This window comes from Vigna umbellata, chromosome 4 (assembly GCF_029865625.1).
Source record: "Vigna umbellata cultivar VRB3 chromosome 4, Vumbellata_1.0, whole genome shotgun sequence".
Taxonomy (NCBI): Eukaryota; Viridiplantae; Streptophyta; class Magnoliopsida; order Fabales; family Fabaceae; genus Vigna; species Vigna umbellata.
In genome coordinates, this window is record NC_142168.1 from 74064795 (window position 1) to 74134939 (window position 70145).

A 70145-nucleotide genomic window follows, 5' to 3' on the forward strand; every position below is an offset into this window, starting at 1 on the left:
TGTGCATATTTTGAACACCATATTTCTTCTACTCACATGACCGAGTACTCTTTTGTGGCAGTATAAACGGGGAGAATATACATTATGGCACGCCTAGAAATCCTTGTTCAGCAGACCGAGTTCCTGGAGGATCTTCTAGTGGCTCTGCTGTTGCAGTTGGTGCAAAGCTTGTTGATTTCTCATTGGGTGATTTATTCTTCCCTTCCATCGGTCATTTTTTGTCAAAATTTTGTCAATAATTTCAAGTGCTGATACGTTTTCCTCAAGAGTGAGCTATTCTTGTTTTCCGTTGAGTATCATTTTGGCATCATTTGATTAATACTTGGAATGGTCTTATTAATCATAGGAACTGACACCGGAGGGAGTGTAAGAGTGCCCGCATCATACTGCGGGATTTTTGGTTTTCGTCCTTCTCATGGTGCTATCCCAGTATCAGGAGTTATCCCTATGGCACAAAGTTTTGACACTGTGGGTAATAATCCATTAACTTGATGACTGTGTTAAATCTCTACATTTCATGATTTTTATTTTAAAGCCTAAACGTATCATAATGAAAATGTGATTAGATAGTCTCGAGGGGAGTTAGTTATCAGTTTCTCTTAAACTTTACAATGAATAAGTTTCTTTATTCAATCCCGTGCTCTGAAATTTACATAAGAATTTATGTAAAATATTTACCTCACGGTTCTAGTACTTGTTTTTCTCTACTTATCTGGTTAAAAGGTATTCATGATATATAGCAATACGAAGTTAGCTATGAATTTTTTCCTCCAAATTTTTAGTTTGAATTTTCCCTTTTCTACATTTCATCTCCTAGTGATATGGTGTACAAGTAGTGGTGTTGAAATTATAGCTCCACCAGCTGTTGAGCGCTTCTTCTCGGTACTCATTTTCTTGTTCCTCATCTTCATCTTTACATCTAGGATGGTTTGCCAGGGATCCAATGATTTTGAGCAAAGTAGGTGGTGTAATTCTACAATTGCCAGAAGTAGCACCAGTCAGACCTTCTTGCTTCATCATTGCAAAGGACTGCTTCCAGCTTTCATTCATTCCATATGATGTAGTTACACAAACTGTCGTGAAAGCAGTAGAGAAGTTATATGGAGGTGAATGATCAGATAGATCCGTTGCTGTCAATTCAATGTTATTAATTGTTAATTATAAAGCAAAAGATTCCAAGATATAAATTCTAAATTAATAGGAATTCTTGTTCTACCCCTTTTAGTTTAGTTATAAATCTATTTGTGGTTTCATCCCACTAACGATGTATGATATGCATTTTGGAAAAAGTTTATTTTACCAAGTGAGAAGGTTTTTTGTTGTATCCACTATTGCAGGGGATGTATTAAAGCAGGAAATCCTTGGAGACTATGTGAAGACCAATGTTCCAAGTTTGAAACATTTCATGAGTAAAGAGAATACAGACCAAATATTTAACATTCCATCACTGTCTGCACTTTCAAGTGCCATGCGGTTACTTCAAAGGTATAGCTCACCATTAATCCCTAGTCTTCAGTAAAGATAATTATAATTTTCTAGCGGATTGTGGATTGCCTTAGATTGAAACTTGATTCTAGCTTTATTTTTCACTTGTAATGTAGGTATGAATTTAAGAATAACCATGGTGAATGGATCACAGCAGTCCAACCAGATTTAGGTCCTGGAATCTCAGAACGTGTATCAGATGCCTTAAGGACAACAGGGGAGAACATTGATACCTGTTATTCGGTAAAAAGAGAACTGCACGATGCCCTTGCTGCTCTTCTTGGGGTATTCTTCCTCTTAATTTACTGATAATCAGCATATTTCAACATACGAACATGAATTATATTTTAATCAAACCATATAGATATATGTGTGTGCATATTATATGCATAAGCCATTCTGTCTGGCATAGATTCTCTCTTTAAGTCTTCACTAAAGGAAGCCTTTATTTTTTGCCCATTGAGAAATAATTTCAAACATGCTTGTTATTAATCGTGGAGCAATTTTTTTGAAATACTATTTGAAACCCTTCTGATTTTCAGCAAACCTTTTCATTTGTCAGAAGTAAAAATTATCTGTACTTTTCTTTTATATCCTCTAGCTGGACTGTGTTTGTTTTCGAAACAACTCATTCCACAATGAAGATTATAGATTCTCCCTCTTAATCTCTTTTGTAAAAATAAAGGAGTGTAGTCATTAAGCAACACTTATTTTTGTAAGCTTTCCTTTTGTATAAGTTACTATAATACTGTGTTAGAAAATTTCAGGATTTTGGTGTTCTCATGATCCCCACAGTTCCAGGGCCTCCCCCAAAACTTCAAACAAATACGTCTGAATTAGAAATCTTTCGTGCAAGGGCTTTTAGCCTGCTGTCCATTGCTGGAGTATCTGGATTTTGCCAGGTTGTCCCTTTCTCTAGTGTTTATGAAGCACTTGGACTCATATTTTCCTTAATCAATTAAGCTTCATGTCAGAATGTTATAACAATGTGGTATTTCCTGACATTGTGTAGGTAAGCATACCACTAGGGATGTATAATAATCTTCCCCTATCAATTTCTCTGGTTGCCAGACATGGTGCAGATAAATTTTTGCTTCACCTTGTTGAGAGTCTTTATGCTAGCATCAAAGAATAGAAAGCAGCATAGCAGAGAGCATCAGTTACTGATATAGATGTAAGTTCTACGTTTTTACCATAACTGAGAAAAAGAAATTTATGGAAGCTTTGAGATCTCTGTGCCGTCACATTTTAGTCCCTCTTTTTTATGTACTTGTTGGAACAATGAAAGTCAGCGATAAACTAGATATTTTCTGTTTTTTTCTGTGTCTACACGTATATTCTTAGGCTTATGCGCAATAATATGTTTCCCATCTTTTGCAGATGCTTTCAGTATGGATACCAATGTCAAAGCTGGGAGAGAAGCAGAACCTGAACAATGGACATAAATCAAAGAAGGGAAATTGTGTAAGGAAATTCATGCTTATCTGAGTCCTGTTTCATTCGGATGTTATAAAGTTCAATCATTCCTTAAGTCATTGGCTATGAAAGCAAATAAAGTCGCATTGAAATTGATTGTAATTCAATAGTACTATATCATGTTAACAAATAATCAGTTGTTGTTGATGCATTTGATATTCAGCTGTGTCAGCCTTAGAGAAATTAGTTTAATGGGAACCTCACCTCACAGGCACACGTGAAGAGCAACATCCATTTATCACACACCAACACTTCTCCCTTCTCTTCTTGAATTTGGCTGGCGTGTCATCAAATATGAAGTTAACATTATAGTTATATTACAGCTCAATCCACTGCCAAACCCCTTTTAGGTATTTTAATAACTTTTACTTTCAAAACTAAAAAAAAACCTCTCAAACACCTGGAAAAAAATCAGACGATGATTCAATATATGCGGAATTACAGTAGAGATGACAGAAAAGGTAAGAGATGAAAGAAAAGGTTAGAGTAAGAGATGAAAGAGAAAAGATTGAGAAGGATGAGAGAGGTGAATAAGGATTTGGAGTTTTTTTTAGTTTTGAGAATGAAACTTAGAATCCAAGGATATTTTTGTCTCTACTAAAATCTGATACACATTGTTAAGGTATTATTGTTAAGGTATTTTTGTCTAATAAGGTATTTTTGTCTAATAATGTATAAGAGTATTTGTCTAAGAGTATTTTTATCTACTAAAATCTGATAGACATTGTTAAATTAAAATATACTAACTGAAATAAATAAATAAATATAATATATATATATATATATATATATATATATATATATATATATATATAACCAATCCATTTGTTTAAGAAAAATTCAATTTAGGAGTGGAATTGGAAGGCGCAGAAATTTGTTGTGATTAATCATATCGTGGTCCTGATCTTCAAGTTGTTGGTATAATTAACTAAACTCTTCCAAAAACTAGAAAGACTTGAATTTACTGAGAGTGTCCATTTTATGACTCTTTTTTTTGTAATCTTAGCATAGGATGTCTCTGTCGTCTTGTGATGAAGAGGAATCAAGAAAGTTCTATTATCATTCATTTCTGTAACTTTGAGCCTCTGATATGTCTTCTTAGTTATTTGTTAAACTCAATTAAGTAGAATGTCACACGCACTTATAACCAGACACATATACACCTTAACACATACCGAACTTTATTGCATGATTTTACTCTTCGTATTTCTCTACAAAGACTTATTTTATTCAGCTAACACCCCCACCTCGAACAGTGAAGAGAGAAGCTGATTCACACAAAAACGTAACACCGTACTATTAGAGTATCACTGATGCAGTTTAACCATTGACAATAGTTCCACCTGAAAATGCACATGCAATGTTAATTAGTAAGTCAACCAGAGTGTAGTAGTATATAAAGTACTATATAACCATAAGCAGTGTTACCATTGGGGTGAAGGACTTGTCCAGTTATGTAAGAGGAGCACGAGTTGGAAGCAAGAAAAACAAAAGATGGTGCAACCTCAATAGGCTGACCAGCTCTCTTCATTGGAACTTCACCTCCAAATTCTGCAGTTTCTTCCTCCTTGAAAGATGCCGGTATCAGTGGAGTCCAAATGGGTCCTGGAGCCACCCCATTTACCCGAATTCCCTTGCTAACCAGCTGAAGGGACAGTCCCCTCGTAAAGGCCACAATTGCTCCCTTGGTTGAAGTGTAATCCAGTAGTTTCGAATTCCCCTTGTATGCATTCACTGATGTCGTGTTGATTATGCTGCTTCCTTCCTTCATGTGCTTCAAAGCATGCCTAAATAAAACAAAAACACATCATTTCATGTTTTCTATCACATCATTTATCATTCATGATTCACGATTTTACCTGGCCATGAAGAAATAGGCAAAGATATTGGTTCGAAAGACCCTCTCAAGCCTAGGCTCATCTATATCCTCCACAGTTCCACACTCGTATTGCTCAGCTGCATTGTTGACCAGAATGTCAATACGACCAAAAGCACTCACCACCTCGTCAACCACCCTCTTGCAATTCTCATCATAACCCAAATCAGTCGGTATGGCAATTGGATCCTTGGCATCCGCAGTCTTGGCCCTCTTTATCATCTCCAGGGTCTCCTTTGCATCCTTGTCCTCACTCCCCTTCACATACGTGAAGGCCACAGTAGCACCTTCTAACGAAAACAAGTTACTCACAGCTCGTCCTATCCCAGAATCACCACCAGTAATTAATGCAATCTTCCCCTGAAAAAGGAAATCCAATTTTCTACACAGAATGAATAGCAGTGACACCAAACAAACAAAACGCAACGTGCATGCATGCGTGCACCATCTTTTCTAAACTAAAAAATTAACAGGAAACAATAAGGTTTTGCTGTGTGTCTACTTGGAGTTTATTGGAAGGCTTGTAGTCAGGGCTGGTGAATTGGGGTGGTGGAGTCATAAGATGTTCCTTGCCGGGCTGTGTTTTTTGCTGCTGAGGGGGGAATTTCTGTTGACCGGAAGCCATTGTTGGAAAGAAGTTTTGGAAGAAAGTTGATGATAATGAAAGATGGATGAATATATATAAAGGATTGGATTTGAAGGTGGGAAGAGGTGAGGATGATGTGTTGATCAAAAGGGGTTTGAACATGCAACGTGGTGAAGAGTGGCACAAGGAGGTGTTCACGTGTCCTTTTATTCGCATGCACTGGACCCGTCTGAGGAAACGGACATTCTCGACCAACACACTACGTCTTCTTTTATGTTTTTAATCCACTTTTTTTTTCTTTCATATTATTTGATATATGTTTTTACATATTTAAAGCAACTTTTCATTTCTTTTTCTAATAATTTTACTAACAAAATTGCTTTAAAAGGAACTATACTAAATGTATGATGGGTTTAATTAAATTATAATTTAATAGATTTCATGATATTAATATATATTTCACTATCACTTACCAATTTAGGATTTATTTGCGTTTCGTTCGAGAGCTTTCGACATAGAATTTATTGAGACAAATTTATTTAGTTGGAAAGGAAAATTCTAATTTCTAGACAAATTAATCTCATACCCTATTCTAACAATATAATAATATATATATTAGTTTATATAAAAATATGAAAAAAATTAGAATTGGAATATTAATATATTGAATTGTTAAGTGATTGTATTTTTTTGAAAAATAATTGATGGACATTCAAAATATAAATTTGATATATACCTTAAAAAAAGATAAATTATAGATGTACGGGTGTGATAAAGAGAAAGATAAAAATAAAATAAATAAATATTTAATATATGTATAAAATAGAAGTGTATGTATAGATATATAATTTTTTTAAAATACTAAATATATAAAATATATTAAACCTATCAAGAATATATTTTAAAATATATACTAATCTATGATTACAAAATTTGGAAGTCCAAAGCCTTATATTACCACTAAGATCAGCCTCTTAGTATGTGCATGACTGTGAGTATTTTTTTTAAAAGAGGTATTGGGCAAAAGCACTAAAATAGTGATTTTTTTTCTTTCAAACTTGCCTAAATGGATAGTTTTGAAAAATAGTTATAAAAATGAGCAAGTCGTCTTAACATAATATAATTTTATTGAATAAGTTATTTTAGAGTAACACATTTTAGTATTTAACGTAGAATATTTTTAAATTTAAGTCTTAGTAAGGTAACACAATAAATTGTATTTTAAATTGAAGTCACTTTAATGTAATATGATTTTAATTTAATTTTGATAGAAGATATATCATATTAGAACTACTTCAAATTTGAAAATGTTTTGTTCTAAAGTTGTATCAGTTTCACACGACTTTTCACAAAAATCTATTATCTTGATATGATTTGTTCAATTTCACAATTTTTTAAAATTATTTATTTTGATAATTATTGAAAAAATTATACCAAAATGGTGCTTTTGCAGAGATATTAACACATCATTTTTTTTCATAAAAAAGGTAATATCATATTTTCATAAGAAAAGGAAATATGATCTTTTGACAATTTCTTAAATTTTTTTCATTTGTTTGATAAAAACTCAAAATTATTATAATTGTACGGCTCGTCAACAAGTTGTCCGAGAGATTAATTAGTTTATGATATTTAGCTTTGGAGGTCTTGTATACAGTATATATGGTTAATCATTAGTTAACCAAATGTGGTATTTTTATCTTATTAATCTAGTAAGGGAGAAGACATTTTTATTAGAAAAATCGAATGGTCAGAATGGAATGACTTAAAAGAAAAGATCGTTCTAATTAAATTCTTTAACCAGATTAGTGAAATTTGAGTTTGTAATTAGGTCAACAATGATAAAAAAAAGCCTATTATAAAAACTGTAAATATAGATTCAAGATAAAATAATAAACTGTGCATTAATTATACATTTATAATTTTTCCATTCAAACAAAGTGACTCTATAGTATCGAAAAATCTTTTATAAATATCTCTCAATCGATTAACAGAAAATAAGTTGGAATAAAGAGAAAAGGACAATCAACCCTTAAAAAAGATTTCACGGACCCAATTTTTTGAAACAATAATGATATCTTGTAAACTATTTGTATTATAAATTCAATTAAGATAAAGATAAAATTATATGATTAGTTATTTATTATTTTTAATATTTTTGAACAGTGAAACTTTTGGATATATCATAATAAATTTTAAAGATCAGACTTTTGTATTTGTTACGATTTTGTTTTGATAGATTTTTTTAAGAAGAATCATTGAAAAAAAAAATTAAAAATAGATCTGAGTCAAATTTACGTAAAAAGAACATTTAAAAACATAAACTTTTGAAATTTTTTTCTTACATGATTCCGAACATTTTATCTTCTTAAATTTATTCTTGACATAATAATAAAAGATAAAAAATAAACTACATACTTAAAATAATTTGTGGTGAAAGCTCAAGGATAATAAATCATTACAAAAGCATACTAAAAGAGATCAAATAAAAAAATAAACACATTTATTTATTTTTCTTTATTTTCTTATTCACTAATTTGATAATGTGATAAGACGTGAGCAGATATATGGACCTACGTTGAGCATTGTACACAAGAGAAAATTATGCATTCGGAATTTGATTAGAATGAAAAAAGCAAAAACTTTCCAAATCATGGATGCCTATCTTGTAAATACCACTTTTCCCAGAAGCAAAAAAGAATAATTGCACGTCAGAAGCAAGGTAGCAGAAAAAGTAAGGAAGAACTCCCTCTCTCTAATAAAGCATAAGGAATCATCCAACCATCACACACTCCTTTACTCATTCTATTTCTCTTAAATACCTCTCCATACATAATTTATACAACTTTACCTTAATTATTTTATATTTTTATTTCGAACTTAATTAAAACATATATTCCATAATTTCATGTATTATATGTGGCCGAAGTCAATAATAAGATATCTTTTATTAGATATTTAGTACTAGATAATCTGCATCCATTGCTATGCCAATATACCGTCATTCAAAAAGGAATCAAGAAGGCTTGGACGACAAGTATCAATAACGAAGAGTTTGTTAAACGAAAAAAAGGCTATACAGAGTAAGTTCAGTTCTGTTCCACGATAACATGTCACATTTTCTAAGAATTAAAATGTCTATCCAAATTCAATAAAGAAAACATGGTATTTCTGCATTTAGTTGGTAATTCCACAATTTCTGTAGTGTTATGTTATTGAATCTTTTCATTCTTATTCCATTCTCCTCGTCAAAGTCTCTTTTTTTACCTCTTTGTAATTCTACAGTTTTTTTTATATTTATAAATACATGTTTTCACAACAGTCTATCATAATCACATGAACACATTGTTACACACACTTCTCGTGAGACCATTCTCCTTGTGTTTTTTCCATCAATTCAATCATGCTCTCTTTCAATGTTGGTCTTTACCTTCTCATTGCCTCTCTCGTTGTCTTCCACCTGCTTCCCAGTCCAGTGGCCTGTGATGGTAAGTAAATCTCGTTAATCAAGCGAGAGAAATCACTACGTGTTGTGACATTTCTCATGTTACTGATGATTGATTTGTGTGGCTTCCACTGCAGACAAGGAGAAGGATCTGCTTCATGACATCAACACTTACAGAAAAATTTTGAACCTTCCTGTTCTGGATGAGAATAAGAAGGCTTCTTGCTTAGCTGAGGAGATTGCAGAAGATCTAGGAGAAGTGCACTGTGAAGTCTTTCGTGACTACTACCCGACGCCTGGTAATAACTCAAAAATTCCCAACTTTCAAAAGAGCATAGACAAATGCAACATCAACATCAACACCACCACAGAAGGGGTCGTCATGCCTCTCTGCGTCCCCAAGTTGAACTCCGATGACCTGTTTTCCAACTACACCAAATTCAATCGCTTCACCAAGTACCTCAATAATTCCAAGTATAAGTCTGCAGGTCTTGGCTCCGAAGATGATTGGATGGTTTTTATTGTCGCCACCAACGCTACTTCTGGAGATTTCTCCTCTGCATCTTCTTCTCTGCTTCCTCACTTCCTCATGCCAGCATTCTTCTTCGCCACGCTTCTTCTCTTCTTCAAGTAAATCCGTTTATTCGCTCCAATTTTCTTTTCCCCTTTCTTTATTTATTTCTCTAATTTTCCATAATTTGCATGTGAGAACATCACCATTCACGTGCTTGTAACTGTAATTCATCATGTATATTGGTATCTCAAATGTTGTTCTTCGGTTGAAATTTGGGTAAAAATTAGAATGTTTATCAACATATAAAAATGAAAATCTTACTTGGATTTTGAATTCCACGTAATATCAATTTATTTATGTAAAATGAAAATCTATTATTTTATTATTGTTAGATTTTGAATTTGACATAATATCAATTTATTTTATTTATGTACAGAGCCTGAGGACAGAATGATCCAATTGGTGGGTCTTAAACAACAAATGAGATTGATGATTATTTCCTTAAGTTAAAACATGATTATTAACATTTAGATTATAATTAGATTAATATTAATTTAAATAATAAGATAAGATAATTACATTGATTATGTATTTATTATTGAAACTATCGAATTCTTCCCAATATCAAAGTTATCAAAGTAAAAATTATGACCAACTAACATTTGGATGCACATTACTTAAAAGACTTATAATCGTGACTCTACATATCGAAACAATTTATATATGTTGAATTTATCTTTTATTCATGTTGTATTTATTAAATAAAATCTTCTAAAAATCATCAGTTTTCCTATTAATCTAAACATTTTAAAAGAAAAAAAAAAGGTTATTCAAACATGACGAAATAAATTGGTGAAATTTTTAAATGAATTATTAACTTTGTTGTGCAATATAGCATAAAAAAGTAGTGACTGTACGTTGAGGAGTTAATTTTAAGAGGATAAACAATAGTTTTCCAATAAATTAATGTTTATATGCTGAATTAGCGTAGCGCAATAAATCCACATCAGACGATAGGTGTAGTAGTGGCAGTGGCATTACATAATTCACACGTGATACATCACCTCACCATTTTTTTCGCAACACAGACGCGAAAACGTTATTAACATCTTACGAAAGAAACGCAATTGCTAGCGAGTCTGGGAGCTATGGCGGAGGAGGAGGACGACGACGAGAGCTTCGGCGACTTCACCTTCGCGTCGTTTCCGAGTCAACCCTTCCCTTCCACGACGAACGACAATAATAACTTCCTCGTCGACAACGATTGGGGCGACTTCGTTAACCATTCCAGCCGGATCAACAACGACCTATCGAAACCCTTACCCGATCCCACGACGAAACACGTGAATGGCATCAACGACGTCGCAGTTCAAGCCGAGGTGGCGAAAAAGGCCAATAGAGCTATTCCGCTCTCGATCTTCGGCGAGGAGGAGGAGGAAGAGGAGGAACCATCTCCTTCTAATGTTTTCCCCAACGGCGGGGTTGTCAAAGGGGGATCTGGTTCGAATGGGTCGTTGGAATCAGTGATTTGATTTCCAGTTTGTATAATCAGCAGCTTCCTCAAATGGATTCTATCAACGGATCGGTTTCGGTATCCAATGGTGCTGCTCCCAATCCCGCGAACACCAAGGAAAACAAATTGAATGAGGAGGAGGATGAGGTGGAGGAGGATGAGGATGGGTGGGAATTCAAGTCTGCGGAATGGGAAACTGGAATCAAGAGCCAGGATGTTAAGGTAATAGAACGAATTTATTTAAGGTGTGTGGTTGTTGAACTTAAGCTGAAGAGAATGCTGGAATTCACAAGTATCATTGATCTTTCTTTCCTTACTTTTAGAATTGTCGGCGTATATTGCTTGTACTATTGACACGGGGTTTGGGGAAAGCTATGTACCATATGAGTTATGTGATTGCTTTTTATTTTTGCTAGTAATATGTGATTATTTTTAGTAGATTCCATGTGAGAAGCAAGAGTTAATTCCCCGAAAGAGAACAGAAAAGGGTAGGAAAATAGTGCTAGTGGGTATCGATGAGTTGTTTTGTTGCATGCTTAAATTTTTTGTTTCGTTTTTTCCATTGCCCGCCAATATCTATGATTTAAAGTGCATTAAGGGGCTATTTTCTTGGGCTAGAGATTGATTACGTCACATAAATACATACTGTCTCGTTCATGTAATGAATTTTGTCTCCCTGATAATTTGTATTATATTTTAAAGGCTGAATTGCAAAAGCATGATAATGGTGCTCTTCATGCTGTTACTGTGTCCAATTCGTCCAATGGGATTTCGGACAAAGCTGGTGGGTGGCACTTGGAATTTGAGTTAAGTCCAATATTTGCTTCGCAAAATCATATTAACCCACAACCTGGTCTGAATGGTGAATCAAAAGATGTCGCAACTGGGTTTGCCATGCCCAGCCAAAGTTTTGGGGAATTGAATTTAGGGTCTGGATCAAATCAAAATTTGGTCAGTTGTTTTCACATAATTTCTTCATTTTGTGTTACATTGTTCATTCACATTATTGAGGAATATCCATTAACACCATCTGATTGTGGTTTTGTGGTATTAGAAAGCATTGGAGAAGGCTGACGTTTATCCCACTAGTATGGAATTACTCAAATTTGACAGTACAATTGGTTCATCTCTTGCATCAGTATCTCATCAATCTGATGAATGGAACTTCGGATTTAATTTCAATTCCAGTTCTGTGGGGGAAGACAATCATAGCTCAGAGCCACACTTGAAAAGAATCGAAACCAAAATCAATCAGGCTGATAACAGCATAAACAATGCTTCCCCAACTAATATAAATGTCAATTCAGATGTCAATTTGTTTGAATCAGAGGGTGCTATTACAAAACAAGAGGTACTGAATCAGTATGATGTCATATTTTATATGTCATGTGACATTGTATAGGTTTAACTTCTTGAAGAAGGATTTTCAATCTTGATTCTTGAGTTACTTTGATTTTATGAAAAAATTTCACAAGTTTGTCTTATGACTCATTTCTCTGTTTATACTTAAGTGTTCATACTTTTTAAACATAATACTGTTGTTACTATTCTTTCTATTTGCAGAAGCCCCTAACAGGCACAGAGAATCGTAGGGAAGCCTTGCCTCTGTCAATTTTTGGTGATGAGACACCAGATACTGATGAACAATCTGTGCCTCAAGATCTATCTCACTGTACACCAACATCCCCAGTAAGGAACAATTTCAATAGCCTTGCATCCAACTTATCTATCAATGACATATGGAATTTGTATAATCAAGCTGAAAAACAAACTTCTCCAAAAGCAAATGAAAATCAGATTATTGCCTTACCTGAAGTATCAGGCTCCAGTTTGGTTACTGATAATGATGGTTTAGATGATGATTTCTGGGACTTTAAGGATGCTTCAACTGAATCAAGATTCACCCATGAATCACAGCGAACTTCTTTTAGTTACACATCACAAGTCAATGACAATGGGTTGCATTCTTCCCCAACTGTTTTAAATTCTGATTTGGCCAACGATGAAGATGATTTTGAGGATGATTCATGGGAATTCAAGGATGCCATCTATGGAACACAAAGTCAAGATCACACATCTACTCTAGATCTCACAGATTTACCGGTGGCCCAGTTATCCACGAAATTAGAGCTGAGTGACTATGCAGAGTTTTATAGCAAATTGAAGGATGAATTGTGCAATTATGTTCTGTCTCATCTTCAGAAACTCAAGGTAACTAACCTTCTGTGGTCTTTTTTTGTAGATAATGCTCAAATTTTCTGGCACTGAAATTACTTATAAATTAATGTTCTTAGAAAACTCTAAATGATGCTGCCCTTTCGGGTGAAGATGCCAAAGCAAAAGCTCTTGAGGAACAAATTCAGGTCAGTATATGAACTATTCTGTTATCTATTTCCTATCTAATGTTTTGTGGTTTTTGCTTATTTTTCCCTTGCTATAGTAAATGTAAAACTCTGGGAAAGGGATAGGTGAGTGGGTTTCTCTACATGGGGGAAATGAGAGAATCCGGAGGTAGGTCTGGAAGGATTTGGCAAAAATCTAGCAGAAACCCAGACCTAATGGTTTGCCTGTGACTTATGTACATTGGGTCGAAGTCTGCCCCCACCAAACACCCCCCTCCTACCCCCCACCCCCACTCCAAATCAAACATTATCGAGTTGAGCTATTAGCATTATGTTGTTGTGAATTTGGGTTTCTTCTGCTTTTGTATTTGTGTGTGGATATTTTTTCCTTGTTATTAATCAAATGTACAAGCTATTAATAGTTCCGGAACTGTTTCTACTATTTTTTCGTCTTTTATAGGAATTCTTGGAGATACTGCATCAGGACAAAATGAATGTCCCTACTGAATATCTCTCTGAGGATTATTGCCCAACAAATGTCTGCTTTAATGAACTTCTTGAAGTTTTGAAGGAACCTAGGTTCCAACCTTTTGAGTCCGAATACCAGCTAGCATCAAGGTTGTTGATGGTATGTCTATTTCTTGAAAATATTCTGTTGTATTTTTAAAGTTTAATGTGTTGCACGTGCAAATAGTACTGTAACTATGAATGGTTTTGATAGTTTCAAACAGAATATATGATTAAATATCGGATTTAGCCATTTCCGTCAATAGTGATGTACTGATATTTTTTCTCAATTTTCCTTGAGATTAATTTTATAGATTATAGTTTATATTTTCTTATTTTATTTATTGATAACATTCTTTCTTACCAGACCATTAAGTTTAACAACACTTGTATATTTGTATTTTAATAGGCTGAGAAGGATATTAAATCTGCAATTGAACTTTTGAAAGATACAGTATCCACGTTAAGGATTCTCAAGTTGGGATCAAGAGAAGATCAGTGTAATTATCTTACCATATGGTCCAAAATAGCCTTTGTTTGTTCTCAAGAGCTGAAGCATGGTGCTGATGTTTGGAAGCAAGTTGTACTAAAGAATGTCCATGACCAGATATTATCTGACCGAAAAGGTAAGCTACATAATTATGTCATGCCTAATACATATGCTGCTGATGTAGATGAACTTAAGGAATCTGCAATAACCTTTGTTTTCTGGGGTGGTGGGTTCACATAGGTGTTCAGTATATCATTGCACTCGGGGAAATTTATAGAGTTGCAGAAATCATTGGTGCTTCAATCAAACTTCACAAACCTTGGATGTTATCAGATTACACAGATCATAAAAGTTTATGTTTCCTTTTGGACGAGTGTTATAGCATATGGTTGGCTTCCGGACTTCAAGAAGCACTTTTGAGTATATCAAGTCAGAATAATTTTGAGCCAGATGAAATTTCAAGGGAATTAGTTGAGTCCATCAAGTATATTCACGAGCTTGATGAACATGCACTTCGTAGCTATGTTATCTCTGGAGAACAAACTACTTGTCAGTTGTCAGCCTTGCCAGGGGGTTGCATACCAGGTATGTGCGCTATAATTTTGACTTTCTTTGAATGTAAGTGATAAAAATTGATTTAAAATGAATTTGGATCCTGTGCTGTTCATGCTTAATAGGAAAAGTCCTGTTAATAAATTTTAATCACTTATTGAATATATTTGGTTAAAATAAAAGCTAACCAGCTAATTATCCCACTAAAGTAAGCACTCATCCCATTCTTTTATAGTTTTAGTTGGCTTTTATTTCAACTGAATTTGAAATAAATGTAATAAATGGTTAGGATTTTATTTAACAAGACCTCTCCTGTTAACGATAAACATGGGAGAATCCAAATCCATTTAAAATTATTTTTTGATAGAATATTTTCCTTATTGCTTGTTACTGTGCATAAAGGTGTCCAAATGTCCATTATTAATGAATAGGAAAAATATAATATCTTAAGTGTGAAAGTTTCCTAGCTCCTTTCGCAGTTGTCGCATGGAGCTCCTTCAGTGAAATCTTTTCATGTTAGCTAAAGAGATATGATAGCAATTGAGCAGTGAACTTGTTCTCCAATGGTTTCATGTTACCGAAAAAAATATTCCACATAGCCAAAAAGAAATGAAAATAAGGTGCACGTACTGCAGGATCAATGTTGGAAAGAGTCTTTTCTGCATTATATTACACCAATTTACATTTGCATTTAGTATCTGTTTGGATCAATAGCTACAATGTGTGGAAATTTCAACTACCTACCACTTTGGCTCTGTAATTCATTTACCAAATGACTGTTGTGGATCAGGGTTGAATTTGGTGACATGGAACGGGAAGCATTGCATCGTGAAGCTTGCGAACTTGTGGATCAACCTAATAAGTTCGGATTCACCCAAGATGTGACACCTGCCAATTCAACTGTCCCTCCTTCACAACGAGTGACTATTTCACTTTTTCAGTGGTTGTTTCGCGTTTCACAATGAGTTAGATTGTGGCGGGACCCATTGTTTTGTTAGTGGGGGTGAGACCTTTGGCGCACGAACAACAGCTGTAGTGAAGGGAGAGTCTGTATGGGATGAAAATCATTCTATTGAGTCGAACCAGGCAAAGTTACCAATTAAGTTCATTCTTTCTTCAATAGGTTACCATTCTTTCAGGAAAGCTTTATAACAATAGCCGGATTTGTTACAGGTGTAAGATGTATTACTAGTGATAACGAAGAATTATATACTACGACATAGAGTATAATTTTGGATACAATCCAGCCATGCAGAAGAAACTGTATTGCTTAGTTATCGTATGATTCTGGTGTTGTAAAGTAACTGGGATTCTTCCCTTCTCAATTTTATACAATGGTATTTGGCATGATTTAAATTCCCAATAGTTTGGTTTAAATTTGAAAACCAAGTGTGATATTTGTCTCTTGTGCACACCAGCACTTGCCGAATCAGCTCAAGACAACTCAATCGGAAAGACAACTCAATTGGAAAGACAACCGCAGCAACAGTACGTTATATACTTACAAGTGAAATGTATTTTTTTTCTTATGTTTTTTTCTTTCTGATATCACCTAAAAAATACTAAAATATATTATTAAACAAACACGATAACATATTCATGTTTTAACATATGAATGCACAACAGACACACTGAGCTCACTCATCGCATTTCTTAGGATACAAAATCATTGCTTTAATACAAAAATTTAATACTCCGATTATGGTGATACTAAAATAATATTATATCTTATTTATAGAAAAAATATAAGAAATTTAAGCTATGATACAACTAGCTAAATTAAAGTTATTCATGTATAACTGTTTATTTAAAAAAATGTAGAGACAACTTTAATATTTTAAAACTTAATTAAGATAATAAATCCGTAGTTAGTGCTCAAGATTTTTTGAAAGTTGATTTTTGTGTGCAGGACTTCTGTGCAATAAGTAAGAAATCTTGTGTATATCTTTTGTAAATGAACTCGTACATGCTCAGCATGACTTACCGACAAAAACATTTTAAAAATTTATCAATTCAAGTAAATTAGTGCAAATTGTACCATTTTCTTAAAAAAAAAAAAATATTTTTGAATAAAATTTTGAATACATACTTTTATACCTCGCCTAGTCTAAATGAGTTTTAATTGCTAATTACACAAGCTCCTATAACTTATGCCATCAGACTCATCTCAACTGAAAATGTGATTTATTTATGTATTTTACTTCTAATGAATTTATTTCTTTATTTTATTTCTATTAACAGCATATTGTTTAATGAATTATATTTGTACTTAAAAAAATATACCAACGTACTTTTGGAGGTGCAAATCCATATCATTTTCTTTACTTGAAACTATGTCCTGTAATAAAAATTAGTTAGAATAGTTGATTATAACTAAGGTAATCTTTAGAATATTATTTTATCAATATTAAAATGAACGGTGTTTAAATAAGAACACGTAATTAATAGTATTGTGAATAAAATTAATTATATTTTGTATGGTTTGATTTTCTATAGTAATAACAACTGTTAGTATAATAGAAAAGAGTAATAAGTATTTTTTATAAGAAATCTTTTCTTTTTCCCATATTTTTTTGAACTAAATCATCTCTATTTTTAAACTTTTTTTTTTAATTTCTTCTCTCACTTTCTTTACTTATATTTCTCTCCCATATGTATCCAATAAATCTTTTTAATAAATAAAATTCATAACTACTTTAATGGTCAATAATAACGTTTACAATTTAAAAAAAAAAAAAGAGATGAATGAAGAAATTACTTTTATTACCAACCATATATATCCATTGGAATCTTCGAATTACGAAAAAGAAACTGGAGTCGCAATTATTTTTTTATTAACAATTGGAAATAAAAAATGATTTACATTTTGCAGTTAAAAGAAGGTAGCGAAGAAAATTAGAAGAGAAAACCCTCTTGTTAAAGTCGTGAAACCCTTCTTCTCATTTCTTACATTCAGTGGTGGCGGCGTGAGAAGAAGCATGTTGGACATCAACCTATTCAGGGAGGAAAAGGGTCATAACCCTGAGCTCGTCCGTGAATCGCAACGCCGTCGTTTCGCTCCCGTCGAAGTCGTTGACGAGGTCATCGATCTCGACAAAGAATGGCGAAAGCGTACTCTCTCTCTCTTACTCTCTCTCTCTTCACAATAACAATGTAGCCAGTGGAATCTCGCACCAATGCTATATCTTATGTGTGATTTTTCAGGTCAATTCGAGTTAGAGACTCTCCGCAAGGATTTCAACAAGATCAATAAGGAAGTCTCCAAACTCAAGCGTGTAAGTGTCTTCATTTGGCTTTTCTATATTTTTTTTAATTAAGATGCTAATTTGAATGGTTTCATTTTAATTATGTTCTGCATGTTAGGCTGGTGAGGATGCTTCTAAGTTCATTAGTGAATCGGAGGAGACCAAGAAATTGATAGCGGAGAAAGAGGTTGAAGTCCGGGAAACTCTAAATCTCTTGAATTCCAAGTTGGAAACTATTGGAAATCTCGTACACGATTCGGTTCCAGTCAGCAACGATGAGGTTTTCTTATTTTTATTTTCTTTTGTAATAATTGTTAGTACTATTTTACTTGTGTTTGTTTTTAATGCTCGTAATAAATCCCGGAGTTTTCTATGCGTTAGGCCAACAATGCTGTGGTTAGATCGTGGGGGGAGAAAAGAGTGGAGCCTAAACTAAAGAATCATGTGGATCTAGTTGAGCTTCTCGGTATAGCAGATACAAAGAAAGGTGTGAATTTATTTATATGGTGTTTAAGTGATGAATTTCTGTTTTACTCATTTCTATGGGGTGACAAGCATTTTGGTTTTACTTTTCGATGTAATTTTTTCCTCGAACTCTTTTCTCTCTTAGTAGTATACTTTATGAACTATAGCCGTGTGTATGATTGGTCTTGCTGACACCATCTTGATTGCGAAACTTATGAGTATTATTGGTCTGTAATACCGTTTTGCATGTGGCACAAAAATCTAATACTGCAGACTACGAACACGAACACTGTTAGATTTCAACAGTAGTAGCCAATGCTTTCCCTAATTTGTGCGTTTCTGCTCCTATTGTTCACATATGCATTCTAATCTCTTATCTCAATTTGCTTGCTACATAACAGGAGCTGATATAGCTGGAGGTAGAGGTTTCTATCTCAAAGGAGATGGTGTTCGTCTTAATCAAGCTCTTATCAACTTTGGGCTTGATTTTTTGGAAAAAAGGGAGTATACTTTATTGCACACTCCTTTCTTCATGAGAAAAGATATAATGTCAAAGTGTGCTCAGTTAGCCCAATTTGATGAAGAACTATATAAGGTAAAACTTAGTAAATTTCATTATCTGCCTATATCCAAATGCAATGTGATTTTTAAGACCTTGATAAATAGTTTTGTATATAATTTATCTTTATATTTATATGCCTATTTGCTTTGTTGAATAATATCCATAATCTTTTAGTGCCAAACTGTCAATAGCTTTTTTTGTACTGTATTGCTTAAAGTTTTAATGCTTACATAATGTTTGGTTTGGTCTGTTTTCTCCTTTCTGTTTCAGTTGAAATGTTTTGATTTATAATCACAAAATGCACCTTGTATTCATTCAATTTTCATTTTAAAAAAAGCCGAAGAAAAATGGAGAAAACAAGATCATTTTCTCCTTAAAACATTGACATCAGGTAGCACAGTAAAAGAAATGCAGTGTTTTTGTTGTTATGAAGGTAAATAATAATAGATATGAAACAAATACCACTTTAGCTGTTTTTTGAGTTCATCTAAAAGGTTATTGTGTTAGGTAACTGGTGAAGGAGATGACAAATATCTGATTGCTACAGCAGAACAGCCGCTCTGTGCGTATCACTTAGATGATTGGATCCACCCATCCCAGCTACCAATAAGGTAATATCATTTTCTTTCCCACATGTTAACATTGAAACCTAGAAGACTATGTTACCTTTAACTCCGAAAATATGCTTTCTGCAGATATGCTGGGTATTCATCATGCTTTCGCAAAGAAGCGGGATCTCATGGTCGAGACACTTTAGGAATATTCCGAGTTCACCAATTTGAGAAAGTGGAGCAATTTTGCCTCACTAGCCCAAATGACAACGATTCGTGGAACATGCATGAGGAAATGCTTAAGAACTCCGAGGATTTCTACAAAGCGGTATGATACAGCCACAGTTCTCATCATTAAGCAAATAATGTTTAAGGCAACTACGTGAATGAGTTCAAATTTCAAATAAACATGTAATATACAATTTGGAAACAGTGATCCCAGGGTACCATTAATAAAATGGGAAAGTATGTTGTTTGACATGCCAAATATATCTAACCATGGGAAAGTTTAGTGCGTCCCCTTATTTTTTTTCTAAATTTTTTATAACTACAACTTCATTGTACTTGGATGATTGTTTGCCCTCTGTATTGGCCAAGTGATTACTTAATTTTACCGTGTTCTACTTTTTATGGATATCATTGCATGTAGATTGATGTATTGGTTGGTCGTCTGACTATATTGACTTCTTACTACTTTCCACAATTTTTTTTGTTTCTCATGCTATTAAATTTTATTTACTGCAGTTAAACCTTCCGTATCAAGTTGTTTCCATTGTATCTGGTGCTTTGAATGATGCTGCAGCAAAGAAGTATGATCTAGAAGCATGGTTTCCAGCCTCTCAAGCTTACAGAGAGCTAGTGTCCTGTTCAAACTGTACAGATTATCAGGCTAGAAGATTAGAAATTCGATATGGTCAGAAAAAGGTTAGTCATGTTAATGACTGACTTCAGTAAGCATTATTTATTAACTTCACTAAAATTTTCATTTCCATTTATAAAATGGGACCTTCATGTAAAAACCTCTCAATCTGCTTTTATTGATAGATAGGATGATCATTTGGTATTAGCATGTCGGCTGACCAGGCTTAAGGTGTGGAGTGTATGTAAGGAGAAACAAAAGGGGGAAGGAGAGTGTTGATGTGGCGGAGTGTTGGAATAACAAAATTTGATTGAGGGGGTTTCTGTTATATTAGTTGAGTATAAGAAGCAAGGGTATCCTTTGAGGGTAATCAAACTAGTTATGGACAGAGAGCATTAGCCCTCTGTGGGAGCTCAGCTCTGGCTGTAGGAATGTTCATTCCCCTGTAGCCCTTTTTTGTTATTAGTCTGAAATAAATCATTAGTGACCTACTCCTTTCACCGATTGTTCATTACCTTTTCTTCCTATTTTTCTATAGTTGGTTGTGGTTCTTTAATATCTACGAAACCCATTCTGTCTGGAAATCTCTAATTTCTTACTTTTCGTGCTAGTATAGCCTTTCGGTGAAATTTATTGGGCAGACAAGCAAAGATGTATATTTTTATGAGGCTTCTTTGTGTTAAGAGCCTATGATGTTCCATAATTAAACCTTTAATTGATCATAGTGTGATGCTGAAAATTTCCCGTGAATAATGTTCCATTTTAGTTCTAATTGATTCCAATGCCCCTATAAACTTTCAGAAGTTTAACTATTTGACTTTGCATCCGTTTATCTGTTTCAGAGCAACGAGCAGATGAAGCAATATGTTCATTTGTTGAATTCTACTCTCACGGCTACTGAGAGGACCATTTGCTGCATACTAGAGAACTTCCAGAAGGAAGATGGGGTAGAGATACCAGAAGTCCTTAGGCCATTCATGGGGGGAAAGACTTTCCTGCCTTTCAAGAACCAACCATCTAATGAAGCCAAAGGGAAGAAATCGAAGGCCTAATTACATTTTAAGTCAGTGATATTTATGAAAAGTTTTCTAAGAGTTGTAGGTTATGATGAGCCTTTCTTTATCCACCACACTGTTTACAACTGCCATTTTTTATTTTTAGGAGCACGCACAAATTTTTGGTCAAAGTACACAGCATAATACATTCTGTAATTCATACTCTAAAATATTTGTGCATTTTTAATTGCATTTTGGTGTTCTTAATATTGATTGCGAAATGGTTAAAAAATACAGATCCTGATCTGATTTTGCTTGAAACGCGTCAGAATGTGTTTATTTTCATTGCTTGCTAAGTCTGGTTATTTTGAGAAGAGATTATTTGATTGGGCATAAATCTTTTTCTTCCATAGGGGTTACGGGGAATAATTTGATCACCGTGACAGAATCCTGTGAAATACGAATATGAAGCTGAATTTGAGTGCTGTAGAAGTGCAAGGAAAATTCTGGGATATGGGATTAGAATTCTGAAGTGTGTATTGGTTTTGTCTTGCAGGGTTTTGAAACAGAAACACGTTCAATTTAATCGAGCTGCTCAAATACTAAATTCATTTACAAATTTCGTGGGAAAGAGGAATGCGGTCTGGAAAATAGGGGCTAGAGTTTTTAACCTAGTCTTGTAGTAATTGCCCATAACGTTCATAGGTTTTACGCGGTGGACTGATTCCCATGTTTCTGAATCTCTATTATTCGACGGTCAAATAGTTTATTCATAGAAAAAAATTGTCAGAACCTCCTACGATTCCTTTCTTATTCTTGTGTTCTGGCATGGATTTCCCAGTGGTAATTCGAATTTTAGTCAAATACGCTTTAGAAAGTTAATTAAAATTCCTAGACTTCAAAAACCTACTGATGTAATAAATCTTAAAATAAATTTGACAATTATACAGAAAAAGAAATAGTATTTAACAAAAATAGATAATTTATCAAAAACTATTCTATCCAATTTTGACGAACAATTTTAATTGAATATTTTATTTTAGAATAAGTAACCACTGCAAAGTTCATGTTTCATCCCATATTTTTTTTTCTTATTCTTAAAAATAGTATTCTAGGAAAATATTATATTAAAATATCAATTACATTGCTTCACTTCTTTTTTAATCCATCTCTTCCTCGCCCAATAGTAATGTTAAGTTTGCCATGTTCTTCTATACTAACGAAATAAAATAGAATATTTTTCCTTGTTAGAAAAACAGAACAGGGTTATACAACAAGAAGTTACTTTATTAGCAACTATAGAACAAAACCTACTACCATCGGATTATACCATTGTTATTCTATTTAATTCTAATTCTAGTCATTGGCAGAACCTCTCATGTAAATAATATGCCAATTTCTTGTTATTTCTTCACTTAAAAAAAACAGTGGAATTTAGATGCAACAAATTATAGAATACTTCGCCACTATTTTGGTATTGAATTTTTCTCAGGTATTCTGGCACAAGATTGGTGAGCTTGTATCCAAATTTCAAGTCTAAAGGTTCTTACTTGAGAGACATGTTATAGATGTAATACACTGAAGCAATTGCTAGTAGTTATTCAACATACAAATCATATCACTGAAAATTAAAAACAACAAAAACTCTCTTTATTTACACTTCATTGATGTTGATCGATAACAATACCAGTTTCCTTTCATACTGTTATTTTGAAGAGGTAGATCTTGAGTACAAGAGACAGAGCCAACTGTAATAGAAAAATGCCAGCAACAATCAAAAGCCATCGTTCTCCAGCTGACATAATATGTGCCCGAAGGTTAAGTGCTACAAAAGTTGCTGACATGAATCCAGCCACCCCAGCAATCACCCATCTGAATATCTCCCATGGCACAACAGACAAACACTGCACCAAACAAAGGGTTTGGAAGATGCAAAGAAAAATGTCAAATTTCATATTTTTCTTGCGAGAGCTAACATTTTAATAGCAGTCACTTACCAGTGCTGGAATAAAGACAAACAGGGAATATCCATAAAGACAAAGTAGTTGGACAAGGCCAGAAGGTACAGAGAAGTATTTGAGGATTAGATACAAACAAAGAGGAACAAAGATGGCATAACCATAAAACAAGCCAGCAGACCAAGTCACCACATTTATGTCATAGTTCCATTCCTGATGCTTCAATTTGTGAGCTATGTATGTCACAAATGTGCCAATAGAAGCCGCTACAAATATTAAGGTGGTGCAGATCCAGAATGGTCCATACCTGTTGCACATTTCTGGTGAAATTCAAACCTTGGTAATCAGGTAACGAGAAACTCAAGCAACTAAAAACACTACTGTGAAATAACATGAGAATTAACACAATCAAGTGAAATTGAATGCATTTCATCTAATCTAATTAACTATATATTCTTCTTCGTCTCCAGTTTGGAGAACATGAAATGGATTCACACTGTCTTATCCTATTTCAATATAAAAATAAGTCTAATATTAGTTGAGCCTGAGAACTAAAATTTCTTATTTAAAGTTAAATATTATCATGTCTTCCTCATAACCTAGGTTTAGAAAAGAGTAAGCAATGAAAGAACTGTCAAGTTGGTGGTATAATATATTAATAACCATTGATCTGTAATTTGGTAACTAAAGAAAAAATTAGAAGGAATAAAGTAAACTTACAAATCAGGATTGGAAGCAGTTTTTTCTTTAAAAGCTCCATTGAATGGATAGAGTGAATCTTTAATTCGATCCAGAACATCTATAGTGTCAATATCAAAGTATGGTTTGTAAGTGGAGAGTGAAAATGCCTGAAACCAACCACTTTGCTGGGATTCGTCGGAACTAGATACTGTTTTTGAAAATGTATCTGTATAATACAAATAAAAAACAATCACACAATTCTTGTTCCAATGCAAGTAACAAATTACAACCTAGTTATACAGAAAATTAAAAAAAAAAAATACCATTAACATTAGTTGGAGGCCTTGAACCACCACTGCCACCAATCTTTCCTTGTGCTGCAGGAGGAAATGTTTGAAGATTTGAATCTGCATCCATCAATACAAAAATATCTTACAAACTAAAAACAATAAAATCAATGCATGACATTCAAAAAACTTACGTTATATATCTATCCATTATTTCTTTGTTTAAGATTCGTGTAATGTAATTTAATGATTTTATTTATTCAATGGCATGGGCAACATTATAAGTGACAAACATGAAAATGAAAGTGGATTTGGTAATGAATGAACCTGAAAATTTGAAGGATTGTGGATCTGGAACGGCCTGCATGAAATTAAAAATGGATTGTGATGATAATAAAAAGTGGAAGATGAACTGAATTACAAGAAGATTTGATGATGATGATGATGATATTGATGATGGTAACTTACAGGTACCGATCCTGAAACCTTTTGATTTTCAATGGAGGTATAATGTCCTGACATCATTTTCAATATTTTTCTTTCACTCCAAAGTTTCTTTCTTTAACTTCTGTTCATGTTCATCTTTTCTTATGTTCTTCTTGAGAATTTGTTAATCTAGATGCGTAACTGGACCAACCTACACAACTGGATTGGGTCATGTTAACTCATTAATGAAACTTTCTTCCTGCACCTCTATAAATTTCCCATGCACCCAATATAAAAAAAATATTTTATGGCAGAATGAGCTTATTTGAAATATAAAAAAATAAATCTATTTTTTTATTTTTTTTATTGTCTGAAAGTTGTTTTCCATATACAATCCCAAAGTCATTTTTTTTCTTTACAAAAAGATTTTCAGATTATATAATTGGAAGTCAAAAGGACTTTCAAACTGTATAATTTTAAAGTAAAAAATACTCATGAATGTTCATTCTGCAAGCTATTGTTTTCTTGAAAGAACTTTTAGATCCTAAGATTTGAAAGTTATTTGGTTTTTAAATTATACAATTTGAATATTATATTTTAGTTTCAAGCTATGTAATTCGGAAGCCTTTTTTCTTTTTAACCCTCTTGATTTTTGGAATTTATTTTTTACTTTTAGAGTACATAATATCAAAGTCATTTTTAACTTTCAAATTAAATTATACAATTTTAAAAAATAAAAATAATTTTTTTTATGGGGTGCAAGGAGAAATTTATGAAGGTGTGGGAAGAAGATGTATCTTATTTAAAATTTTACTATTGTGCTTTTTTATCCGTTGATTATATGTCCAAATAAGGTATAGAGTAAATCGAGTGATGATATTCTAATTCTTGATGATTTCTTCTACAAATACCATTGGTCTTCCTTTTAATTATAATCTTGGTACTCTTTATGTTAATTTTCAGAAATGAAGAGATAACAAAAACCGAAAATAATTTTCAGAATCAAGGTAAGTTCAAAATTATCAGCTTTACTTTTTAAATTTTGTTTGTATCTTAATGTTATGTTATAGTTGTGTTTATTTTTAGCATGAACAGCGATTTCTATATATTTTTGGAAGATTAATATAATTTGATAATTCCTTTCAGAATAAATATTTTTAATTTTTATAGATTAAATCTTATTACATTAGTAATATATTTATTTTCTTTTTCAGCATAACATTTATAAGACATAAATTAATTTTTATTATTTTTTTATATTTCTCATACAATTATAAATGAGCAACATTTATGCCATTTTAAAATTTATTCATACATACACACAAATCATAAACACATGATTTATTTGGGAATATCAATTAAGATATACGAGGTAAAAATATTAAAAAGCAAATTTTCTCTTTTGTTAATAGTTTTTCTTTTGCTTTTGATTCAATCTAATTTACATGGTTGAATAAGTCAAACGTGATTATAAGATTAAATATATATTTATAGTCCTTAAATTTAGATATAAAATCATAATTTATTTATATTTAAAAATTTTGTAATATTTTGATTTTTAAAATTTTAAAAATAAATTGATACAGTATTTTTAATTTAATGAGATTAACTTTTTCATATGTTAAATTATGTTAGATACTAACATTTGAATTATAAAGTATTAAATGTTGTAAACAAGTTAAATATAAGCATGAAACGACACATGATCATTAAATTTAACTCTAGATTTTAATGACTATATGATAGCAACCTTTTAGTTAAGTTAGGCCAAAACTAGAACACAAGCTATGGTGATAGTCTAAAGGTGAGATGGTGCAGAAGCTATTGATGATTTTAGGTGAAGGCTCGTGACTTGTGGTGTTGTGTATGGTAAAAGAATTTGAGTGGAAGATGCTCTTAAAGAGGTTAGGTCAACTCTTCAAGAAAGGTGACTAGAAAAAACTACATGGGATGCTCCAGCGTTGATTTTAGAGACTAATAGAAAGACTTAATATTTTGGCAGCATTTCATTAATAATTTTCAAAGTAAGAATACAAGGGTAGAGACACATTTATTTATAGACTAAGTGTGTCTCTAAAATGTAGAAGCAAAATTCTAAAAACACTACCTTGACCTAACTTAGAGACAAAGACAAAATTTCTTTCCAATAGGAGGAGGACATGTGGTCACTGTTTATGGATAATCTTCTCTGTTCCTAGAGTGGAATCTGATTGATAACTATGAGAAAACTTCTCCAATGTGAGCATGACACATGACCACTCTCACACAAAAATGTCTCACACACTCTTGTTTACCAAGCTAGGTTAAAACTTTGACCACGTTGTTAACATAAGCTCATGGACGTCCACTTTAGGTTAATAATGGGCCTTGACATTTGTTGATCAAAGTGGTCTAGAAATCCTCTATTACTCAGCTCAGAATACATTATCAAAATAAATCTTACACTACTTGATCCAAAATATAAGGTTTAAATTATTCACACTCTACTAGAAGCTCCATAATGATTCAAGATAGCTCAATAGAAATAGTTTAAATCCATATTCCACGAATAACTTCAACTTTTCATCACTATATTTATTATTTTTAAAATTTAATAACTCAAACTATATTAAATATTAAATATAGATAGACAATAATTCCAGGATTAAAAACATATTTAATTTTTGTTCCATATAGGTAATACAATTTGAATCATTAATCTATTTTATAATATGAAATAACGTGAGAAAATATGCACTCAATATCTTTAACTATGTTATGAAATAAACTATAAACTATATTAAGAGGAGATGCGTACCCAAAGTTATTAAAAGAGTGTTATTTCGCACTATTGATATTAGTTTAAGAAAAACAAAATTCATTCTAACATAACTACATAATATATAATACACATTTACTAGATATGTATGAACGCTCTGTGATAAGATAATCAAAAGTTAACTTGTAGAATTCAATAATTAAAAAATTGTCATGAACTTCTATAAACATTAAGTTAACAGTGGAAACAATAATGAAATAATAAATTTAAAGAATAATAAGTATGTGATTGTATTTAATATATATTTATCAGAACTGTTGATTTTTTATTTATTTTGACATTAAAATATTTTTTAAAAATAATTTAAGTTTGAGTGAATAAACAGATATTTAGAATGAACTAGGACAAAAGTGAGCATTCAAACTTTTATGACATATATAACATAGTAAATAGTTGAATTCGATTCCTAACTGAAACAATAGATAATGTCCTCTCGTTTATATTTTAAGATGATTTTTCACTTTGAGTCTAATAATTTAGAAGGTATTCATATTTAATGGAATGCATGAATGTGTGAATGATAGTAGGATAAGTTTCCAAGTGATATTTCGTATTCATATTTAGCTTAATGGGATACTATATGAGACAGAATTACAAGACAACTGAAAATGACATATCAAATGTTTCAAGAGATGTAAAAGATAGTTCCAACCATCAAAAGTGTCAACACTGTCCGGGTGACTAAGTAATATGTCTTGTACTTTTTATTTTATTGTATGTATTTTCATCATTTTATTTTATTTTGTATTATTATTCTTAATTCTAATTTTATTTAATTTTGTTTTGTTTTATTTCATTTTATTTAATTTTAATTTTAATTTTATTTTTATTTTATTTTATTTTACATTTTATTATTTAGAGTTATTTCGTTTTATCCTTTGTTATGTTAGTTTCTTTTTACTGTTTAAGGTTTATTTTATATAAATGTTTTTAGTTAAACGTTAACAAACAAAAATCTAAGAAAAAAAAAGGAAAGAAAAGAGAAAAATATAATGGTCAACTAAGTCCTTTTAGGAATGGCAGACTTTTCTTTTCCCTATTCTCGGACTACAGAAGCACAAGTTAAGCTTTCCTGCATTATGATGTTCACAGTCTGCAACCCAAATGTCCATAGGCAAAGTTACAATCATACATACATAAGGGGAAGGATCTCTGATTTGCTTTGAGCAATTGACCCAACTAAAACACAAAAAGAAAAAAAAGACAAACAGAAAATTAAAAAAAGGATACGCCCCTGATGATAGAGGGAAGGATCTTTGGGAGGGGGAACTAGCTTCACGAGGATCCAGCTTTGGAGAGTCAAGAAGGGGGAGAGCCTGGCTACACAACGTTGGACTCTTCCTCATCTCCACCTTCAACCATAATCCACTCTGATTACCACAGCCAAAGGCAAAAATCTTAGACTCCCCTGACATCCAACGCCAAGCCCCATTCACCTTTGTTACAACATCCATCATTCACTTACAAACAAAAAAAAACAAAAAAAGAAAACCGCAAGGAAAGGGGTTTCATCTTAAGCACGAAGCAAACAGTACAGAGAAAGGAGCTCCAAGAGGTAAGCTGGCTGCATCTCATTTACAATCGTTGTTAGAATAGCTTTATGCTCTGCTTGTGTGTGATTGTTGCTTGAATATTCCAAACCGTGTATATATCATGGTCATCTTCTCTTCTCCATCTCTTCTCCACTCTGTTCGACACCTGAAATACAAAGAATAAACCATTTACTCATCTTCCGATTCCAAAGTTTCTTCCATTCCCTCACACAATTCAATGCTAGATTAAGAAACAAATTTACCACTACTCTCTTCAGCCACCATTGGCAATGAAGTTCTACTTTGTTGTAAAGACCCAACCCATCGTTCAAGCTTCCTTTTCATCTCCAATCAACACCGAAGAATTTGAATCCTTGAGCAGGAAACACATATACAACAGAAACCAGAAAACCCATACATAGAACCCCAAAGCTCGTCTCGGCAAGCCTCAGTGGAATCAATAGAGATAGGGAGAGAAAGGAGTCACGGGTCAGTGACGGAGGCTGGGGATTGCAGCGGTTCAGGTGCGAGAAGGGTCGAACCGTGGAGGCATTGGTGGCGACTGGATTCGATCGTGGCGGCAAGGACGTGACGTGAAGGAGCACGACACTTCTCTCTCTCGCGAGGAAGAGGATTAGAGGAGAGAATCTGGCGCGGTGACCGGCAACGACCCCGGCGGCGAGCTGCATCACTGGCGCGACCTTGGCTCACGGCTTGCGGTGGGTGGCCTCACCGGGGGTGGCGTTGGCGTGGCGCGGAGAGGCGAGAGTTTCTCTCTCGCGCGCGAAGAAGCGGAGAAGAAAACGAGAGAGAAGCAGCGGCGTGGTGGCTGGTTCGCAGAGGTATTGGCGCGGAGACTGTCACCGGTGGCAGCGGCGACGAGGATACAAGGCGGAAGGCGAGTGTGGTTTCCCCTTGCGCACCGCGGTGGCGTTTGGACGGAGGTTGGCAGGTGGTCGGAGAACGGTGGGGTGAACGCCTTTGGCTTCTCCTGCTCAGAGAGAAAGAGACCCTTGGTCTCAGTGGCGGTAAAATGGTGTGATGAGAAGAATGGGAGAACCCCTAAGGGTTTCCTGAGCTGAAGAATGGAAAGGCCTTGGGCCTGTTTTTTCTTTTCATCGACCCAACTCTCTATAATAAACCAAAAACATATAAAACCGAATTTCTTTCCTGCGCACTCCCACTTTTCACCCGCGCACCCCCATACACCCCGGGCCAGTGCTGGGCCAAGCCCAAGAATAATTTTCTCCCGCAGTCCCTGTTTCTCACTTTCACACCCCCTATCCGTTTGGGTTTAGGCCCAATCTGTAAATAAAATTAAAAAATAGTTTAGACACCCCATTTTCTCATTTGGACACCCCTATTTGTTTTGTTTTTTGTTTTGATTTTATTACTTATTTATTTTTTTTGTTTTTTTTATTTATTTATCTTATTCTATTTGATTTTTTTTTTCTCTTCTTCTTTCTTTCTATTATTTTTATTGTTGTTCTTATTTGTTGTTATTTTATTTATTTATTCTAAACATCTATTTATTTTAAAATATATATTTAATAATACATAAAAAATAAAAAAAATATTTATATATATACTAAATTTACAAAAAAAAAATGTTTTAAAGGTTTAAGCACACGTGTGACCGCTCGCGTTGTCCTTGTACTAGAAACCTCTTCTTCTTCTTTAATAAAATTACAAAAATACGTCTAAAGGTTAAGGCACACGTGTGACCGCTCGCGTCGTCCTTGTGCTAAAAACCTTTTCTTCTTTCTTATAAAATTACAAAAAATACGTTTAAAGGTTTAAGCACACGTGTGACCGCTCGCGTCGTCCTTGTGCTAAAAACCTTTTCTTCTTCCTTATAAAATTACAAAAAATACGTTTTAAAGGTTAAGCACACGTGTGACCGCTCGCGTCGTCCTTGTGCTAAAACCTTTTCTTCTTTCTTATAAAATTACAAAAAATATGTTTAAAGGTTTAAGCACACGTGTGACCGCTCGCGTCGTCCTTGTGCTAAAAACCTTTTCTTCTTCCTTATAAAATTACAAAAAATATGTTTTAAAGGTTAAGCACACGTGTGACCGCTCGCGTCGTCCTTGTGCTAAAACCTTTTCTTCTTTCTTAAATAAAATTACAAAAAAATATTTTAAAGGTTGAGCACACGTGTGATCGCACGCATCGTCCTTGTGCTAAATACCTTTTCCGTTTATTTTATAAAAATATCAAAAAATATAAAATTTTCAAAAACTAAAAACATCAACAATTTCAAAGCAACAGACAATTTCTAGCCAGAACTACGTTATCCTTGATTCTCCATCAAAAGTGGAGATACGTAGGAGCAAGGCTAGCCCTTGTCAGGTTCACTTCCCAAAAAATCCAAAATCATTTCAAAACAAATTTTCAAACAATTTCCAAACAAAATTCTCAAACAGATTCAAAGAACTACGTAACCCTGATTTCTCATTCTGAATGAGAATACGTAGGAGCAAGGTCAATCCTTGTCGGGCCCAAAAAACTAAAAAAATATATTTTGTTTATTTATAATTTTATTTTAGGGAATAGTTAAACATTTTGAAAACCACATCATATTCGTGCATTTAGTTAAAGGTACTGCCTTAAGGCAGGCGTTGTAGGGTGTTAATACCTTCCTTACACGTAACCGACTCCCGAACCTAGAATCTGGTTCTTGTAGACCATGCCTTATCCTTTTTATGGTTTTTCCGTAGTTTTCCAGAATAAACTATGGTGGCGACTCCAAATCTCTTTTCAAAACCCGTTCCTTTTTTGGATCGTCGTCCCGTCGCGATTCCGGTTGCGACAGATGGCGACTCCACTGGGGATGTGAAGAGAGTCAAGCCATTTAACTATATGCGCGAATTCAATGTGGTTTTTCTTTATGTTTTTCTTCCCTTTTTCTTTATCTATCTTTGATATTTGAATAATCGCATGTGAATAAATTTGCTTGTTGGATATTGAACCCTAGGGTAGAAAATGTGTTATATCTGCCTGGGAATCTTCTGGTTGTTTTGCAGGTGAGGGTTTGGGGTGTACAATTGCATTCTCCCTTCACACACACATTATACACATCATGAGTGGGGCCCTATACCCGGGTCTGAGCGTAGCTTAGAAATAGAGGGGTTGTGTAGCGGTGCCATTTGGGACATACTTCCTGTTTGGCTATCGTGAGAACCTCAGCTAGAGTTTGTTCTCTTCACTTGTGTCTCCGCATCTAGTTGATTACTCGACTGTTGTGGAGATACTATGAAGGGGGCCATAGCTCTAGTGGCCGTTGATCTTTAGGTTCAGGTAACCATCCTTGTGAGATTTCATATACTTAACCTTGGATCTTAAGTGTTCAACCTTCAATAGGACACAAAGGGAGATATGTGCAATCTTATAATCCTCATTGTTGCTTAATAAAATCCAATACCTTGTACATATCACTATATCTTTTGATACATTTTTTTCTTTCTTTCTTTTCTTTCTTTTTCTCATGCATTTTTATGGTCTTGTCACTGGTTCTAGTCAGGAAATTATAATTTTGTGATTAAGCCTTTGAGATAAAATGGAAATTAACATGAGATCTGAAGTCAAGGGGGGTTCAAGTTCAGAAATTTTAAAGGAAAGGTTAGCCATTGAAGTAAAGGAGGGTAATATGGATGACCCGAGAGAACTGCTGAAGAAAATGAAGACAACCTAAAAGGATGCATTCAGGAAGGAGTATGAGAATTTGTTGAGCCTGTTAGAGGTGGAAGTTCAAACATCGGCCATTACTGTTTTAGCCCAGTACTAGGATCCACCAATGAGATGTATCACTTTTCGGGATTTCCAATTAGGGCCTACGATGGAAGAATCTGAGCAAATCTTAGAATTACTTCTCGAGGGCAAGGCTCCATACAATTACCTTGGGCAGTTTGCCCATGTCTTGCAGCTAACGAGAATTATAAAAGTACACCATGTGAAGTTGGAGAGAGAGAGTTCATGCTTAAGGGTAAGGCGAGGAGCCTTCCTCGGGATTACCTAGAGTGGTACATATATCGTTCGACTAAGGAGGAAAGGTGGGAAACAATTACGAGTGTACTATCTCTTATCCTCTATGGTGTCATGCTCTTTTCTAATATCATGGATTTTGTCGGCTACGTCGTCATGAATGCATTTGTGGGATACAAAGTTCGCTCTAAAGAATCCAGTCAGTATTGTCCTAACTGAAGTTTCCAAGACCCTTCAAGGTTATGAGCGATGCAGAAAGAAGATCTCTCGCATGAGTAAGACACATTGAATGCCACATGTCCCTTGGGTGAGCTATTATAGTGTAAACCAAAGATGAAAAAGGGAAATGTATGAGCGCAACTCTGTGTAGGCTCAGAGGAGGAAAATTTTAAATGATGTGTTTTTCTTGGTAGCAAAGATCGTGTATCATACAGGAGTTATCCTGATGTCCCCCTCAGGGGTATCCAGTATTGTGTATTAATTAAATCCGTGTGTCAGCACAAAAACAATTTGGGTATCCTGTGAGAGGATTGCCAACGCCTGCATCTCTTGCCACATTGTAGATCTTATGAGGAATGAATCTTTGCTGAAAAGCTTCATCAAGTTAGGGACGCTTGGGGCAATGTTCTTCGCTTCGAGAGAGGCCCCAAGATCATGGACTGTTAATGAAAGATTCCCTCAGCCAGTGGATCGTGGAAAGAGTTAAAACAACCCAGTTGCCATTCAAGTTAATCTCCCCTGACCCAAATTGTGAAAAACAATTTCAAAATGACGAGTAGTGGATAAAAGCAACAATGACAAAACTGGAGAAGAAATGTCATCGAGCTAGGAAAAAAAGAGACATCAAGAATTGGTAATTCAGATGAAGGGGCATATTGTTGAACAAGGGCGAATTGGATGATAAGTCTCTCACAACTAGCTTCCCTCGCCAATGAAGCCATTGAAGGTGTTCCGAAGTTATTAACTGATCTTGAGTCTGTAGTGTCAATCTTTAACCCGCCTAAGGGGATTGAAACTTTCCTCAATTGCTGCAAGAGCTGACTAGAGAAATAAAGAATGTGATGGATAAGGCCCGAGATGGTTGACCAAGACTCTCTATGCTTCACATTTTGTGAACTTCTGGATGTGGTGGATGTTTCATTGTATGAACCACCCTATTGACTCTGTTTCGTGTTAATTTCCAAATATTACCGGGGCAACATCTTCACAGCTTTATAATTTCTGACTAGAGTATTTGAACTACTTTGTCTCTTCTTTTCTTTTCATTTTCATTTTTGTATCCTTAAATTGCTTCAAAAAAAAAAACAGCAAAAAATAAAACAAACAAAATACGGTTAAACATCCAAGATACCCTAAAGGACTCGAACCAGTTACCAAATCTTGGAGAACCAAGGAGAAGTTCAAGAAGGGATGAAAGTTGATATCCAACAATTGAATGAGCAAGTGAGCCAAATCCTAGAGGTTCGCCCACACCACATCCACAACAAAGAGTTTTAGGGGCACCAATTTTCCCTCGATATGTCCTCTTCCTGAATTACACTCCACCCTTGGGAGTGGACTCGGGACAACTTTGCATTCAAATGGCCAAAAATAACGCAGTTGAAAGAGGAAAGAAGCTTAGGGCACTTTCATGGTCCTTACCAAAATGATTCAGCCTAGTGTTGTGAGCAAGATAATGACAAAGTAACCCGACTTGAAATCTTCTCCTCATGTCGTTGCACCAGTGGATGTTGAGGCCAACAGGCGTAAATTTGAAATGCTGGAAAAAGGATAAGAGTCATGGAAGGGGAAGGAAGCTCTAAGTTTGCAAATGTTGCAGGGTTATGCTTAGTCTCAGTGATACCTCCCCAAAGTTTAAATTACCCGGAGGGACTACTTGTCCAAGAGCCATCTCATGATGTACGAAAAGAAAATGATTGTGCATGCATATGATGAAAATTTGTTCCGAGAATTTGGTTGGCATGACACTAACTGATGCGTTCATCTTGAACCTTCACGCAACTAGTTCTGGAAGGATCTAGTGAATGCTTTCTTGAGGTAGTACAAATATATCAGGGATGTGGCACCTGATAGATTACAACTGCAGACCTTTGTGAAGGAGTCCAAATTGTCCAAAGAATATGCCAAAGGTGGGAAAAGACTGTTGCTCAAATGAAGTTTCATGAGAGTGACAGGGAAGTGGTTCCCCTATTCCTCAATACTCTGTAATCACCCTTCTGTGAGACCGTGGTGAGCAGTGTTTCCCTAAACTTTGCAAACTTGGTGATAGTCAGATAAAGAATTAAGATTTGTGTGAAGATTGAAAAGATCGCTCAAGGTCCTACTATGACAGTAAATGTGAATAAGTCTGGTCTAAGCTTGGGATAACTAGAGAAGAAAGAGCTCAATCACATCCCACCGCTTAAATACCGTTGGCCTACCCTTTGAAACCGTTCTGAGGAAAATGGGAGACTAGACCCAAACTCAACTTCCTACCAAGCCGTCAGTCAAAAAGGTTGATCAAGACGAAAGGCATATGAGTTTCACTCCTAACCTTCTGACTTATGCAATGTTTTCTTCCAAGTCTCCTGCATAAAAGGCTTGGTCTCTACTTGTTACATGAAGCCTTTAAAGCCTCAATACCTCAAGACTCGTGATGCATCATACACAAAAGGTGATTATCATGAATGGGTTATTGGTCATTCCACCAAAGGTGTTGGGTGTTCAAGCACAGGCAAAATTTGATTGATTCAGGATGGTTAAAGTGTGAAGAAAGTCAACCCAACACTGAGGCAAGGCTTGAGAATGCCACTACAAATGCCATGAAGAAATGAAGTGGGCTTTAAGATCACATAAGAAAGCATAAGTCATTGTACAAGTGAATTCAATGTTGTGAAGTGTCTAGCTATGGAGAAGTAGGCCCATTGGTATCACGTCTTCATCCATGACTTTCAATGTGAACGTTCACTACAGGAGTTCTCCAAGTAGTGCTGAAAATCGAGTCATAAAAGGGTATTGAAAAAAAAACACAAAAAAGAAAGAAATAAGACGAAATCAATCTTGAGTCACTTGTCTTTCTTGTGAATCGTCAAACTCTTGTTTTTTGAAAATAGAAAAAAAAGAAGAATGATGAATAATAAAAAAGAAAATTGGGATGTCATGTTTTTCTGAGGTCAAATGTTTAAAAATAACAATTTGATGTTTTCTTTCAAGATGTTTGTGCACGTTTTGCTTGAAAGCCTTCACCCTTCACGTTATCTAAAATAAAGGATTTTCCCTAACAAACATTATCACTACCCTCATCAACATACCTTTACACTAGAGCAGATTGACCTGACCAAAGTTACTCTCACTTGTGCTAGTTGGGTGATCCCTGAATCCATTGAGACAAACAAAAGAACTTTCAAAAAGGGAATAAGTCTACTAGATTGAAAACCCGAAAGGGCGGTCTAGAAAGAAGGAAAAAGAAAAAATGACTCATGTTGAGGTCATCTAGTCATGGAGTTAATCTTTTGAAAATAAAGCAATCAGAGTTCAAAATGATGTGTGGCCTTCTTTCTTTATCCAAAAAGCAAAAACTATAACCATTGTTACCCCGTTTGAGCCAAAAATAAATTCTTTTTCAAAATTATTCCCAAGCAAGGGTTATCATCAGTATGAGTCAACTCGGAATGCAGATGAGGACTACTCAATGATCAAACGAGAAGGATCCTTCAAAAGGGTAAACAAAACAAAAACGAAAAACAAAAATAAAAAAATAAAAAAATCACAAAGTGGTGATAAATGAAAAGAATGAAAAAACGAAGTTCAAGAAAAAACAAAGTGCTCAAAAGATCAAATAGTTGACACAATGCCAGATGATAACCCTTGTTTAAAAAAAATAACCGACAAGCATTCATTTGGGCCTTTAACCCTTTCTTTCGATACCTTCTAGCTCTAGCCACATTACAAGCCTAATAAAGTCCACACAGATTGAATAATGTTTGCTCACGTTTTCATGAAGCTTAACTTTGCAATAAGGCGAAATGACTTTCAATGTGTTAAAAAAAAAAAAAAAAGAGGGTTGAAAAAATGAGAAAAAAGACAAAAACTTTGAAAATGAATGAAAAAAAAAGAGAGTAATGTCTCAAGAAGAAGGGATCTCTTAGCCAACTAGGCAAAAGCATGCAACAGAAAATCAAACCAATTGGGCCATCCTTTTAGCCGATCCTTCATGCCCACTACCTCTTCCAAACAGAATCCCATGCCAAAAAAACAACAACAACAAAAACTGGGGCAGCTTGGTGGACCTCACCACGCATTTTTCCTTGAAATTCATCAACCCATAATCTCAAAACTGGGGCAGCTTTGCGGATCTTACTCGAATTTTTCACCCAAATTATCAGGGATTCATCATCATACTCATTACACCAAACCGGGGCAACTATTTAGATACGTCGTGTTTCGCTTTGGCACTCTTCTCCTTTAAGGAGCGCATGAGGTGACAAGCCTGCATGGCTATCCCATTCTCTTCCAAACCATTCTAAACAACTCTCATCCTTCACTTGCCAGTAAATTCAAGCATGTGTGCACTAAAGTCTCGGAAGAAAAAGTCAAAATGTAATCATCTCAAAATTAGATCTCGGATGTATGACATTCCTCGCTTTTCGAACTATTGCAAATAATGACCAGTTTGATGATTGCAAGTAAGACAATTGACTCACGCAAAAAAAAAACAAAAAAAAAAAACAAAAAAAAACAAAAAAACGAAAAGAATAACATTCAGATTTTCTCTTTCAAGCCATATTGTTTCATTTCGATCACGTTTTTTCTCTCATTATGGGGTCTTGACATCCTGATCCTGCATCAAGATTTTAATACTTTGTAATGAAAGGTTTCAACACCCTCCTGTCTTTTCAAAAATCAATTTCTGTCAAAATTACAAAACATTTCACAAATTACAAGTTTCAAGAATTTCAAAATTCCAAAGCCCAGTTTCTACACTGGCCCACAAAGCCCAGTTTCCACACTGGCCCCAAAGCCCAGTTTCCACGCTGGCCCTTAAAGCCCAGTTTTCACTGGCCCCCAAGCCCAGTTTACACACTGGCCCAAAAGCCCAATTTTAACATTGGCCCCAAAGCCCAGTTTCCACACTGGCCCACAAAACCCAGTTTCTACACTGGCCCCCAAGCCCAGTTTTACCTGGCCCACAAAGCCCAGCTTGCCTGGCCCCAAGCCCAATTTTCACATTGGCCCCCAAAGCCCAGTTTCCACACTGGCCCACAAAGCCCAGTTTCTACACTGGCCCCCAAGCCCAGTTTTACCTGGCCCACAAAGCCCAGCTTGCCTGGCCCCAAGCCCAATTTTCACATTGGCCCCTCAAAGCCCAGTTTCTACACTGGCCCCAAAGCCCAGTTTCTACACTGGCCCCCCAAAGCCCAGTTTCAACACTGGCCCCCAAGCCCAGTTTCTACACTGGCCCCCCAAAGCCCAGTTTCAACACTGGCCCCCAAGCCCAGTTTCTACACTGGCCCCCAAAGCCCAGTTTCAACACTGGCCCCCAAGCCCAGTTTCTACACTGGCCCCCAAAGCCCAGTTTCAACACTGGCCCCCAAGCCCAGTTTCTACACTGGCCCCAAAGCCCAGTTTCCATACTGGCCCCCAAAGCCCAGTTTCAACACTGGCCCCCAAGCCCAGTTTCTACACTGGCCCCCAAAGCCCAGTTTCAACACTGGCCCCCAAGCCCAGTTTCTACACTGGCCCCAAAGCCCAGTTTCCACACTGGCTCATAAAGCCCAGCTCGCCTGGCCCCCACAGCCCAGTTTTCTTTGGCACCCTAAGTTCAAGTGTTCTTTTTGAATTCCAGCCTTCTATTAGGCAATGGTCGAACCCAATGATCACGCTCGTACATTTATCCATAGGGTTGTTACACCCTCCACGAGGTTGTTACACCTCATTCCTTCATCCATAGGGTTGTTACACCCTCCACGAGGTTGTTACACCTCATTCACTTTATCCATAGGGTTGTTACACCCTCCACGAGGTTGTTACACCTCATACATTTATCCATAGGGTTGTTACACCCTCCACGAGGTTGTTACACCTCATTCCTTCATCCATAGGGTTGTTACACCCTCCACGAGGTTGTTACACCTCATTCCTTTATCCATAGGGTTGTTACACCCTCCACGAGGTTGTTACACCTCATTCCTTTATCCATAGGGTTGTTTACACCCTCCACGAGGTTGTTTACACCTCATTCACTTTATCCATAGGGTTTGTACACCCTCCACGAGGTTGTTACACCTCATTCACTTTATCCATAGGGTTGTTACACCTCCACGAGGTTGTTACACCTCATACATTTATCCATAGGGTTGTTACACCCTCCAGAGGTTTGTTTACACCTCAAGCATTCATCATAGAGTTGTTACACCCTCTACAAGGTTTGTTGCACCGCTTTTCTTTTTGATAGGGTTATGACGCCCTCCATGAGGTTTGCACACCTTATTTCTCTTAGCCCTGTTCATTTTTTGATTAAATTCCCCTTTGTTCCTTGTCCATTTTGAAATCCCGTACGAAAATTAGTGTTTGTTTCTTTACTTTAGCTTTTACTCCAATAATACGAATATAAATTTTCATATTATTCAGTAATACTAAGTAAGAGGGGCAGCTTGTCAACACCCAATTTCGTCGGGACTAAGTAATATGTCTTGTACTTTTTTATTTTATGTATGTATTTCATCATTTTATTTTATTTTGTATTATTATTCTTAATTCTAATTTATTTAATTTTGTTTTGTTTTATTTCATTTTATTTAATTTTAATTTTAATTTTAATTTTTATTTATTTTACATTTTATTATTTAGAGTTATTTCGTTTTATCCTTTTGTTATGTTAGTTTCTTTTACTGTTTAAGGTTTATTTTATATAAATGTTTTTAGTTAAACGTTAACAAACAAAAATCTAAGAAAAAAAAGGAAAGAAAAAGAGAAAATATAATGGTCAAACTAAGTCCTTTTAGGAATGGCAGACTTTTCTTTTTTCCTATTCTCGGGCTACAGAAGCAAGTTAAGCTTTCCTGCATAAGTTAAGCTTTCCTGCTTATGAGTGTTCACAGTCTGCAACCCAAATGCCATACGCAAAGTTACAATTCATACATACATAAGGGAAGGATCTCTGATATGCTTTGAGCAATTGACCCAACTAAAACATAAAAAGAGAAAAAAGACAAACAGAAAATTAAAAAAAGGATACGCCCTGATTATAGAGGGAAGGATCTTTGGGAGGGGAACTAGCTTCACGAGGATCCAGCTTTGGAGAGTCAAGAAGGGGGAGAGCCTGGCTACACAACGGCTTGGACTCTCCTCATCTCCACCTTCAACCAATCCACTCTGATTACCACAGCCAAGGCAGAAATCTTAGACTCCCCTGAATCCAACACCAGCCCCATTCACCTTTGTTACAACATCCATCATTCACTTACAAACAAAAAAAAAAAACAAAAAAAAGAAAACCGCAAGGAAAGGGGTTTCATCTTAAGCACGAAGCAAACAGTACAGAGAAAGGAGCTCCAAGAGGTAGGCTGGCTGCATCTCATTTATAATCGGTGTTAGAATAGCTTTATGCTCTGCTTGTGTGTGATTGTTGCTTGAATATTCCAAACCGTGTATATATCATGGTCATCTCTCTTCTCCATCTCTCTTCCACTCTGTTCGACACCGAAATACAAAGATAAACCATTTACTCATCTTCCGATTCAAAGTTTCTTCCATTCCTCACACAATTCAATGCTAGATTAAGAAACAAATTTACCACTACTCTCTTCAGCCACCATTGGCAATGAAGTTCTACTTGTTGTAAAGACCAACCCATCGTTCAAGCTTCCTTTTCATCTCCAATCACACCGAAGAATTTGAATCCTTGAGCAGGAAACACATATACAACAGAAACCAGAAAACCCATACATAGAACCCCAAAACTGTCTCGGCAAGCCTCAGTGGAATCAATAGAGATAGGGAGAGAAAGGAGTCACGGTCAGTGACGGAGGCTGGGGATTGCACGGTTCAGAGTGCGAGAAGGGTCGAACCGTGAGGCATTGGTGGCGACTGGATTCGATCGTGGGGCAAGGAGTGACGTGAAGGAGCACGACACTTCTCTCTCTCGCGAGGAAGAGGATTAGAGACGGAGAAGCTGGCGCGTGTGTGACCAGACAACGACCCCGGCGGCGAGCTGCATCACTGGCGCGAATTGGCTCAGGCTTGCGGTGGGTGGCCTCACCGGGGGTGCGTGGCGTGGCGCGCAGAGGCGAGAGTTTCTCTCTCGCGCGCGAAGAAGCGGAGAAGAAAACGAGAGAGAAGCAGTGGCGTGGTGGCTGGTTCGCAGAGGTAGTGGCGCGGAGACTGTCACCGGTGGCAGCGGCGACGAGGATACAAGGCGGAAGGCGAGTGTGGTCTCCCCTCGCGCACCGCGGTGGCGTTTGGACGGAGGTTGGCAGGTGGTCGGAGAACGGTGGGGTGAACGCCTTTGGCTTCTCCTGCTCAGAGAGAAAGAGACCCTTGGTCTCAGTGGCGGTAAAATGGTGTGATGAGAAGAATGGGAGAACCCCTAAGGGTTTCCTGAGCTGAAGAATGGAAAGGCCTTGGGCCTGTTTTTTTCTTTTCATCGACCCAACTCTCTATAATAAACCAAAAACATATAAAACCGAATTTCTTTCCTGCGCACTCCCACTTTTCACCCGCGCACCCCCATACACCCCCGGGCCAGTGCTGGGCCAAGCCCAAGAATAATTTTCTCCCGCAGTCCCTGTTTCTCACTTTCACACCCCCTTTCCGTTTGGGTTTAGGCCCAATCTGTAAATAAAATTAAAAAATAGTTTAGACACCCCATTTTCTCATTTGGACACCCCTATTTGTTTTTTTTTTTTTGTTTTTATTACTTATTTATTTATTTGTTTTTTTTATTTATTTATCTTATTCTATTTGATTTTTTTTTTCTTCTTTCTTTCTATTATTTTTATTGTTGTTCTTATTTGTTGTTATTTTATTTATTTATTCTAAACATCTATTTATTTTAAAATATATATTTAATAATACATAAAAAATAAAAAAAATATTTATATATATACTAAATTTACAAAAAAAAAATGTTTTAAAGGTTTAAGCACACGCGTGACCGCTCGCGTTGTCCTTGTGCTAGAAACCTCTTCTTTAATAAAATTACAAAAATACGTCTAAAGGTTAAGGCACACGTGTGACCGCTCGCGTCGTCCTTGTGCTAAAAACCTTTTCTTCTTTCTTATAAAATTACAAAAAAATACGTTTAAAGGTTTAAGCACACGTGTGACCGCTCGCGTCGTCCTTGTGCTAAAAACCTTTTCTTCTTCCTTATAAAATTACAAAAAATACGTTTTAAAGGTTAAGCACACGTGTGACCGCTCGCGTCGTCCTTGTGCTAAAACCTTTTCTTCTTTCTTATAAAATTACAAAAAATACGTTTAAAGGTTTAAGCACACGTGTGACCGCTCGCGTCGTCCTTGTGCTAAAAACCTTTTCTTCTTCCTTATAAAATTACAAAAAATACGTTTTAAAGGTTAAGCACACGTGTGACCGCTCGCGTCGTCCTTGTGCTAAAACCTTTTCTTCTTTCTTAAATAAAATTACAAAAAATATTTTAAAGGTTGAGCACACGTGTGATCGCACGCATCGTCCTTGTGCTAAATACCTTTTCCGTTTATTTTATAAAAATATCAAAAAATATAAAATTTTCAAAAACTAAAAACATCAACAATTTCAAAGCAACAGACAATTTCTAGCCAGAACTACGTGATCCTTGATTCTCCATTAAGAGTGGAGATACGTAGGAGCAAGGTTCGTCCTTGTCAGGTTCACTTCCCAAAAATCCAAAATCATTTCAAAACAAATTTTCAAACAATTTCCAAACAAACTTCTCAAACAGTTTCAAAAGAACTACGTAACCCTGATTTCTCATTCTGAATGAGAATACGTAGGAGCAAGGTCAATCCTTGTCGGGCCCAAAAAACTAAAAAATGTATTTTTTCTCTTTAGAGTTTTATCATAGGGCATAGTTAAACATTTTGAAAACCACATCATATTCGCGTATTTAGTTAAAGGTACTGCCTTAGGGCAGGCGTTGTAGGGTGTTAATACCTTCCCTACACGTAACCGACTCCCGAACCCAGAATCTGGTTTTTCCTAGACCATGCCTTATCATTTTATGGTTTTTCCGTAGTTTTCCAGAATAAACTATGGTGGCGACTCCAAATCTCTTTTTCTAAACCCGTTTCTTTTCTTGGATCGTCGTCCCGTCGCGAATTCCGGTTGCGACAACTATTAAGACCGAATGGAAATACAAAACCTAACCATTGTACAAAACCTAGTGATACTAACTCGAATGCTATTATCCAATTAAATACTGCCAAGGCCAAAAACGAACGTTAGAACAACACCGAACGATCCTAAGACCGAATACTACTATGAAAATGAATACCTAAACCTGACCAAGCGGTCAACAACGAACGCTCAACATTCTGCATAATTCTGTAGAACTTCTGCAAAATGAAATACACACTAGAATTTACCAAAACTGAATGTTTTTCAACCCAGAATTCCTTCCAAGATAGATATAATATACAACTCAACAATCACAACATTTAATATATCAAACAAACCAAGTTGATCACTCAAACATTCAACTTCTCCCACATGCAAAACCATCAAACCACGTTTTCATACATCATCAACTAAACAAATAATTTAACTAGCTTCCCTTACCTTAGAAAATCTGAACAACTTAATCCCAAAATTCCCAACTTGAATCTTGCACCGAAAGAAACTCTATGAACACCTATAGATCAATGTTTGGTGAGAAAAGACCAAACATAGAACCAAAATGAAGTCAGAACCCAAAAAAGAAATCTGATGAACACATGCAACTCGAGACTTAACTTGCATGTAACATAAACAAGAATTTCTGAGAAGAGGATGAACTTACCAATTCAAAGATTGTTTTTGATTGGTGTAGAAGGAAGTTTCTGACACCAGGAAAGCTTAGGCACGACATGATTGATGATCAAATGAAGAAAAGTGAGAATTTTCTAGAAAGAATTTGTAGAGAGAACGAGAAGAAAATGAAATTTAGAAACTTGGAGAGAAGAAGTGCACGCAGAGGAGAATGACACAAAATTTTGAAAAGTTCTTTTATATACTACCGTAAAAAACCGATCGGTCCAATCATATGCATAAACTTGTCTTCCACTTTCTCTGAATTTCTGAATCCATACATCATTGCTCTTTTTTCTTTTATATTTATTCTACTTCACTTATATATATGACATATTTGACAATAAAACATTTGGTTGGAATTTATATTTATAATGATATAGAAATTTGGTAAATATACTTTAATTTTAATTAATTTATTTTTTGTCGTGTAACTTTATGTAAATGTAATCCTCGTATAATTCCTAAAAGAAAATCACATTCTCAAAGGATATCTAATGATCATTTACTTGGATTGACCTCGATAATGCTTCTCTAGGAGATTATGAATCTCCTAATTATGTTACATGTTATATGATAAGTGTACAAATATTGCTTATCAGAAAAATGTCCCCAAAAAATATAATAGTAATCCATGGTAGACCACATCTAAGATTGATCATTGAAAAACAAGGACAAAGATAAAAAAAAAATTATATAATAGAAAAATAAAATAAAGTGGAAACTAAGATAGAAGAAAAATTAAGTTTGTAACTGTAAGAGTGAAAAAATATTATCATATGTTTCCACTTCCTTATTTATTGATCATTGAGAAAAATGAGAAACAAACACATTTTTTTTTGGAAAAAAAATGTTAAAAAAATAGTCCAAAACAAACAAATAAATATTATTACACGACTCTAGTAGTAGTACGTACGAAACAGGCGATGATCTTTGGTCTTGTGAAACCCCGTCATACTTTAATCCCTGTAGTGTGTCGTTTAATTTCTGCATCGTGTCGTTTAATCCTATTCCGAGTCACGTAACCGTACGACGTTGGGCGAGAGGCACAAAACCCCGTTTCGCCGAGCAATTGCGTTCGGTCCAATCCAATACCGACGCTCCCTGAGTCTTCTTTCGTTTTCTATCGGAAACGAAAAAGAAGCGAAAAGAGAAACAAAGACAGTATTGCACTTCTTTTTCTTCGTCATCTTCTTGTTTCGCAATCTTGATTTGGTTAAACTATGACAGAAGATAGCAGCGTTAGGGTTTCTTCTTCCAACGAAACCTCCGTGTCCAACGATGCTTCGCAAACGCGGCGGAGGTAAAGGCTTCTTAACTCTAATGCCTTATTTTCCGTGTTTTTTCGAATTATGCGAAATTCGTTTGGATTTCGTGCGGTGTTGATTCTATCGTTTTGTTAGTCGTTCTGCTTTGTTTTTATTTGGTTATTGTAATTGTATTTTTTGTAGCGTAGTGTTTGGAATTTTAGAATTAGGGTCTCATCGACATCCGAGAATGGTGTGGTGTGATGTCAGGTAGCCAATAGTGTGTTGTTGATGCATCGACATGTGATGGGAATGCTAAACAAATTTTATTTTGTTGCATGTCTTTCGGGATTTCATTTTTGAGTGTTGTGGTTTTTGTTTAGAAAGAAAAGAAAGTGGGATCAACCAGCGGATTCGTTGATGCCAGTTGGCATGGCAGTACCTGGAGCACTCCCTTTGAGCAATGCTGTTTCACTTGGAGGGATTCCATATCCTGGCATGGTTCCGGTGATCTCCGGTGCCCTTTTGACGAATCCTCTGGCAGCTTCTGCTCATTTTCAGCAACAAACTGCTGCAGCTGCTGTTGCCGCCCAAAAAACGAATCAAGTGAGTGTAGATTTCAAATCTCTTATGATGTTTATCATATTTGCTGGTGCCCTTTCTTGGTTAAATTGCTGCATCAACATTTAATTCTTTGGAGAAGGGAGTTTGTAGTTGTTAAATGAAATGTCATCTTAGGATTTGTAATTTGGGAATGATCGGGAGATCTTTGAAGCTGCAATAAACATGATAAGGAGGATGAGTTGTGCTCCACCAGTTCTTCAATTTGAAAGACCAAATCCTTGGCTCAATAAGAAGTAATATTACTGGATACAAGTATATAATGAAAAGTTCAAGTATGCAGAAACAAATATCCGTCTCTTGTTGAATTTTCCTGTCACCCTCTATTTGGTTAGACTTGGAGTGACCTTCTCTAGATGTAGTCTATCGGGAACTTGCTCCATCACAACATTTTGATATCGAAACTTTAGAAATTCTGGAAATTTGATTTTGCAGTTTGTCAATGACATGATTTATAAATTTTGTTTTTCTATCTCGTATGCCTTTTTAGGTTGGTTATATTTAAGATGAAGTATATTTTCACATTATATTTTTTTAGCCTTTAAACATTATATTGAAATTTGACTCAGTCAATAATAGGTTTTCATAATGTGTTTTGGTTGAGATGGAGTGAAATAGTGACTATACTTTTGACTTCGATATAATCAATAGGCTATGTCTGTGTTTATATTAACTTTTATCATTTCATTTTGTGTAGTGTGATGGTCCGTGTTTTGAGACATCAGTGTTCTTTGTATATATTGTTTTCCTTATACATTCCTCAGAATAATTGCTTAAGTGTAGATGAATAATGTATAATCTGTCTAATTAATGACATATCTACATAGATATTTTGCAGCATGCTTCTGAAGCCTCTTTTCCCCACTTTTTTCATTATTTATTTATTTATTATGAATTTCTTTTTTATATTTCAAATGATATTCAAGTTTCTTATCTATCTTAACTGTGAGATGAATGTTCCTGTAGCAAAAGATCCAAGATGAATTAATAATTGCTCGGGAAATTGTCATAAATGATGCAGAGTCTTCTGTTCGCTACAAGTTGACAAAACGCCAGACACAGGAGGAGGTGACATATATAATCAATTTTACATTTTTAGCTGCAAACACCTCTTAATTAATCTTTATGATTGATCTTCTTCTTCTTGCAGATCCAGAGGTGTACTGGTGCCATAGTAATTACTAGGTAGGTCTTTAAGGCATTTCTAAAATCCTGTTAGTCTTTTATATTATATGCTGTTAATGTAACATATATCTGGAATTTTCCCACAGGGGAAAGTATCGACCTCCTACTGTACCACTTGATGGAGAGAAACCACTGTATCTTCACATATCTGCAGGAGCTCATGTAAAAGCTGCTACTTGATTTCATATAGCATGATGATCGAGTTAAATTATCAGATTTCATTATTTTTTTTTGTATTTCTTTGTTTTGATATGAAAGCAAACATTTATAACTTGGATTGGAAAGATTTCAGAAGTCAAAAGAAAAATAATATATAATCACAGCAATGAATGAAATGTCATATGAAAGGGATTGATGTATTTGTAACTTAAAATGTTTTCTTATTCTTGAAATAGAAACTGCAGCCTTGTTTTTATCTGCACTTTGTTTGTTTTCATGTTCTCTAATGGTAGTGTTACACAGTAGTGAATTACCTAAGATGGCTTGCTTTTGGTGACATCAAATGTATTGCAGATAAAAGAGACAGCAGAAAGGATTTTAGCTGTTGATCGTGCTGCTGCAATGATTGAAGAAATGCTCAAGCTTGGGCAAAATTCACAGTCAATTTCTTCTGCCTCACCTAATGGACCGAAGGTAGACATAAATATATTACTAGCAAGTGCACAGTTCTGACGTGATGTGTTAACAACTGAAATGTCTTACTGAATCAGGTGCTGACTACGTGTGTGTTTTTGGGTTTTGATGCTGATCCTTCATTGAACATTGTGGCTCGGATACGTGGACCAAATGTAAGCCCTTCTGTACTCAATTGATTTGTCTAGTCACTTTTCGAGGTCAGAGTTCATGCATGACCGTATCTGGATAATCCTTTAAGAAATTTGATTAGATGCTTTCTAAAGCCTACATGTTTATTTGGTCTCATTTGATATGTGATGTGACCACTTACTCATCTTATGTTTTTTGTTTTCATACTATTCTAGCCTTTCACTCACTAGGAGTGCCCATGTCTTTGTTAACATCTGATTTGATGGTGTGAAAATATTGAGGTATTAATATGAGCACTGTTTTTCCATGAGTTGATTAGGCAAGAAAAGGGTGGATGGACAGTTGTTGCCCTCTATGGTTACATATGCCACTGTAATACTTGTTAGTTGCTGAAAGTAATGTTCAAAAAGGTGAAAAACGGCTTGTCTGATTACTATAGAAGCACCTTTTTCCAATGAATATTTAACTTGTCTGAGAGTCTGTCTGACATGTAAGTTTGTGTCCACACTCAGAAGTCACAAGAACAGGAGGCGCTTGCCAAATACTACTAGTAAGAAAGTTAATTACCAGTAAAATATATAGGCTGGACATTTTGTATTTACTCTTCAATATGTAAAATTATATTTACCAAAAACAGATCCGGAACTATGCTAATTAGTAACCTTGACCTATAGAAATAATTAGTCTGTATTTTTTTATCCAATGCCATTGCCATATTTTTATTTCTATTTGGTAGATATAATTCTTTAGTGTTTTCTGAATTTTACATCGTGTACAATGAAGTCGAGATAATCTAATGTTTCAAGCTTTCTCTGACATCTCCATACGATTGGGAGAAATTGTTTTGGTGTTGGTGGTGGTTTGGATTTGAACGTGCAGGACCAGTATATAAATCACATTATGAATGAAACAGGAGCAACAGTTATACTGAGAGGACATGGTTCAGGAAACAATGAATGCTTGAATGCAGAAGGTGCCTTCTCATTTCTGTCATCTCGACTTCTGAAGGGCATGGTATTTCAGCATAGTTCATTTATTCATTGTATATATTTTTCATTTGATTACCTTTCTGGTTGCAGATGGACAGCAGCCTCTGCATCTGTTGTTGTCCAGCAGCAATGCAAAAAGCCTTGATGATGCTAAGCTTTTGGCTGAAAATCTTTTGGATACAATCTGTACTGAGTGTGGTGCTTCAAGGTATTTAGTTTTGTACTGTAATAGGGTATGGGATCTATGGGCAAGATGTTTCTCCTCCCAAGTGGAAATTTCTGAAATTTGTGTCCTCTTTAGATTTTAATTCTTGCCATGAAGAAACATAATTTTTTCGAGACAGTCCCAATTTCTTACATGGGATAGCTGATGTTACATGACACATACCTTTTGATAATTAAATTTATGGATTTTCAACATGACAAGTTTAAAACACATTTTTCACGTTCTATCATTTATATTACTAGTTTATTTTCAGTGAACTTTTGGTAGATTACTTTAGTACTGTTAGGATATTTATCCTATTTTATCATCATTATAGTGTGTCAAGGGTTACCCTATTTATCATGATTATATTGTGTCTAGGATTACCCTATTTATCATGATTATATTGTGTCTAGGGTTACCCTATTTATCATGTATTTGTGTATCAATTTATTCTTATAAATAGAAGATTGTGAGAGGGATCAATTAAGCCCTCAAGAATTATTTCTTTTCAATCTTAAGTTGGTATCAGAGCGGGTCGATCCCGCTCTGGTTTCTGTCTCGTAATATATATCTGTCCGGCGCCACAGTTCTTCGTCGCCCGCCGCTGCCCGCCGTCGGCCACCGTCAACCGCCGGCCACCGTCGCCCCGCCGGCCACCGTCGCCGCCGCCGGCCACCGTCCGGCCACCGTCGTCCGCCGCCGGCCGCCGTTCACCGCCCGCCGTTCACCGCCCGCCGTTGCCGGCCACCGGTCGTCCATCACTGTCACAGTTTCCTTCGTCTAAACCCTTAGGGTTTTCTTGTTCCTCGCTAGTACTATTTGTCTTCTTCAGAGATGGCGTCTGGCAGTACTCTTTCCTTCTCTGGAAGTCCATCAATTACCTCCGAGAAGCTAAATGGAAAAAATTATCTATCATGGTCTGCTGCGGTTGAAATGTGGTTCCTCGGCCAAGGGCATTATGACCACCTTGAGCGAGATGGAAGCCATGTGCCTATTGAAAAAGCTGCTCAGTGGAAACAAGCAGATTTCCAGTTGTGTACCCTGTTATGGCAATCAGTGGAACCCAAACTTCTTGTATCTTTGAGGGCTTTCAAAACTTGTCACTCCTTTTGGAAGAAAGCCCAAAACATTTATGCCAACGATATTCAACGTCTCTATGACACTACGAACAAGCTTGCATCTCTTAAAATGGCTGACCATGATATGGTGTCCTTCATGGCTGAAGCCCAATCTGCTGTCGAAGAACTTAGGATGTTTTTGGAAGTAGATCCATTAGAGGATATCAAAAAGAAACTAGACAAATTTTACATGGTGTTGATCCTTCGTGCCCTACATCCCGATTTTGATCATCTCAGAGATCAACTTCTAACTAGTCATGAGGTCCCCTCTATGGAAACATTGACCACTCGCCTTCTGCGTGTCCCGGTATCTCAAACTCAAGAAGCGCATGAACTAGTGGAACTATCTGTCATGGTTGCCACACGAGGAAGAGGAAGACGTGGCACTAGAGGAGGAGGACGAGGAGGTCGGGGACGTACTCAATGCACATATTGTAAAAGGATGGGTCATACTCAAGAGAATTGCTACTCCTTACATGGTTTCCCTTCCAAAACCGCCAATATTTCGAAGACTGAAACTTCCACTTCGAAAACTGAAACCTCCACTTCTATGTTTTCTGAGGATGAATATCAAGAGTATTTAAGGTTAAAGTCTAACAGCTTGGCACAACCATCTCAATCTCCCAATACATCAACAGCCTGCGTTTCTCAATCTATGGAATGTCAAAATTCATGGGTAATTGACTCAGGTGCTTCTGATCACATTTCTGGTAATAGCTCTTTGTTCTCATCTATTTCCTTTCGAGAAAAACCTCATTTCATAACCCTTGCAAATGGATCTAAAACTTCTTCCAAAGGAGTCGGTCATGTTTCTTTGTCTCCCTCCCTCAATCTCAACTCAGTCCTTTTTGTCCCTAATTGTCCTTTTAATTTAATTTCCTTAAGCCAGTTGACTAAAATGTTAAATTGTTCAATAACCTTTGATCATAAATCTTTTGTTATACAGGAGCGTGGTTCGGGGAGACAGATTGGAGAAGGATATGAAGCTGGCGGATTATACCATTTTGGATCTCGTCCAAGGGTGTCTTGTGTTGCTGTTCCTAATCCTAAAGTGCTACATGATCGACTTGGTCATCCTCATTTGTCCAAATTAAAAAAGATGTGTCCTGAACTTAGTGGTCTCCAAACCTTAGAATGTGAGTCATGTCAATTAGGAAAACATGTTAGATCTTCCTTTCCTAAAAGGTCTCAATCAATATGTAATTCTAGTTTTTCCATCATCCATTCTGATATATGGGGACCTAGTCGTATCTCCTCCTTTGGTTTTAGATATTTTGTTACCTTTATTGATGAATATTCAAGATGTACTTGGGTTTATCTTATGAAAAATCGTTCTGAATTGTTAGCTATCTTTACATCCTTTTTGAATGAAATCAAGAATCAATTTGGTCAAGTAATCAAAATATTAAGAACTGATAATGCAAAAGAGTATTTCTCATCCTCCTTTTCTGCCATCTTGAGTTCTCATGGTATCTTACATCAGTCTACTTGTCCTCATACACCGCAACAAAATGGTATAGCAGAACGAAAAAATAGACACTTGGTTGAAACTGCTCGTACCCTTTTGCTTGGTGCCCATATTCCTGTCCATCACTGGGGGATGCCATCTTAACTGCATGTTATCTTATTAATAGGATGCCCTCCTCCTCTCTTGATAATAAAGTCCCTTTCTCCATTTTGTTTCCTAATGATCCTCTCTTTCATACATCTCCCCGAGTGTTTGGCTGTGTATGTTTTGTTCATGACATGTCTCCAGGTCTAGACAAACTCTCCGCTCGCGCTCTCAAATGTGTCTTCTTAGGCTATTCTCGACTTCAAAAAGGATATCGGTGTTACTCTCCTGAAACTAAGAAGTATTACATGTCTGCCAATGTCACATTCTTTGAACAGACTCCTTACTTCTCTCCATCTGTTCAGGATGTTTCTATCCTCCAGCAAGTCCTTCCTATTCCAATGGCTGAGTCGCATAGCTCCACTATCTCTGTCATTCCAAGTCTTGATCACAATCCTTCTACACCTGTTTCTCCATATACTGAGATCATCCCACACAGGGCCTCAATGGATAGTCCACCTCCCCAAGACAATGGTGAATCTCCTCCTTCAGATTCTTCTCCCTCGTCACCTCCTCCCACGCCTCCTGGTGCAAATGATTCAGCATGGCCTATTGCCCTCAGAAAAGGTACTCGTTCCACTCGGAACCCTCATCCCATTTATAATTTTCTAAGCTATCATGATTGTCGCCCTCCTATTTTTCTCTTTTATCCTCAGTGTCCTCTGTTGTTATACCCAAGAATGTGAAAGAAGCACTTGATCATCCTGGATGGCGACAAGCTATGATTGCGAAATGCAGGCTCTTGACCACAGTAATACTTGGGAGCTGGTGCCCCTTCCCCCAGGAAAAAAGGCGGTTGGTTGTCGATGGGTGTATGCAGTTAAAGTTGGCCCTGATGGTGAAATTGATCGGCTCAAAGCTCGGCTTGTTGCGAAAGGTTACACTCAGGTTTATGGTCTTGATTATTGTGACACTTTCTCTCCTGTTGCCAAGATGACTACTATTCGTCTCTTCTTTGCCATGGCAGCCATTCGTCACTGGCCACTTCATCAATTGGATATCAAGAATGCCTTCCTACATGGTGATCTTGAGGAAGAAGTTTATATGGAGCAACCTCCTGGGTTTGTTGCTCAGGGGGAGTCTGGTATGGTATGCAAATTGCATCGATCTCTATATGGCCTCAAGCAATCCCCACGTGCTTGGTTTGGAAAGTTTAGCTCCATTGTTCAAAAATTTGGGCTAAAACGCAGTGAAGCAGACCATTCAGTTTTTTATTGTCATTCTTCTCTCGGGAAATGTGTTTACTTAATAGTATATGTTGATGATATTGTCATTACAGGAAATGATGCTGTTGGAATATCTCAACTAAAAGAGTACTTGTGTAGACATTTTCAAACCAAGGATCTTGGAAGTCTCAAATACTTCTTAGGCATTGAAGTAGCGCAATCAAAAGATGGAGTTGTAATCTCTCAAAGGAAGTATGCTCTTGATATATTACAAGAAACAGGCATGATTGATTGTAGACCGGTAGACAGTCCCATGGACCCAAACCAGAAATTAAGGACAGAAGAAGGTGAATTATTCTCCGATCCAGAGAGGTATAGGAGGCTGGTTGGCAAACTGATTTATCTCACTATTACAAGGCCAGATCTATCCTTTGCAGTTGGAGTGGTTAGTCAGTTCATGCAGGCTCCATGTGTTGACCATTGGAATGCTCTCATTCGCATTCTAAGGTATGTAAAGAAGGCTCCCGGGCAAGGATTGTTATATGAAGATAAAGGAAGCATTCATGTATCTGGGTATTGTGATGCAGATTGGGCTGGTTCACCTATTGATAGACGGTCTACAACAGGATATTGTGTTTTTCTGGGAGGAAACATTATTTCATGGAAAAGTAAGAAACAGAATGTAGTAGCTCGATCAACCGCGGAAGCCGAGTATAGGGCAATGGCATCATTAACATGTGAACTTATATGGGTGAAACAATTCCTTCAAGAGCTTAAATTTTGTGACATCCATACTATGAAGATGTATTGCGACAATCAAGCTGCTCTCCACATTGCATCAAATCCAGTGTTTCACGAGAGGACTAAACATATAGAAATTGATTGTCATTTTGTTCGTGAAAAGTTGTTGACCAAAGAAATATGTACTGAGTTTATTGGGTCAAACGATCAACTCGCAGATGTATTGACTAAGTCATTAAGGGGTCCTCGGATTGAGTTTATTTGTTCCAAGCTTGGTACATACAATTTGTATGCTCCAGCTTGAGGGGGAGTGTTAGGATATTTATCCTATTTTATCATCATTATAGTGTGTCAAGGGTTACCCTATTTATCATTATATTATTGTGTCTAGGATTACCCTATTTATCATGATTATATTGTGTCTAGGGTTACCCTATTTATCATGTATTTGTGTATCAATTTATTCTTATAAATAGAAGATTGTGAGAGGGATCAATTAAGCCCTCAAGAATTATTTCTTTTCAATCTTAAGTAGTACCATTGAGGAAAAGGGGCTGTAATATAAATAGTAAATTTCTCTCCATCCATCAATCCTGGGAAAACATGGATCCCCTTTTTAATTTAAGGGTGTTCTCATTTAAACCTATACCATACAGATATCAATCAGAGGACTCAAGTGCCTGGCTGTGCACCTGGTGCTGATATTCTCACATCTGTAAATGCTGTGCTTTAAGGCACTATCTGTAAAACAACAAAGCCATATTAGGGGCTCTCATTAATATAAAAAAAATTACATTCATTAGGATGAGATGAGTGGAAAATGAACACTCTAGGTTTTTGTGTTAGTCCTTGCTAAGAGGGCTACCCTAGAATTAAGTATCATGTTGATGACTAAATGCTTATGCCCTTCTCCATTCGCTTCCATGATAGCAGCTCATTGGTTTATACACTGTTTTCATGAATGTATGTTCCCCTCCCAGCGCTGTCTAGTCCACTAATATCATCATTATACGGTTGCTGCAATTATTATTTGTTTACAATTGCGTACTTTCGGGTTTCAGGTGCAGTTTTTTATTAAGGGCTAATTTTCCAATTTTAACTACGAATTGCTGGATAGTTCAAATATGAAATTTATATTGGTTTGCATCAAAGTTAAATATAGTTTTAGTTTCTGTGGAACTGAGATTGAGTTTAGGGCGGTTTTTGGTGGGAAGTCTAAGATCTGGTAAATCTAATTGTGGCAGTAGAGAAAAATTCCTCTGCCTTGTACCATTTCAATGCTTTTAACTTGTGTTATTTGATTATATTTATTGTTGGTGCTGTGATATGGTACTTCATGTTGATTTTATATAAGTTTTAGGGAATAACTTATGATTTAACTGTCATAGGGTTTCATCATGTAAGGTTTATAGTGCTGTTCCACCTCCACAGCAGGTATACACTGCTGTTCCACCTCCCCAGCAGGTATATAGTGCTGTTCCACCACCTCAGCAGGTTTATGATGGCCTTTCATTGTCAAAGCAGATTCCTACAGTCATTTCACCCCCACAAGTTTACAGCGCTGTACCACCCCCACCGAAGTTGACAGGAGTTCAGAGCCCTGCAGTTGAGCAAGAGGCAGTTACCAGCGTAACCAGTAGTTCTATGGCAGCAGTAGTGGCCTTGAAAGCATTTCCTCCAGCTTCCTCGGTTGGAGTGATTGGTGACACCGCTGCCCTCACTTTGGGAATGACACCACAACTTACTGGACATTTAAGCTCTGGCCATCAAGCAAACGTCATTGGTTACACTCCCCCCCCTTTAGTATCTGGTGGCACTAGCTATATTGGATATGGTGGAATATATCCTCAAGCTACCCCTTTGCAACAAGTTGCCCTTGCTTTGAGGCACTCACCTCCTGTCTCTTCAACAGTTGATCCCACAACATTAGCATCAAACGGAGAGTCCAAGCCAACCTCATGCTTTGATCTTGAAAGGGAGAAGCGGCCACCCCAAAAACGAAAGTTTCAAGAATTACCAGTTGGTTCGAAAGGCACAGCAAAACTCAATCAGGTCATTGAATTGCCATTGATAAAATCTTTAAATACATCATTGCATGCATTGAGGGAAATTCCCTTAATTTAGTTGTTTATAGTAAGCTTGCAAAAGAATGAAGGACTTGGTTGAAGTTTAGATTTATTTCTACCTTAAGCATCAGATCTAGAGTTACTTGCCATCACCAGAGTTGAAACTAGGACACCACGAAGCAAGGAAAAAACCGTTTTGTATTCTTGATGGGCAGAATAGCTTTTAAGAATCTCAATTCACTTAATTTACATATTTTGTAAACAAGACAACACCAGCTTGGAATTCCATTTTCTTTCAAAGCCCCCTTAGGTTTACACCAACTCCTGACATTTTTCCCGAAGGATTCACATAATCTCGTACAAGAATGCTGGTTCTTTTGATTAAAGATTCTGTACACACATGCTATTGAAAATCTTCAATTATTCATTGAATTTCTTAGATGTTGGTTGTCCTTGTGGTATTTTGTTTCCATAATGAGTGGAAGCCTGCTTATAGGATTCTAATTCAATAACTGAAATGATATTGAATTTCAAATGCTTTGGAAAGGGAGGTCACTTATATGTAGACAGGTTTGTCGGAGGTTAATGCCTTCAAATTGACTGATATGATATATATAAGTCCCCAGTGCTGCCGGATAAAAGTAATATTTTCTAGATTTCCCCTTTCACTGTTCCCACTCTGCCTGCTACATGGAATGATTCTTATGCGTACATGATGAGTGCATTTTTCTTGTTTACACATTTAGATGAACTTTGCCATTTGGCAAAGAAAAAACAAAATAAATTAAAGGTTTAATTACTTAGTGGTCTTTGTAATAGTTTTCGAAAAATTTACCTTTTAGTTCCAATACTTAAATAAATTCCACCTTGGGCTCTACATACTATTTTTAATTCCTTTTATTTACAAAAAAGGATTAAAAATGATGTACAGGCAGGAACTATAAGAGATTAAAAGAAATTGTGTATTACTAAAATGAGATGTTTAATGTTCTGTTAGAGAGGAAAGAAATAGAGTTAGTGGAAGGGAAACAAAAAAGGAAGAGAAAGATTGAGATATCAGTGGAAATAGGGATGATTTGTTTGGAAAAGAAATAGATGAGAAAGAGAATGAAAATGAATATATATTTTTATTGAAAAACAACTGTAATCGATTAAATTGGCTGCAGAATCGATCATGTGCTCTTATTTTTTAGCACAGTCCCTCTACCCTTTACAGCATATTCGATTAAGTGTCAATCCTTCTATTCTTGACAACAGGGTTAACTGTATGGTCAAGAATATAAGGATTGTGTTAAAAAATATAAGCACATAATCGGTTATGTTGACAACATAGTGTTTTTATTTTTAACCATTTTATAATTGGTAAACAATTGATTGTTTTGTGTCTTAAGTTTTTTTCCACTTCTCATTCTTATGCAGAAAGTTTTCGTATCACTCAATTTGGATTTTTGAACTTTCTGTTCACTCAATCAAACCACCATAGTTCGTTTTTCTTTCCTATGTCCTCTAATCCCCTTCTTCATTCTCATCCAAACTCAACATAAAAGATGTATTGTGCAATTGTAGGGATCAAACAAGTAAAATTAAACCTAAATTAAGTCTTTTGTGGAGGCATATCAGGAACAAAGAGCCATGTTATGGTATTGTTTTCCCTTTGAACTACAGCCGTAGCTTTCTGTTGATATCATACCCTTCAGAATTTAATTCTTTATTTCTTGCTTTAGCAAAGAGATCATAAAAGTATTAGTGCAGAACACTTTTTCTCAAATACTGTTCATCTTTAGATCTGTTCCGATTTAAACGTGTATTTTTGTGCTGACTGTAATGCTTCATATTCCAGGTATTTTCTCTGACCTATGAAGCTAAAAGCCTGACACTGGACCTGTCTGTTGGGCCATTGGTTTGTATGTTTGACAGGGTTTTCAATTTTGGAGGAGTAGGAGCGTGTATTGTGACTTTTTCCTTCATTGGTAAAATTGCTGCAAAAGATGTGGCGTGCTTTTTGGCGATCATGCCCTCCTCTAGTCCTGCATACAGGGACTGTCAATTTCTTGAAGGGAAGGGTTTATCATACCAAATTGATGAAATCTTTTAAAGGGAAGAAGACAATTTGGGATAGTAGAAAATATAAAACTAGAGAATGAGATATCATAGGTAGGTATAATAAGAAAAGGATTACATCAGAGTAGATTAAAATTATGGGCGAAGTAAATTAAAATAAAAAAGTTCTTTCCCTTAGTTATCGTCACACTTTTAGAACATCTTACAACACCGTTGTTCGTTGTGCAAATAATTTTATCTGAATATTTGACATCAATGCTACATTTGGTATATGAACTCCAACCCATTTATCGGGGAAATTTGGGCTGCAGATTTACAGTTATAACATTTTTTATTTGGAGAATGGCAATAAATTACTGTATACCTGTCTTAATATTACTTAACCATTTACATAATCTGGCTAGCTTTTATACTTTCTGGCTTCCTGCTATTGTTTGTCTCAGTAGATCAATTTTGGATGTTACGGTACACTAGCAACAAGTCGGTACCTGTTTATTTTACCATGTAGTGTTTTACCTTGCTTTTTGTGTTTGTTTTCCTCGTTTGCAGTTCAGTGTCTTTATTTGACTTTCAAGTCTGGCGTGTTGGGACGATTAGTTAAGTACCTGATTCAAAAATTGTATTTGGGTTTTTGTTTTCTCCCACTCTATCTTGATTGCAGGGTTTGCAACCTATAAAACCTAATGAACAACTTGATGGTCTTGTTGTGAGGAATATATCAACTATGCCTGCCCCTAAGAAGTTGGTCCAGCCATCATCCAACGGAATGCCAGCACCTCTACCGAAAACTATGCCACCACCGCCTCCACCTAAATTTTCGGGTCCATCTGAAGTTAAAGTACAAGACAACAAGAATTTGCTTAATACAAATTCTGATGCAGTTCCTGGTTAGAATCAAGCTTGTTTTTACTATATTTGGGTCATTACTGCTTTGAAGCTTCATTTCTTTTTTCTCTATGGAATATCTAGTTTTTGTTCTGACCCTGAAATTTTAACTTTACAATGTTTCGTTTTATTAGCCATCTTTAGACTGTTTTTATGTAACGTTTACGTATTTCAGATACTTTGGTGAAGCTAATGGAATACGGAGAGGAGGATGACGATGATGTAGATGATTCTAAAGAGGAATCATTTCCTCATGGCAGCCAAGCAAATGGGGTTCAAAAGCCTTTCTGGGCTTTATGAGCTACAAAGTGTAAATTGGACATAAGATGTGTAAATATTGTCTTGATTGTGTCCTCTTCTTCCGGGTGGAAAGGAAGCCCTCAGCATGATTTTTGGAGCGACATAGTTGACTGTTGAGAGGAATTTAAAAGGTTGTAATTTCTCATTCCCATGCTTCGTTAGAGAAATCGTATGTTGTAATTTTTTGTCGTATGCATGTAACACTGCTAGCGTCTTTACTGTGCAGTGATAAGTCACAGTTTTCACTCACCCCAAATTTTCTTGTTAGAAACCCTTCAATTTTTCGTCCTGACTGATAATGAAACTGTGGTTACCATTTTCATACAAATCAGTGCGATATACTCTAATTATTGAAATCTCACGTTTCATTTATTTATTTTGGGTCAGCGATTTTAAATCCCAATATATAAATTGCACAAAATCCTGTGTATATGTAAGTAATAAAATCCAATCCATTTTCACACCAATTCAAACTACTTTAAAGTTTGTTTTGTTTGAATTCACCTCTAAATCCATTTTTGTAGGGCCTGTGATGCGGGTCAGTCTCTTAGAAAGTTAAAAGAAAATTAAAATAAATTGGCAATTGCTTTCTGTACTCTGTCATTTTCTTCCCGCATCCCATCATTTTATTTAATTCCAATTTTATCCGTTTTTGAAATCTGTATCAACAAGGAGGCACAGTAAAGAAGAAAGGATTATTAGTCTTGCATTGTTGGAGATTCTTCTTGCTTGCTTGGTCTGATATGGAGGCTAAATGGTTATCCGAAAATGTAATTACGGAACAAATAAATCTTAAGTAGTTCGCTTATGTTCCGGAAAATATATTCCGTAATACTAATGAAGGTTTTACTAAGAATGACAAGTAAAAAAACAACCTTAAAACAAATGATTTATTATTTACTATAAATAACTAAGCGTATCACAGAATAAAAAATATTAAAATAGATGATGAAATAAAATCTAGATTTCTACTGGTAAATGATAAAAAATGTTTGATCACATTAATCACAAACTATATTACACAACAATAAAATACAAAAAAGTTAACAATGAAATGTTGACAAAAATATATATCGTTCGTTCCTTTTTACACCGGGCTGTGGGGAAGTCCACATGGCCTAACCTGTTTTACCAATCTAGTTTTCATAATTATAAATAAGTTTAGTTCATTTAAAAAAAACAATTAAAACCAATGCTAATACTAAAATATTGTTTGGTGAAAATATTTTCAAGTATGATATTTTCACTTACTTTAAGGTCTTATCTCTCTCTCGACATCGTTCACTTGGACTCAGTCTATGTAATTATTTATGTGACACCAACTAAGATGTTACTTGATATATTTATTAGAAGTTTCAATCTAAAAATCTATAAATTTTAGTTTGACTAGATCTTAGGTTGAATTTTTGGGCTCAATCAGGAAAATTGTCTTAGGAGTTTCACTCGAGACATCTTTAGTTCAAAATTAGTTAGATAATCTTTGGACTTAAACATTAACACTTTGATCTTGACTAAAGTAACTTCAGTCTAAATTTATCCATGCTATCTTTGCTCCATTTTTTCAAACCGTTCACGGTTTGATACAAATTTTAAAATTGGTTTATAATTAAAAATATTAATACTGACTTTGACTAAAATATGAACACTTTGACTAAAGTAGCTTCAATTTTACTTTATCTGTCATCTTTGGCTCCGTTTTTTCAACCCGTTCATGGTTTGATACAAATTTAAAATTTGGTTCATAATTTAAAAACCAATAATGGATTTGCAAAAATCTGGCTTTAAAACCATATTCAAATCACTTCCAAAAAAATATCTGAACTAGTCTTGCCCAATTAAATGAATGTGAACTTGAAATCTAATTAATATAATTGAACATTTAAAAATCAAACGAATGAAACAGAAGCACCTAAAAAGCCATTTCCCATTGAACAACAAACTAAGAATGTCCTTGAATGAGGAATTTGAAAAAGTAAACAACTTCAATAAATGTCCTTCGTGGGCAAGACTACTTTGCATCCTGTATTTCCCTGGAATAGATTGTTGTTTTCTTAACTCCAGCTTTCCCATTCTTAATATCATTTGATATTATGAACTATTTAATTTTGTATATTCGTTTACCATTCCAGATACTGAATGTAGATCAACAATAAAACTATTCTAAACGAAGTTCAACTCCTACAAAAATATTATTTTTCATCAGTCCTTGAGCTGACAAACTATCATGTTCAAACCACGCAATGAACTGCTGAAAATCAAAAAGTTAAAACAAGATATTGGAACAAGCACCGGTTACTTGCTCTAGGCATGGTGAAAATTCTCACCTGCGGGTCTGAGCATAGTCATCAGGTTCATCACTGTTCCCCCTCACATTGTCTTCAAGTGGCTCATTGAATTCATAATTGTCTGCTGCACCTGTTCCTTCATTTTGCTTGCTTCCGAATTCACCACTAGCTGAGCCAAGATCTCCACCAGAATTTCCACCAAATTGGTAATTACTAGTTTCAGCATTGCCACCGCCATAGCTTCCTGTAACACCAAAACCACCACCACCTCCATAGCTTCCACCCCTGCTGTTGTTTCCTCCATAACTATCACCGCCATAACTTCCACCCCTGCTGTCGCCATATCCACCTCCACCATAGCCACCACCACCACCACCATAACCACCACCACCATACCCACCACCTCCACCATAGCCACCTCCACCACCACCGAACCCTGGACGTGCCCTTTCTGTAGCATAATTCACCCGAATTCTCCGACCATGAAGATCCTGTAACACAACTATTAGAGATACCAAAGAAACATTGCCAATCTTGTAATGTAGGCAGACATTAGCATGATTAATCTATTGAACTAACTGTAACAATTACTCGATGCTAAATTCTAATGGAACTATCATGTGAAGAATTCTATCCTTGTTCCTTCTTTATTTTATATAGACAAGATTAATTGGTTAAACAATTTACTAAAACATGTATCTTTCAAAGTCTCGATCATGGTTATGAAATCTAACTCCATATTATAAGAATTCGTTGGTTTCACAAATATTCTTATTTTTAAACTTACTCCAGGAATACTAGGTTTTCACTAATTCATAAATAATATCAGGACAACTTTATAATTTCTTCAAACATACATATAAAATTACAGAAGTATTTAACAACATGCTTCCAACGTGAAATGTCACGAATGACATTTTTAAAAGTTAGCACGGACAATAGATAGTACCTGACCATCCAAGGCCTGAATTGCAGAAGATGCATCCTCACTTGTTGCAAAGGTTATGAAGGCAAAACCTCTTGACCTACCAGTTTCACGATCCATAATAACCTTGGCTGGAAGAATATCCAAAACATACAGTTTCAGAGCAGATATCAATAAGCAACATATTATGAAATTAAACATGTTTGCTCGACAAAGACATTTTTTAATGCTTGCTATATAAACATTTGATTGTTACCCGCCACTTTGTTACACAATACAGATGGTGGCTGTTAAAACACACTATCATCGCTAAAAACTACAATTGTGAAATTCATACGAAGACAGAGGACAGACTAAAGTATTTCTACTATGTACATAACTATCAATGAGTAGCCACTCTATCAAAGCATATTCATAATGTATGTCATTGGATTCTTCGGAACACTGAAAAAAGTATTCACAAATGACTTTTTTCCTTTTTCATGAGTGTGATATTTATTTATTACCTCTACCTCAAATAATGAAAAACTAGTGGACTATGTATGTCAGAAAAGTACCATCAAGAACTTCTCCATAGCGAGCAAATGCCTCCCGCAGGCTCATATCATCAGTGCTGTAAGAAATACCTGCAGCGAAAGTTTAAAAACTTAAGCTGAGTTCCATTCTGAAAATATACGTCATGCTAAGCTAAAGTACCTCCGACAAAAAGCTTTGCAGATGACATTGATCTAATTGCTTGGAAAAGTGAGGGGCTAGACATAGAAAAATCTTGATTCATGTGCTTGACAGCAGAATTCTTGAGTAGATTTCCAATTTTATTTAAGAACGCCATTGTTCAAACCTACAAAAGTATCACAAGCCAATAATTTACACAGTATGTTAATTGATCAATGTAACTTATGCTCATCGGCACACAAAAGTTCCAAACCCCAGATCATATTCTTTCATATTAAAAATAATCATCAATGCAATTGCAATGTATTTTCTCACTAGCCACAGCTCAAAAATTAAAAGTGACCACCAAACGTTGTGGAGTTGTGGTTGAACTCCACACTCCACAGCATCAAGTCTGTGGCGTGCCTTGTTCAATCCAATCGAAATACAGCGTATTCCCCACTTAACCATGAACTCATAGTAGTTATGGATTCGTGAATGAATGTTTTCAGTATCATTTCAGAAGGAATTCATTCCCAGTTAAAATTACTAACATATAATAGCCTTTCGCACCAAAAAGTTTGCCCCACTAGAAAGACACTGAATCGACAAGAACTCTTATATATGCTGAATACATGTTCATATGTGCAATAGGTCTGTCATAAACTTCTGAGGGAAAAAACAAACCCACCAGCCAAAGTACAAATAAAAAAAATGAGAATACCCACTTGTGATTTAAACAAAAAGAAGGCTAGCGGATCGTAAAAAATTAAATATTGCAGAGTGTAGGGCATAACCAAAGAGAAAAATAAGAAACTGCTACGAATCCAATAACAAGGGCATGCAGGGGAAAAAGAAACCAGCAAGAGTAAAATGTTGATAGACGTAAAAGAAATTAGTCCAAAGAAAGTTGTGAACTTTAGATCTTACCGGCCTTGTAGAACAGAACGGTGGTTCTGTTGTACTCGGTTCTCTCTTTCGGAGGCGCGTGAAGCTGTTAAAACCTAAAACCCTTGAATCTCCACGCTGAACTAAATAGGGCTTTGGCTCTGCAACTTGACACGTGGTGACTCTAGAATAAATAACACTAAAATAATGTACTCTGTTTTAAAACCCTTCCCCAACTTACCCTTCCAGAGAGTGGATTAATATTAAATATAATATCTCAAATTTAAAATATATTTCAGAGTCTGATGTAAAACATGATTCATGATCACAAATCCAAGGAAGAAAAAGAGTTAGCAAAAATTGATGATCTTTACAAAATCTATCTGATAAGAATTCAATATACAGTATATAAAATATTTTTTAGTTTATTTCAATAAAATTTCCAAAATTTATTTATGCACAAGACAATTTCATATTAAGAACATTTTTTTATAGGTGACAACGTTTTATAAATTTAGATATTCAATTGTATCATATAAAATTCTCTAAACGAAATAATAAAACGTTATTTTATTAAAAACTATATTTAACTATTTAAATGATATATTAAAATATATTGAATTATATAGTAAAGGAAATGTATATAAAGCATTTGTAATTAAGCTAGTCGTATTTGTTTCGAATGAAGTTAATGTTAAAATTGATTGGCAAACACGCATTATTTTCATTGCAAAGAATGGAAAGTGAATAATTGAGAGATAAAATCATTTTTTCAATCTTCAGATATATGCGCAGATTTAAAAATGTGGTCTTTATATTTATATTTATAACCGTGTTACTGGTTTCCATACTTGTGTATGAAGATTTAACATGAATGCGGTTCAAGACAAATGATGCAAATGTAATAATAACAATAATAAACATATAATAATAATAATAATTAATTTTTATTTTTTTTCGTTATAATAATTTTTATGATTATATATAATATTAATAATTATCATTTTATATTATTTTTACTAAAGTTATTTTAATAATTTTCAATTTATATAATTAAATCATTTTTTATCTGTGAAATATACTTTTACATTTATTATCATAAATTTTATTTCTAAATTTATTATCGCTTTCTTCCATATTATTAAAATAAACAAAATCAATTTATTCTCAAATACTCAAATTTATCTGCTTTCTCTCTCCTAAATATATTATCTAAAGTGAACATACTTCCAAATTATCCTCTAAATAAACACAACCTTAATGAAACAAATGTTATTAATTTCATGTTCAAGTTTCACGACAGAGAATAAACCCTTAAATTTTCTATTCTACATAATATATTTAAATAACCGGTAGTTTACTCTTAGATTAACTCGAGCTAACAATTAAAATAGAAGATATGTAGTATTGTAGTTTTCATGGTCCTATTAAATTTTCAATACACAAATAACAGTTCATCCAGAAGTATATAAAGCAAAAATAAATTTTCGTGTTACAAATTAAAATATACATAGACTGTAATATTATTTTATATTTTTATACATTTATTGATTATCATGATAAATTGTTTAACTTTTGTTATAATTAATTGAAATTCATAAAATGAATAATTAAGATTAGAGGTGAAAAAAATTCAAAATATAATAATTATTAATTGTTAAATATTATATACATATTCATTTTAATAATATTAAATTATTATAGGATTCTTTACACTTTTAACATATAAAAAACTGTTAATTTTATGGAACATATAAAATGCTATTAGAATGCTTAGAGTTAACCAACGTACCTACAACGTCAAAATATATGCAAGTTCCTAATTTATTAAGAATTGTATCACAATAAAATAAAAGTTTAATATTTAGAGTTTTACAAAAGATCTTATAAAAATAAAAAGTAATATCTTATGTCTATATGCTCCATCACCACCAAACACCAAACACTTGTTCTACAAAAACATAATCGTCTATTCGGATAATTAAGATCATCATTGCAACCTAGAAAACAAACAGAATATACAAACACAAATATAACGATAAACTAATATTACCATATATATATATATATATATATATATATATATATATATATATATATATATATATATATATATATATATATAATTGAATTATGAAAATAACAATTAAACACAAGTGAATCAAACAATTCCTAAACATAAAGATGTTAACTCTAGACTTAACCATTCAGATATATGTACTGATGTAGAATTTTGGTGGGTTATGTATTTGTGGTAACCTTCAATTCTCTACAGAGTTATTGCCAATGAATTTTTCTCTACCATACACAAGGTTAGTCCTTTAATGCCTCAGGACAAGGTAAAGTTCCTATATTAGGACCTCCTACTCCTCTCACCACATACTCCACCATTCTCTACTTAAGATTGGATGATTATTAAAACATCATAAACACTTATACTAAATCCTTACATCAATACATACAAAATTTAAAACAACACGGGAAATTTCTCCTTGCAATTTCCTTTTATAACATACTTAATACATACATACAATCATATTATAGTTTATAAACTTACATAGTATTCATAGAAATTAACATGTTAGTTGGGAGGTAGGCCAATGTCAATTTGGCCAAAATATTTACAAAAATGTTCTCATGCATTTTTAATGTGGGATTTTGCTACACTTGATGTGGAAATGATGATATTGAAATCCCTTTGTGTTAGTGTAATGAGAATCAACGTTAAATGTCCTGCATCCAATAAAAGAATATACAAAATGAGTATTTATGAACTTTAGAGTTTACATGTTCTTATTAAACGAAGGATTTTAGTCAAGGAAAGGAAGAGCTGATGAGTAGAAAAGCCAAACTTAGGATATAGATTAAACCACTCCGAAAGAAGATCGAGTTATAGAAGTTAAAAGGCATTGTAGAATAAGTTCAATCGTTCACTTAAGTACCCTAAACCAGTAAAACTCAATCTTTTCCTGAGTGGCTCAATCTCTGTCCCAAATTTGACTTTGCTAGTCACTAACTCTTCTTCAACTTGGTCATACGCAAGACAAAAAGATGATACTCATTAAGAAAAAACTCATTTCATCGTAGTTGTTTTTATTGGTAAAAAGATGAACTGAGGTGAGTGGTAGGATACAAACAAAAGTTTCATGTGAGATAAAACAAGAGATGAACATGAATTTATATACATATAAGATACTTCCTTTGGTAAGAGGCCAAGTTGATGAAATAATTGTCAGAAAATTTTGAAATGAAGGATCTTGGCCTTGCCAAACAAATTCTTGGTTTGAAAATCTCCAAAGATAGATATGAAGGTATTTTAAACTTATCTCAAGATAAATATATAGAAAAAAATTTGCATAGCAGATTTAATGTTGGAAATGCTAAAACCAGAAATACAACTTTGGGAACTCACTTAAAGTTTTCAAAAGGGAAGCAATCTCACTTTACAAGGGTTCTCTGATGCATACTTGGAAGGATATCTGGATGGTAGAAAGATCACAACAAGTTACATTTTTACATTGGGTGGTACAACTATCAGTTGGAAGTCTAAACTTCAAGGAAGAGTCTCCCTCTCAACCATTGAAACTGAATATGTAGTTATCTTAGAAGCAGTAAAGGAGATGATATGGTTGAAGATCCATTAACCCATTGTCTTAAGGTTTTGGATAGAGAGTAATGTCAATCCTTTATGTGGTTGGAGTCAAATCTCATCGGTGTGGTATCTCCCTAGTTAACCTCCTCCTCGATAAACTCAACAAGTAGTATTAGAGCTAGGTTGAGCTCAAATGAGTACAATGAGAGTCAAATTAGGCTTAGACGAGTACAATGATCTCTGTATCAAAAGTCTTCCTAACAAAGGATTTCAGGTTAGTGTGTCTCGTTAAGATGAACGACAATACGAAAATGAATACTCAATTGCTTCTGCTAGAGGAAGAATGTACCAATGACAAAGGGACTCATCCTAGAAGGGGGAGATTGTTAGAATTTCAAGTGTGAGTCTAAGTCTAAAATTTGGTAGAAATGAGAAAGTAGAACACCGTATAAGGTTGAAGATCCATTAACCTATTGCCTTAAGGTTTTTGGTAGAGAGTGATGTTAATACCTTATATGGTTGGGCTCATATCTCATTGGTGTTGTATCTTTTCAGTGAACCTCCTCGGTAAACCCAATAATGAGAACTAAGATCCAATTTTGATAAACATAAAATACAAAAAAAGGACATTCATTGAAAGCCATGATTAAGTTCTCCAAAAATAGTCACGATCACAACTAAAAATGGAAACTTTAGGAAATAAACCTTAATGACAAAACATATTGTATAGAAAAACTCTCCACGAAATGTCATTACTAAAGACAAAGACTTGTTGCGTCTAACAAACATCACTTATGGAGTTGAGTTATGGAACCCTATAACCTTCACCACATCTCCAAGTTGGTACCTAAACAAGTCTGCAAATTAGGCCAAGTCGAAGGAGGCGACAAAGACCAAGTGGTGGAAGATGAAATCGAGGAAGGTGACGGAGGAAGTGGAGGGTTAAGATTGCGGATGTTGCTACGTATATAAGAAACTAACAACTCATTCAGTAATGACTAACCTGAATACTATGTCGTTAATGATTTAAACCCGTTAAATAAAATAACCAAATTGAACAAAAATTCTAAAAAATAAAATTATTTTAAACATAAAAAAAAACTCAAAATCTACTTTAAACAATTAAGCCAATATAAAATAAGTGTATTTTCTTTAATCATCAATAACATTTATCTTAACTTTATTATTATTGAAAAAAGAATTAATGTCATGACGAAGTGGGGCCTGAAGCCATCTCCACCCCGAATGAAGGTCCGCCACTACTGTTGAGAAACTTTTTCTTAAGAGCCAAAACAAATTTCATTAAAGAGATATTTCATTCTTTCTTCTCACCAACCAACCCATGGTGCTGCCAAAGGTGGGTCCCAAAATTATGATGCAACACTTGCTGTAACCCAACTCATTCATAAGATGTTTGAAATATTCTGTGACCAAAATATATAACAAAATAATGTCACTTCACAATATCCTTGATGAAGAAAAAATTAACCACTGGTGTGGATTTCATACATCTTCATCCAAATAATCTAATTCAAGAATATCATAGATATGTCATTTGGTTCATGCTCCATGAATTTTTGAATAAAGTTAGTTAAATCGAATAAAAGGTCTCGAACAACTAGAAAGGAAATAGTAAAGCAAACAAAATTTTTAATAATTTAATATGATTGAATTAGAATTTTAGATTACAACTTAAATAGTTACATTCTCACTGCGCGGTCATTCATCTATATTTTATTAGATTGAATTTTAAGTTAGAAGAAAATCAACCAAATGAGAACATTAAATATGAACACACCTTTGCTTGTCTATTACGTTTATTTTAAGCTTGACCTGTCCAATTTTCAGTACGCAATAATGGTATTCCACGTAGAAACTCCTAAAAATCAGTGATGTATAATTTTCATCTGTTACAAGTGAAATTCATTACACGAGAATAGAGACTGTTAGATTGTAGATGTTGAAGTTTCTTTTGACTCATTCCATGGCAGCAACACTATATTATTTTCCCCTAAAGCCAGTAAATACTACTAAGATGGTTCGTCTGCACCATTGGTTCATGAAAATGAAGTTGATCGAGACTCAAATCCCAAGAGCTAGGACAATTTCTCACCCAATCAATGACAGGAATGAAAATAACCACTACCCGTGAAGAAGAAGGACTATTTTGATTGTTGCCACTTGGTCATTTAGAATTACCCAATTGAATTTGAAGATTGGTTTTCAATTCAACAAACTCTGATGAAGTGATCCAATGGAGGATACCACGTGGCATTATTTTGTCAAGCATTAGAAATTGTTGAAGATTCAACAAACTTAATTGTTCCATGTGTGTTTCATTTCTTATTGATTTTACTTTAGGTCTCTGTCTATAAAGTTCTATTTTTTTGGTTGAATTCATCACATCCTTATTCTGGTCCCAATTCAGCTTATTGTTGAACTACTTTTCTTTTTTCTTTATAAATTTTCTGTTGAGCATCTGAATATTGTGAAAAGTCTTTGGTTTCTGATGATTTAGTAGCAGTAATCCTTACAATTTAGGACAACTTTTATTCATTTCTTTAAATATACATAATTTGAAGTAACTATTAAATGAATAAGCTGATCGAATTATCTTAATCATAATTTACTTACACTTTACTTCTGCATAATAATTTACAGATATAACTGTGAAAAACAGGATTTTTCCACTTAGAAGTTACAAGCAC

The 70145-nt window shown here is 35.1% G+C and overlaps 8 protein-coding genes and 1 long non-coding RNA gene across 15 annotated transcripts in view; 5 read left to right on the plus strand and 4 right to left on the minus strand.

Moving 5' to 3' along the window:
• LOC124828809 (amidase 1) overlaps nucleotides 1-3119 on the plus strand; it is a 4367-nt gene extending 1248 nt beyond the window's left edge. The window contains exons 3-10 of the mRNA XM_047302187.2: nucleotides 62-186; nucleotides 347-472; nucleotides 924-1106; nucleotides 1338-1485; nucleotides 1602-1770; nucleotides 2253-2387; nucleotides 2498-2659; nucleotides 2866-3119. Of these exons, the coding sequence (XP_047158143.1) occupies nucleotides 62-186; nucleotides 347-472; nucleotides 924-1106; nucleotides 1338-1485; nucleotides 1602-1770; nucleotides 2253-2387; nucleotides 2498-2620 (1009 nt within the window). The 3' untranslated portion in view covers nucleotides 2621-2659; nucleotides 2866-3119. The remainder of the gene's footprint in view (nucleotides 1-61; nucleotides 187-346; nucleotides 473-923; nucleotides 1107-1337; nucleotides 1486-1601; nucleotides 1771-2252; nucleotides 2388-2497; nucleotides 2660-2865) is intronic.
• Nucleotides 3120-4119: 1000 nt separating this feature from the next.
• Nucleotides 4120-5654, minus strand: LOC124828807 (NADPH-dependent aldehyde reductase 1, chloroplastic-like). The gene is made up of 4 exons (XM_047302184.2): nucleotides 5340-5654; nucleotides 4821-5197; nucleotides 4390-4748; nucleotides 4120-4304 (listed from the first exon to the last, which is right to left on the minus strand). Exons 1-4 carry the CDS (start codon nucleotides 5637-5639, stop codon nucleotides 4282-4284), a joined length of 1059 nt encoding a protein of 352 aa, XP_047158140.2. The 5' UTR covers nucleotides 5640-5654; the 3' UTR covers nucleotides 4120-4281.
• Nucleotides 5655-8512: 2858 nt separating this feature from the next.
• On the plus strand, nucleotides 8513-9653 carry LOC124828808 (putative GPI-anchored protein At3g06035). The gene is made up of 2 exons (XM_047302186.2): nucleotides 8513-8911; nucleotides 9006-9653. Exons 1-2 carry the CDS (start codon nucleotides 8827-8829, stop codon nucleotides 9500-9502), a joined length of 582 nt encoding a protein of 193 aa, XP_047158142.1. The 5' UTR covers nucleotides 8513-8826; the 3' UTR covers nucleotides 9503-9653.
• A 770-nt stretch (nucleotides 9654-10423) lies between these two features.
• On the plus strand, nucleotides 10424-16136 carry LOC124828806 (uncharacterized). Its single transcript, XM_047302183.2, is given in 10 exon segments — nucleotides 10424-10891; nucleotides 10894-11117; nucleotides 11598-11846; nucleotides 11950-12246; nucleotides 12459-13106; nucleotides 13190-13258; nucleotides 13698-13865; nucleotides 14154-14370; nucleotides 14475-14819; nucleotides 15577-16136. Coding segments are annotated over 10 exon segments (2673 nt in total). The 5' UTR covers nucleotides 10424-10530; the 3' UTR covers nucleotides 15672-16136.
• Nucleotides 16137-17696: 1560 nt separating this feature from the next.
• LOC124828805 (serine--tRNA ligase) lies at nucleotides 17697-22276 on the plus strand. Of its 2 annotated transcripts, XM_088114304.1 has the most exons (10): nucleotides 17697-17897; nucleotides 17991-18061; nucleotides 18150-18311; nucleotides 18413-18518; nucleotides 18898-19091; nucleotides 19566-19669; nucleotides 19754-19937; nucleotides 20354-20533; nucleotides 21311-21514; nucleotides 22033-22276. In XM_088114304.1, exons 1-10 carry the CDS (start codon nucleotides 17765-17767, stop codon nucleotides 22144-22146), a joined length of 1452 nt encoding a protein of 483 aa, XP_087970430.1. In that variant the 5' UTR covers nucleotides 17697-17764; the 3' UTR covers nucleotides 22147-22276. The 2 variants fall into 2 exon arrangements, with proteins under 2 accessions (XP_087970430.1, XP_047158138.2); XM_047302182.2 differs by lacking the exon at nucleotides 22033-22276 and having other exon boundaries at nucleotides 21311-21715.
• A 645-nt stretch (nucleotides 22277-22921) lies between these two features.
• Nucleotides 22922-24914, minus strand: LOC124828815 (uncharacterized). Its single transcript, XM_047302193.2, has 6 exons — nucleotides 24858-24914; nucleotides 24717-24750; nucleotides 24426-24509; nucleotides 24142-24328; nucleotides 23461-23728; nucleotides 22922-23367 (listed from the first exon to the last, which is right to left on the minus strand). The coding sequence occupies exons 1-6, from the start codon at nucleotides 24912-24914 to the stop codon at nucleotides 23161-23163; spliced, it is 837 nt and encodes a 278-aa protein (XP_047158149.1). The 3' UTR covers nucleotides 22922-23160.
• A 3696-nt stretch (nucleotides 24915-28610) lies between these two features.
• On the minus strand, nucleotides 28611-32588 carry LOC148201272 (uncharacterized). The gene is made up of 2 exons (XR_015785736.1): nucleotides 29429-32588; nucleotides 28611-29331 (listed from the first exon to the last, which is right to left on the minus strand). It is a non-coding gene; the product is annotated as an uncharacterized LOC148201272 (long non-coding RNA).
• Nucleotides 32589-45032: 12444 nt separating this feature from the next.
• Nucleotides 45033-59421, plus strand: LOC148201273 (protein RIK-like). Of its 6 annotated transcripts, XM_088113232.1 has the most exons (13): nucleotides 45039-45432; nucleotides 45760-45982; nucleotides 46964-47065; nucleotides 47148-47182; nucleotides 47269-47344; nucleotides 47696-47815; nucleotides 47893-47970; nucleotides 48827-48920; nucleotides 49027-49144; nucleotides 55170-55215; nucleotides 55306-55833; nucleotides 58570-58795; nucleotides 58969-59421. In XM_088113232.1, exons 1-13 carry the CDS (start codon nucleotides 45353-45355, stop codon nucleotides 59091-59093), a joined length of 1851 nt encoding a protein of 616 aa, XP_087969358.1. In that variant the 5' UTR covers nucleotides 45039-45352; the 3' UTR covers nucleotides 59094-59421. The 6 variants fall into 6 exon arrangements, with proteins under 6 accessions (XP_087969361.1, XP_087969362.1, XP_087969359.1 ...); XM_088113234.1 differs by having other exon boundaries at nucleotides 45038-45432; nucleotides 45764-45982; nucleotides 47019-47065; nucleotides 55170-55833; XM_088113231.1 differs by having other exon boundaries at nucleotides 55170-55833.
• Nucleotides 59422-61232: 1811 nt separating this feature from the next.
• LOC148201274 (uncharacterized) lies at nucleotides 61233-64042 on the minus strand. The gene is made up of 5 exons (XM_088113237.1): nucleotides 63888-64042; nucleotides 63000-63144; nucleotides 62861-62929; nucleotides 62328-62434; nucleotides 61233-61869 (listed from the first exon to the last, which is right to left on the minus strand). The coding sequence occupies exons 2-5, from the start codon at nucleotides 63133-63135 to the stop codon at nucleotides 61414-61416; spliced, it is 768 nt and encodes a 255-aa protein (XP_087969363.1). The 5' UTR covers nucleotides 63136-63144; nucleotides 63888-64042; the 3' UTR covers nucleotides 61233-61413.
• Nucleotides 64043-70145: the final 6103 nt, after the last annotated feature.

Bases quoted from the DNA above. Each gene is read 5' to 3' on its own strand.
- LOC124828808 (XM_047302186.2), top strand. From the start codon at position 8,827: ATGCTCTCTTTCAATGTTGGTCTTTACCTTCTCATTGCCTCTCTCGTT. The intron at 8,912-9,005 runs GTAAGTAAATCT...CTTCCACTGCAG, and splicing joins CAGTCCAGTGGCCTGTGATG to ACAAGGAGAAGGATCTGCTT.
- LOC124828805 (XM_088114304.1), top strand. From the start codon at position 17,765: ATGTTGGACATCAACCTATTCAGGGAGGAAAAGGGTCATAACCCTGAG. The intron at 17,898-17,990 runs GTACTCTCTCTC...GTGATTTTTCAG, and splicing joins CGACAAAGAATGGCGAAAGC to GTCAATTCGAGTTAGAGACT. The intron at 19,938-20,353 runs GTATGATACAGC...TATTTACTGCAG, and splicing joins CCGAGGATTTCTACAAAGCG to TTAAACCTTCCGTATCAAGT.
- LOC124828807 (XM_047302184.2), bottom strand. From the start codon at position 5,639: ATGCGAATAAAAGGACACGTGAACACCTCCTTGTGCCACTCTTCACCA. The intron at 5,198-5,339 runs GTAGACACACAG...TTCCTTTTTCAG, and splicing joins AGCCTTCCAATAAACTCCAA to GGGAAGATTGCATTAATTAC. The intron at 4,749-4,820 runs GTAAAATCGTGA...TGTTTTATTTAG, and splicing joins GCCTATTTCTTCATGGCCAG to GCATGCTTTGAAGCACATGA.
- LOC148201274 (XM_088113237.1), bottom strand. From the start codon at position 63,135: ATGGCGTTCTTAAATAAAATTGGAAATCTACTCAAGAATTCTGCTGTC. The intron at 62,435-62,860 runs GTACTTTTCTGA...ATATTCTTCCAG, and splicing joins CTATGGAGAAGTTCTTGATG to CCAAGGTTATTATGGATCGT. The intron at 61,870-62,327 runs GTACTATCTATT...GTTGTGTTACAG, and splicing joins TTCAGGCCTTGGATGGTCAG to GATCTTCATGGTCGGAGAAT.
- LOC148201273 (XM_088113231.1), top strand. From the start codon at position 45,353: ATGACAGAAGATAGCAGCGTTAGGGTTTCTTCTTCCAACGAAACCTCC. The intron at 47,971-48,826 runs GTAAGCCCTTCT...TTGAACGTGCAG, and splicing joins CTCGGATACGTGGACCAAAT to GACCAGTATATAAATCACAT. The intron at 55,834-58,569 runs GTCATTGAATTG...TCTTGATTGCAG, and splicing joins GCACAGCAAAACTCAATCAG to GGTTTGCAACCTATAAAACC.
- LOC124828815 (XM_047302193.2), bottom strand. From the start codon at position 24,914: ATGATGTCAGGACATTATACCTCCATTGAAAATCAAAAGGTTTCAGGA. The intron at 24,751-24,857 runs GTAAGTTACCAT...AATTTCATGCAG, and splicing joins AGGTTTCAGGATCGGTACCT to GCCGTTCCAGATCCACAATC. The intron at 24,329-24,425 runs GTATTTTTTTTT...TGTATTATACAG, and splicing joins GCCTCCAACTAATGTTAATG to ATACATTTTCAAAAACAGTA.